The sequence below is a fragment of the Elaeis guineensis genome, chromosome 1 (assembly GCF_000442705.2).
Source record: "Elaeis guineensis isolate ETL-2024a chromosome 1, EG11, whole genome shotgun sequence".
In the NCBI taxonomy this organism is placed as follows: Eukaryota; Viridiplantae; Streptophyta; class Magnoliopsida; order Arecales; family Arecaceae; genus Elaeis; species Elaeis guineensis.
The window spans coordinates 171,085,378-171,157,466 of record NC_025993.2 but is presented as its reverse complement, the minus strand read 5'-3'; the positions used below and the strand labels follow the sequence as shown (position 1 = coordinate 171,157,466).

General features: G+C 38.4%; 2 protein-coding genes, 1 long non-coding RNA gene and 1 pseudogene across 9 annotated transcripts; 2 read left to right on the top strand and 2 right to left on the bottom strand.

The window, feature by feature from the left end:
• Positions 1-4,538: 4,538 nt before the first annotated feature.
• Positions 4,539-10,107, bottom strand: LOC105039552 (zinc finger CCCH domain-containing protein 18). Its single transcript, XM_010915741.2, has 4 exons — positions 9,852-10,107; positions 7,565-7,882; positions 6,067-6,127; positions 4,539-5,803 (listed from the first exon to the last, which is right to left on the bottom strand). The coding sequence occupies exons 1-4, from the start codon at positions 9,984-9,986 to the stop codon at positions 4,797-4,799; spliced, it is 1,521 nt and encodes a 506-aa protein (XP_010914043.1). The 5' UTR covers positions 9,987-10,107; the 3' UTR covers positions 4,539-4,796.
• Positions 10,108-16,184: 6,077 nt separating this feature from the next.
• On the top strand, positions 16,185-19,942 carry LOC105039551 (uncharacterized). 3 transcript variants are annotated; one of them, XR_002163657.3, is made up of 3 exons: positions 16,185-16,336; positions 18,154-18,506; positions 19,168-19,942. It is a non-coding gene; the product is annotated as an uncharacterized lncRNA (long non-coding RNA). The 3 variants fall into 3 exon arrangements; XR_012136677.1 differs by having other exon boundaries at positions 19,124-19,942; XR_012136676.1 differs by having other exon boundaries at positions 19,084-19,942.
• A 3,637-nt stretch (positions 19,943-23,579) lies between these two features.
• LOC105039550 (nudix hydrolase 3) lies at positions 23,580-59,181 on the top strand. Of its 5 annotated transcripts, none has more exons than XR_012136674.1 (22): positions 23,580-23,737; positions 23,848-24,027; positions 25,872-25,949; positions 28,343-28,439; positions 39,187-39,320; positions 43,997-44,078; positions 44,608-44,694; positions 45,113-45,219; positions 45,934-46,105; positions 46,308-46,558; positions 46,687-46,768; positions 49,475-49,540; positions 51,556-51,633; positions 51,703-51,798; positions 53,102-53,208; positions 53,366-53,534; positions 54,441-54,524; positions 55,229-55,323; positions 55,411-55,501; positions 55,903-56,049; positions 57,680-57,814; positions 58,952-59,181. XR_012136674.1 is itself a non-coding variant. In XM_073248326.1 (22 exons), the coding sequence occupies exons 1-21, from the start codon at positions 23,655-23,657 to the stop codon at positions 57,740-57,742; spliced, it is 2,349 nt and encodes a 782-aa protein (XP_073104427.1). In that variant the 5' UTR covers positions 23,580-23,654; the 3' UTR covers positions 57,743-57,781; positions 58,952-59,181. The 5 variants fall into 5 exon arrangements, 3 of the variants coding, with proteins under 3 accessions (XP_073104427.1, XP_073104430.1, XP_073104420.1); XR_012136675.1 differs by having other exon boundaries at positions 58,947-59,181; XM_073248326.1 differs by having other exon boundaries at positions 57,680-57,781.
• Positions 59,182-68,292: 9,111 nt separating this feature from the next.
• Positions 68,293-72,089, bottom strand: part of LOC105039549 (uncharacterized) — a 4,297-nt pseudogene continuing 500 nt past the window's right edge.

Below are 72,089 nucleotides of genomic sequence, written 5' to 3'. Positions count from 1 at the left end.
AGAGTTCATTACAAAAGGAAATTCGTTACAAAGATGAGGAAAGAAAAGTACAAAAAAAATAAAAAAGTATAAAACAAGCCTAAGAAGGCGGAGGACGATCTTCTTTGGCGTTTGCCTTTTCGTTGCTACCTGACTCTTCTCCCTCTGGGGGCTTGTCGGCTTGTATCCTACTCCGATCAAGCTTGGGCTGCAGTTGGCAGATGGCCTTGTTACAGTCCTCAAATTGAGTTGGTACGCATTCACGGAGGCTTCAGCAAGCTCCACCTCATACTCCCTTGGCTCGCAAAACTCAGCCAGAGCCCGAGAAGCTATCTTCTGGGCTCAAGTTTCTACCGTCGATAATTTCTCCTTCAGCTCCTTGGCAGTCTTCTCGGCTTCCTGCCCCTTGTCCCTTTCCTCGGTGAGGGCACTTTCTACGGACTTCATCTTCTTCTGGTAGTCGGCCCTCAACTTCCTGAACTCCTTCTTGTCTTTCTTCTGCTGGGTCTCTAAGGATGCCAACTCAGTCTCCAACAGGATGATCTTCTCCCGACTCTTCCCCTCTTCAGTAGCGCGGAGAAGCTCCTTGGCGACTTCGGCCCGAGCATGAGCAATCTGGGCCTTGTCTTCAAGCTGGGCTTGAGCCGTGCAAAGCCGATCAACCCCTCATACAAAATTATCACGTCATGTATTATCTGCAAAAGAAAAAAATTAGCTAAAGTCATTTATTTGACCAACAACTATTCAAAAAAAGTATCGAAGAAGAATGATCGAAGACTTACCAAAAATAACGATGTGTAGGAGCCCGACAAGATCTCTGCGGCTAGGTGGGCCTTCCTAACTTCTTAATCTACAGGCAGCATCACCATCTTCACCAATTTTTCGACGAGTCGACGATCCTGGAGTGCTTGCTTGGTGGCCTCAAAGTGTATCCCCGGAGCAATGGTGACCTCCCCGAAAGAGGTATCCGGACCATAGTCGACGGTGAAGGCAGGGGTCTTCCCCTTGTCAGCTTCCTTCCGACCAGATGCCCGACCTCCGTCAATTCTGATCTGGGCTTGCAAAGCTTGGATCGCAGTGGCTAGCCTAGTCGAGGGCTCGACGATGATGATGTCATCATCAGCAGGAGTGGCTGTGACTATGACTCTTGCGATGGTTTCGATAGGAGGTGCCGATGAGGGTAGTCTCGGTGATGATCGGGCCAACTACAGTGGCAATATGCTTCTCGGCACCCGAGGAGGAGAATCCTTCCCTCGGCTTCTTCAATGGTCGAGAAGGTCTACCAAGCCTAGATGCCGGCTTCTTCCTAACGGCCTATTGCAGGGTTTCCGTCGAGACCCTCATGCCTACGAAACAACAACAAAAATAAGTCAGTCCACCTGAAAAGAAAAAAAAACTACAAAGATCTACAGAAAAAAAAAGACTATCTAAGTGGCTAACTGGGCTTATCCAGGCATCATACAATGACTTCTCCTCTAGGAGCTCCCATTGCAAAGGGATCAGGATATCGAACAGCTTGTCATACTGCTCCTGATCTTTAGCCAGAACCACATCATTCCTATTCGGGGACAGACTGTGAGTGGTCCAATGCCAGTTGAAGACTCAGGGGTGGTTGACAGCTATATAAAAGAATTTATTCTTTCATCTGTGGATGGAAGAGGGAAGCTCAGTGATAAACTGATATTTAGGCTGAGGACTGAAGAACCATCATCTCCATTCTCGAGGATATTTCTTCAACATGAAAAGAGCTCGAAAGAGAGAGATTCGGGGCTCAAATCGAAGAAGATGATAAAGGATGACAAAATAAGATAAAATCCTAAAAGAATTGAGGGTGAGCTAAGCAGAAACAATATCAGGTCAAGAACATTGGCGAAGAAAGGATGAAGGAGAAAATGGAGTCCTGAACGAAGGAACTCCTCATAGACAGTGATGTAGCCGTCAGGAGGATGAACAACGTGACCTTCTTCATCAGACGCCATTAGTGATACTGACTAGAGATGTGATACTGACCCCTCAGCCAGCCAACTGCAACCTCGGACAACTCGGACCTCTCAGCAAGAGGCCCGAGAAGGTTCTTTGGAGCTGGCTGCTCATCTAACTCTTCAGGATCAGGATGATCCTATCGAGAAGAAGCGTCTTCGAAATCATCTTGAGGAATCTCCTCGATCTCCCTCCAAACAGTTGGAGTCCGAGAATTTTGGTCTTCCATCAGGTTCTTATCTCCGGACCCTCTATTAGAAGAAGCCATGAAAGAAAGAAAGTTCAAAGGTTGAAACTCAAAAGAAAAGGCAAGGAAGCGTAACCTCAAGAGGGGGGGAGACGACGACCGAAAGATCGACGAGGGAGGACCAACGGTGATGAAGTCCACCAACGAAGGAGATGGCCGACTACGATGAAGCCTAAATCTCAGAGATCCTAAGCTCTCTGCTGGGAGGCAAAGGATCTGAGACTAGGAGCAAAGGCACCAAAATCAAAAGTAAAACTGAGGTGGGGCCAACCCCTATTTATAAACTCTTTCGATAGTCAGGATCGACGTTGACAATCGCACCTTCTTTGGAGATCTTGATGCATGGCGGCGATCTCCACCGACTATTTTCTCGATTTTTTTATGCACCACTGTCGAGATTGCACCAAGTTAGCCAAATCCATGTGATCATGAGTCGGGCCAACCAACGATCGACACGTGGATGACTCAGGTACCTCAACCTATTATTGCTCTGCCATCTGATCTTCTGCTATCATTACAGAAGATCGCCTCGAGCATTGCGACATTCATTGTTGCATAACCTATGATATAATAGAGCCATCGCACGTTCTACGAAGCAACAAAGTGATGGTTCACTCCACAAAGCGATAAAATGATCGAGCGCAATCTTTGGAACCACATTAAATAAGAAATTATCGAAAAAAGTGACTCGGATCCACATAGCGACTAACTTCCTTCATCCGATTAAAACCACACAATCAAACTCGAGAGTTGGGAGGCAGGTGTTAGGGCAGATCCTCGGTCCTTACCTAACGAGCCTCCTTCCTTGTCTCCCGACCGACCAAGTGTCCTACACCGATCAAGTTGCTGTGGCTCAATCCAACTTGGATCAATCAATTTCACCCCAATCGGTGCTTAACTGACTACAGTCAATGGGCCTATTCAGGTCGGCATCTATTCATCCTGGTTCAATGGGCTACCCTCGACTGACTGACGATATTCGGCATTCGGCATATAGCCGATTACTTCTCGGTGTCCTACTGACTATCTGGTCAGGTGACACTACTTCATGGGCTCATTCATCCGACTTCTGGACCCCAGGGCACAGGCGTCAGTCGAGCAGCCGAATGCTAAATGTGGCCGCCATGCTATCTCATCGGATTGCATCAAGTCACATCACTCAGGAGCCATACCCTAGGCAGCTGGCTACGCACCATGATGGAAAGCCACAAAGTCATTAATTGCACCACACACGCGGTAGCATCTGCCACCACGACCACCTACACGCTGAGCAAAAGGCACATCAGCCGTTGTCAGAGTCATTTAAATATGCCCCATGGGCCTTCGTGCGATGGGACATGCTCGGAATGACCGTCCATCCTTCTGCAATTGACTTAATCCTTCTATAAATAGAGGTAAACGGGAATTCCTCCAGGGACGCATACGCGCATGCACATGCACAGCCACACACGCACGCACATATATGCAAGACTAACACAAACACCAAAATTTTGCTATTCTCTCTCTATTGAGCAACATCTCTAACTTGAGTATCGGAGGATCCTCGTCGGAGCAATCTCTGGTAGGACTTTCCTTACAGATCTTGCATCCCCAACACCGAGCGGAGACCAGCACCGTCACTTGCCGCCAATCTTCGCTCTTGACTTCTTCTACTATGCACCTTCTTCGATGATTAGGCATCTTCTTTCGATTTTCTACCGTCCATCGCTCAGATGCAGTGACTCAACCCCTGACCGACTATCCCACCGAAGACAGGCCGTAACAGAAAAATCATCCGTAATGTTCCCCATGGTTGTGGTGCTCCCAACGTGGAATGAAAATGGTGAGAGCCTTTGTTTCTATACAAAACCTTGAAACCCTGAGGAGAAGAAAGAGTCTCTGATTCCTCAAAAAGAGATGAACGGGTCGGTGCATTTATATTCGGAAAAATTATATTTATATTCCAAATTTTAAATTTTTTGACCGTTTGACGTTTTTTCACTACTGGTTGGCATAAACCTACCCATATAGATGGTTACAGATCAACGGTTTAATTTAGGGCAATCGTAAGTAAATATATATTCACAAGTATAATGTAGAGCATCAATTGATGTTTCTACGGCTCCTATGATCCTCTAACTTGGATGAAAGCATAGCGCCAGGTCTTGGTTCGGATAGTACTGCCTGTTGTTACCCAAAAAAAAAAAAAAAGAACAAATAAAAAAAGCACACCGGGTTATACAGGTAGAAACGTTATCTATCAGCGGACCTGATAGTCGTCTAGCTGAGCAAACGCATGCCTATGAGTTTTAAAGCATCAAAAAATGACAACGGAGAGAAGCACTATACAATCTGACATAAATAGACATCATCAATAAAATCAGGCCATAATTTTATAGCAGTTTCCACATACACCACTATGCAACAATGCCCAAAAATAGCTCCAGTGAGGCAGAGACTGCTTTGAGTCAACAACTATTCTCCAAGAGACCAAGAAAGCCTCCTTGATTAATCAACCCCCCAGGCTTGACAGGCATGCGCTTCACCAAAGGGCGAGGAGAGCCACACGACAAACACGCTTCATTGGAGAAGCTGGGTAGGTTGTGAAACATCAGAATTTAAGCCACCTTTTCTCCTTCTCCTTGTTGACAACTGCACTAGAGGCCGAAGCATGAGCAGACTCAGCATCTGCCAAAGCCTTGCGGGTTTCGCTCAACTTCCTCAAAGCTGCTTCATACACTATCTTATCCTTGCGATTGCGGTTCACCATCTCTTCCAGCTTCTCAACACGGTTCCTTAGCTCTTTTACTTCATCATCATATGCGATCAAGGATCGTCTGTCCTCTTTCTTGGTGATTATCTGAGCCTCAGCTGCCCCCTTTTTATGTCTGCTCCTGGAACCATTTGCAACATCTTGCCCAGCAAGCTGGGCATTAATAAAGCTGAACACATCTGATTCCTGCTCTTCTGCTTTAGCAGCCCGGACAGCTTCTGCATACTTCTTGTCACGCTTTCTTTTGCCACCTCTGCTGCGTTTCTTGGCTTGGCCTGCTCTATTCTCTTCAGTCTCATTAGAGGCAACTGCATGATCAAGAGATTGCTGAGGCGGGAGAACTTTTACTGTAATTGGATCGAGCATGCCTTGACCTGAGACACCTAATCCCATCCCTTCACGATAACCCATGCTGGCCATCATCTTGGAAGCGATGCCCCGTGTATGATGTTCCCACTTTGCAAACAATGCTGTATCTGTCTGAATACCCCTTGCTGTTGTTGTGGCATCCAAGAATCCTAGGCCTTGATGGCCTGTTTCGTTCTCTCCATCTTCCTCTTCTTCACTGTATTCAGATGTTCCTGAGCTCAAATCATCATCTTCATCATCACTCATTGCAGCATATTCTGATATAGAGAGCGCATCGGTCCCAAGTTTAGCCAAGCTCCCATCATCTTGGAAGACAACCTGAGCCAGTGCAAGCTCATCATCCCATGACTCAAGCTCTGCTTTCCTCCAGATGCCAGAATGACCTCCAGAAATTGCCCAGATGCTGGAACCTACCAAAGACTGCTGCCATATGGTGGGAACGTACTGCTTCAATGATGAAGTAGGAAGAACCATTCCTGCGAAAGTGATTTTGCATTAGAAGTGCATACTCAGTTTTGCTTTAAGACAGCAGGCTCGCTGCACACATTTCCACCCCAGCAAATAAGAGACATGAACTTAAGTCTACAAGTGGTCATCCATTTTTCGATGTTAGAGATTGGAAGCAAACTTGAGAGCTTCATATTCAACAAACATAACTAAAAATACAAAGGGTTTCAAAAGTGAAGGTCATGAACAGGCTGCAACTCAGGTAGATGAATCTAAAAACGCGATAACATACCATGTGATAAGCGGCAGTTACTACCAAATCGACATCTTTGCTGTAGAAAGAACTTGCACATCTGCACTTTGGTGGACTTGTATTAGTAAGTTAAGGAGTCTTCCAGGGTTCTAAGTGAGAAATGCACAGGAAACAAAAATTACAGTAGATGGATGCACAGAAACGAAAACCAGCAACACTTGAAACTGTCAGAATTCTGTTGCTTAAACATCACTACGGTAAGACTATCAGAACTCCGTTGCAGGATGCAGTGCACACAAGGGCACTAAAAGTGATGACAGCAGCAAGTTTCAGTTATGTACAGTACAAAACAATTGTTTAAACAGGCAAAAGAATAAGAAAAGCCATCTGTGATCCTTGATCCTTGTTCCACTGCAATCAAGGTGGTCCAGACTCCATAGAAGGGTACTTTAATGAGTCTTGGCAGGTCCTCCTTGTTTGGACATGTTCAGTTCGTAAGGTTATTATTTTTGAATGCAATTGCTAAAGTAAGTGTTTTAGAATGAAATTGTAAGCATTGTCCATAACAATCACTAGCCTGCTTCAAATGGGCAACATAAGCAAGGTTGAGGTCTATAAATTGTTTGCTCACATCAGAAAAACCCCATCAACAAGCAATAAGGGGTGATCGTTTAAAAAAGAGTGACGTTTTATTAGGGGTATGAGAATCATCCTTGGTGGTTAGCATTCTACATAGAAAACTACTTGGTAATTGTTTGCTAGGGGAATAACTATCCAACTCATGATAAAAGAATAAGGACAGCCTACCCTGGGCGAGGCAACTTGATTTCAGATGTGGTAAGCAGTATAACCGATGGCTTATCTTCAACCGAAAATGACACTAACTATTGGTGTAGAGCAAAATAAATGGTCAAGTGCTAGTTTACCTTATACCATACTCTATTTTACGTATGCTCTTTTATCTGAAATGAGATACCAGCGACCCCTGAAAATGTTATTCAATATAAACGAAGCTACTGAAGATGCTCTTTCTACTTGCAATGTTATTCTGAATAAATTTTGCTAGTACACCTTAAATACTAATGTCCTGTAGTGTTTTGTTAAAAAAAGGAATTGCACTTAATTTACTTTATCCTGTAATTCTTAAGGTATAGAGAATTTGCAAACTTGACCTGAAAAGGGTGTGCCAACAAACAAAAACTCCAACCACCCCCCTTCCAAAAAAGAAAAAGAAGTAAAGAAAATAAAAGAATATGACAAAGAAGAAGGAGGAGGAGGAGGAGAAGGAGAGAGGGAGGGGGAGGGGGAGAGGGAGAGAAGAGATTAAACTCAAGAAAGCATATTATAAGTTCAAGATGCTTCTCAATGATAACAGGGAGGAGAAACAAAATAATGTTTAAACAGTTTTACTGAACTGCCATGAGTAATAAAATGGCAGCGGTATGCTGGTCTTCTTCATGCACACAAGAACATTTTGACAAATAAAAGTTATGCATGTAATTTAACAGAGAGCAACGAGATCAGAAATTCTACGCACCAGCATGCTCTCAGATGTAGGGGTAAGGAATGAGATCCTTGCAGAATTAGCACCTTCAAATCCTACTATGTGACCATTATACCAGCGCCCATCTGTATGACGGAATCTACACTTTGTTCCAATGGAGTATTTTTCTGATTCTAATGGCTCTGGTTCAATCTGTCTCGGATCCAAAGGCTCCACTTTGACATCCTGAACAATCGACTCTGGTCCTTGGCTTGAAAAGATTGCATCAGCTTCCTTCAGTAACCGTGTACGTTTTAGGTGAAGAAGACCTTCCTCTGCATCCTTGATTGCCAGGAGAAGCTCTTCATGGACCTTCGAAGATACAAAAAGTTGGCCTCATAAACATGGAAGGAGTTAAAAGTAAGTAGATGGAAGAAATTCATTGATCCTTCAAGCAAATATGGAATGAATTTAGAAATGCCATGGCAGATAAACTTTGATTTAAAAAACAAAACCAAAATCAAAAGTAAGTTCCAAGCATGGACATCACATGCTGCAGATCCATGTTCATGTATTGATTAAGTTCATCCAAGATGAGTAACCAGCCCATTGTTATTTTTTGAGACAACTGATCCATTGCTGTTAGAAGCTAACCATTGCATGTTTCAGCAAATTACTATATAACTAAGAAAATGTTGAACAAAAATCACAAACGTGAAACAATCGTTGGAAGAATCTATGTGCATATAACTGAAACCCATGATGGTCATGCACCCTCCTCACCCCACCCAATCAACCAAACACGTGCATTAGACGCATATGATCAATTTAGGCTTTTTCTTCAGAGTTTTGGAGACCATTGTCACATAGATTTCCTTAGTTAGTTGCCTTGAACGTTGGTGCGTAAGTAATAAGCTCAGCTACTTCTTCGGAATAATCTAATGATTTTTGGTGACCATATGTCACATAAAAACATTATTTTTTTTGGGCATCACTCCTAATCTCCACCAAATATTCTATATTTTCTCTCTATATTTTCTCTCTATTGCTCCAAATTGAATAGAAATACAGCTGAACATCCTTGCCACGCTTATCTTATGCTCGCAAGCCCTATAATTCAACTATATGTAAGCTAATAAAATTTTCAATCCTGATGGCATTCAACAATCCCATGTGCCTCTTATTAAAAAAAATATACATTATATATTGTTGCGGCCAATCCCCTCGTCGCCTGATCGCCGGAAACGAGCGTCTGCAAAAAAAGAAGTCCACACTGACCGTCGGCGGCTCCGGCGCTGTTGGGGAATACCGACCGACCCACCGACCCACCGACCGACTGCCGGAGGGACCGTCCGACCGACCGACTGCCGGAGGATCCGACCGACCGACTGGTGGGGGGACCGTCCGACCGACCGACTGCCGGAGGGACCCACCGACCGATTGCCGGAGGGACCGTCCGACCGACCGACTGCCGGAGGGACCGACCGACCGACCGATCGATTAACGGCCCCTTTCCGTCCGTGGATATGTCGATCGGGTTTCCACTCTCCGGGCCGACCGAACCAGGGAGTCTGATGGCCGACTCTCGCAACATGACTCGCTGACTGTCAAAAGGGCCCGAATCTCCACCCGACGCCACACAGATGGCCACCGATCTAGGGTCGGTCGACTCCTCCGATCGTCGTACAGCTGCCAGAGCTTGTCAGTCCTGACAGCAACATGCGGCATTGCCACCTAAGGACATTATCCCGCCTAGGGCATTGTCAACCCTAATGATTTGACAGCCCCACGACGATATGACACTTTTACGGTGACTCTGACAGTCTACAGTGAGTTGACAATTCCTCAATTGTCCGCGTCATTCATGACGGCGCCATACCACGCTCCACTATATAAATCGGAGAAGGCAACAGTGCAGGGGACCTCCACTTCGACTTCGAAACCACAGGCTTGCTCCCCCTCTCTCTCTTCCTCTCTCGTTGAGCTCTCTGTCTTCATTTCACTATTGCACAGTCACCTCTCTGACTTGACCGTCGGAGGGTCCCCGCCGGAGCCATCTCCGGTCAATGTGGACTTCCCTGGCGCTCGTTTCCGGCGATCAGACGACGAGGGGCTTGACCGCAACATATATATAAACAATCATCACATTCTCCATCAATTTCAATATCTTCAAATCATCTAACTTTCGGTGCTATGTGCTGAGAAGCAAAAAAATCCATATACCGGTAGATTTGAATCTAAATTCCAATCAAGTGGTCCAATTTCTCTCTCTCGTGTAACGAAATCCGAGAAAGAAACCCTAGTTGGCGGAACCCTAGAATCGAATCGCGGGTGGGCGTACCGTGTGAAGCTCGGGATTGGAGGGGTCGGAGGCAAGGGCTTGCTTCACCGCATCCAGCGACTCTTTCTGCTCCTCCAGCTGCTGCTCCAGCTGTCGCTCTATCGCTGCCTCCTCGCTGCCATCTTCTCCCGCCATGGATGGATCCACAGAGAGCGGGACCTTGAGCTCTGGAACAAGGGCGGATCGGGTCGGTAGACGGACCGGAACAGGGTAGGCCAGATACCTGGATGGCGCCCCTCAGCTATTGGCCGGGCAGCGAGCATGCTGTGCCCCAATATGTACCGATCGGTCCGGCCTAGGGTCAGTCTCAAGTGTGGAGTCTGGGCCCTAGGCGTCACCGGTTTGTTGATAGTGGAGCTGTGTTGGACCGGATCATGTTCACGTGCCTGATCAAGTCCAATACAGCTACCACTTAGGGAAATTGGGCAACACTGATCCAACCCAACTTCTACATTCTTCAACCTTATCTCAACTTAACTGAATCCAAGGATGAGAGTTCTTTTGCCAAACCTAGCCCAACATGATCTTGATCTAAACTCATGTTTTAGGTCAGCCAAAACGGGTGGAAGTGGTCTGGTTGAATTGGGATATCCCATGTTAATTGAATTAAATCGGATGAATGAAAATTTCAAGATAAGAGAAAAGTTTAGGACATGTTTTTTGTTGGATATTGTTAATCGAGATCTGGTTCACTTTAAATTTCAATAGTATTCTTACACATAATTTGAGATAGTTAAAGATATAATTAAACAATCTATATGAAATATAAAATAAATTACTCACTCATATATCAAGTTGAGTTGAGCTAGTGGGTTTGGTCAAGTCAAGTTTAAGTTGGGTTGGAAGTCAATCCTATCCGAATTCATAAGATGTTGAACCTCACATGTCCAATTATAAAATCTCGACCAGATTCTATCCAATGAGTGCATTGAGCAAATAGGTTTACGTTGAATCATTCAATCCAAATTACAGTTTGTTGCTGTTGAACTTTGAGAACGGGCAAAGATTAGTAGAAACTAAAATGAATTGAGGTTGGTGTAATTGTTGATGCTCCTTTGTTGACTACTAGGCCTAAAAAAAAATTTACTTATCGGAGTTTTTTCCAATGAGATATTTTTTGAGTTAGACAAAATTTAAATAAAAATAGAAGAGATAATGAGAGCAGTGAGATGGCTCAAGAGGTTTACCTGACAGTCCTTTGCTCTCCTAGATTGGTAATAGTTTCCATGATGAGCAGTGCATGAAGTAACTATACAGCAATAGCTGGTTCACAATTTAAATGATTTGTAATGGCTAACCATGTGCTTTAGTTATTAGAAATAGTTTATAAAATATTCCTAATGTAGTCCAAAAAAAACTAACAAATTTTTTTTTTTATATAGAAAATTTAAAAAAATAACTTACAAAAAATAGCAAAACCAAAATCAAAAATCCGAAAGCACATGCAACACTGTCCTAAGGCATATTTCTGTTCCTCATATAGAAAAATCATAAAATACCATTTTAGGATGCGATGCAAATCCTCCGACTGCAAGTATGACCATGGAGGAGGTTGATAAAGATTATTTCAGCATCAAGAGAGATGAAAAAAAGAAGAAATATTATAATGAAAAAGATTAGAGAAGCTTAGAAGTCTCTGGATGGCTTGCTTGATTGCGTCCTAAGTCTATTCTAACAATTTGAGTTAGCCTATTAAGGACAAAAATAAAAACTCCCAATGTTCAAACAATTAAAGGCCCAACATCTAAAGTATTAAAAACCCTACATTCAAAAAATTAAAAGTCCAATGTTCAAAAAATTAAAACGATAATTAAAAATTAAAAGTAAAGTTTTCGGATTAGCACTCATACCCACACCCTACCTAATCCAGTCTTGTTCGTGCATATTAAAGATTTTTCTTCAAATCTCTCAAACACATCTAAAAACTTAGATAAACTCTTTTCTCATATAAAGAGTTCAAACAATCTTTTCACTTCCAATATGAAACTAAAAGATCTCAATTAAGCTGGTCAAAAGAAAAACATCTTTGAAGAGAAACTTATTTGAGAAATTATGAGTTTTTAAATTCAAATTTCCATCCAACATTAGCGTTTACGAACATCCTAATCATGTGATAATAGTTGTGAGCATAATCTTCACTGACATTCTCAAATTGATGTGATCGCATCTCTAGATCATCCATGTTCGAGGCGATGAGGTCATCCATGCTGAGTTAGTTCCATCTCGGGCCATATCACTCCACATCACAGCCAATACATGCTTAATGCATGCACCCGTTTCTTCTGCACAAACAATCTCATCATCAAGCATGATACAGTAGTGATCCATGCAGTCAACTCTACGAGCTCGAAGCCTCATAATTAGTATTGTTTTGTCTACAAAATATATAAATGTGTGGAGGAAATTTGCTGTACCACAACGACGCATGCTAATTTGTTTTGTAAATTCACCCCGGAGCATAAAATCTAATGTGATCTAGATCAAAAGCACATCAGTACACATCTATGCAAAATTACATGTAAATATAGAACCTAGGTTTCTTGCTCAACACGTACTTAACCCATGTGAAGACCCGAGCATTTGTGGTGTTGACGTAGGCTTAGGTCCCGTGTCAACATTATTTTACGAGGCCCCAGCCTGGCCTGATGTGGTTTGCTTTAAGCCTCAGCCCGATCCACATGGCCTAACCAAGTCAGATTGGGTAAATCTAAGCCCACTAGGCCCAACTTGATCTGATTGGTCGTGAGTGGAGAATGGGTGATTGTTCAGAGGGGTTGGAGGGGAAGAGAAATTCTTTGTACACAGATAGTGTAGAAAATCCGACGTGAAACACACCATCTTGTCTGATTGGTCTACATAGCCACTACTTCCCAACACACATTTAATGCTAGCAAATCAGTTTTTTTATTTAAAAATTTTATATGACGAAAATATCCTTTTTAAAAATTATGACATTTATAGAAAATATTAAACTGAAGCGAGGTGTCATAATTTTTGTGAACGGATGTCATAATTTTTAAGAAAAAGTATCATAATACTGTATGGAAGAAAAAAGATAATGAATATATGCAGAAACAGTATTGTGACACCCTCTCTTAAAAATTATGATATTCTTTCACAAAAATTATAATATCCTGCTTCCGTTTAGCATTTTCTACAGAGGATGTCATAATTTTTGTGAAGGAGTGCCATAATTTTTAAGGAGTGCCATAATTTTTTAGAAAAATATTTTCATCATACAAATTTTTTAAATAAAAAAATCGATCTACTGGTATTAAATATACGTTGGGAAGTGATGGCTACTTGGACCAATCGAACAAGACGGTGCGCTCTACGTCGGATTTTCTACATCACCTGCGGTGCACAAAGAATCTCTATGGAGGGAATCCTCAAGTGGACTATAGATAATGTGGATCTCCATATTATATGGAAGATCTCGGAGATTAAAGAAGTAATAAATTTGATTTAAATATATACATATATACATATATATATATATATATATATATATATATATATATATATATATATATAGAGAGAGAGAGAGAGAGAGAGAGAGAGAGAGAGAGAGAGAGAGAGAGAGACGTATTTACGTATGTAAACTAGCAAGGAGATATTTCACTTGGTTTCCGCCAAGAAGCTGATACAAATGAATAATGTCTTGCTCTAATCTAAAGACCTCTCACAATTCTTTTTATTCTCTCCAGCTTATTCTGGAGAGCTCGAGAATGTCAACTTTGAGGCAACCACTCTATCAAAGAGAGCTGCAGATTTGCAGATTGAGACTTGCATACTTTTAGTTGCTCTTGAGTTGCGTCCAAGACTAGATACTTCTTCTTCTTATTGTGCTCTGACTCCATCTACTTTTTTCTACAAGAGTTTGATCTCTTGATGGATGAATGGTGGTTAGTTGTGCCTTAAGGGACATGAATCGGTCCTTCTAGGCATGTAATTTATCTTGAGCCAACATGTAAGCATCCAAGACAAGCCTAATTTCCTTCCTAAGGAAGTGATCTTGACCTCAAGTTCATTGGTGTGGGTTGCCATCATGTCAGGTTGGCCAATGGACGGTGAGCGCCAGAAATGTTGGCCAGCTTGTATTGGAGATCAGTGGCCAAATTTGCCAAGAGGTAGACTGAGTATTGAAGGGATGAGATTGCATTTGAAAACTTATCCAAGCTCTCTATAGGGATTAGCTCATCAATCAGGATGGTGAGAATGCACTATAGCAACTTTTTTGCCATCCTTACTTCTATAGTAATATTAGATAATGAGTGGCCAATTTGAGCAAGGCATCAGACAATGGGACCAATAAATTGGCTCCAGCATTGGTAGAGACTAAAAGATGGAAAGACTACTTAGATCCTGTAAGTCAGGTCGGTCAATAGAAAAATATTGCTATGATAACAATCAAGCAGTACCTTATTGCTAGTGGTCCATGAACTAAAGGAGCTACTTACCTTGGTTTTGAAAAATAAGGGGATAGCTCGATGCTCATGTTTGCCTCCACATATAAGCTGGAGCTAGGATTTTGAAAATATCAAAAAAAAAAAAAAAAATCATGCCAAGATCAAAAGAGAAGCATCAAAGCATCGTGGCTGACCACTGAGAGGCCAATATTGATGGCCTATTATGAACACGCGGAGGCAATTGGCTTGATAAAATCTAAGGAGATTAAATATTTGCAATACTAGAATATGTCTGGCTAGCATTAACTTTAAAATTTACGGAAAATAGCATCTAAAGAATTTCTGGCATGAAACCACTTCCAACATAGCCAGAATAAGCAAAGTAAGCCTTCCGATGCAAGTTAAATAGCATCAATCATCCCATTGCTTTTCCAAGACATGGCTGTTAGAGTGACTTGTTATTTTGCAAATAATATTTTTGGGGTACTGCTCGGTTTGATCTGTGATGAGTGTTCCATGTTCAGCTTGGTTAAATTGTTCCTTACAGTCCAATATATGTTTCTTAGCAGCTTGGGCTCCTATGGTTGCTGGATTTTCTTGCTCTTGCTCTCCGCTTATCAAATTGCATTACATGGCTCTGCATGCGTGGCAGATTTGCATTTTCTTTTCATTACCAGTTGGATTTTTCATATTTCGCAGGACATCACTTTAACTCAGCCATTCTCTTTTTTCTTTATGAAGCTGATGCATGGGAAACAAATTGTTTATGGAAATGTTACTTCTCTAGAAGTGAAATTTATGTTGTTCAAAATGTTGTTGAGAAATCATTTATGCTTCTGATATTTATTGTTATTGCTGAAAACGAGGAAGCTTCTTCGAGTTTCAGGTGCCAGGCTAAACAAATGGCTTCAGATCGGAATGCTCTTTCATTCTTGTGTAGGTTGTTTTATACGCTTAAGGAGCAGCTTCAGGGTTATTCCACAATCTAGATTGCAACTCTTACACAAATTCTGCTCTATCTCATCGGTGGGATACTTCATCTCGTATTATTGCTTTCATGTGAGAGACCAGCTTCCATGTTGGATATGGTTTATATATCTCCAGGCTTCTTTCCTCTGTTCAAAATTTGGAAGGATGCAATGCAGTTAAGCAGTGCTTCAAATTTTCCTATATTTTGTATCAGTTTGGGTTACTGTGCTTCTACCATTTTCTTCATTGCTGCTTTCTACATGAATGTGTTCTCTATTTTGGGTTTAGTCTCCTGTTAGCTATTCAGTTTTTACTTTTCTTTGTTGTAATTGTAAATCAGCATTTTGGTTGAAGTAATACTGATTTGATCTTTTCAAAAAAATAGCATCAATCAAAAGTCGCATGACAGTATTATAGTCAAACAAACAAACCTATATCAATGCAGCTTGAAGGTACGAACTAATAGCTCAATCCTACCATCCTTAGGCTACTGACGGTGATAAACCCACCATGACTGTATTTTTAATGGTAAAATCCTATCATTAGTTGACTTTCAAGTTTGAGTTGGTCAACAATCTTTGTACAGCAATTAGTAAGTTGTCTATACCTAACTGATGGTAGTTAGGTCATCGTCAATTGATTTGTAGCATCAAAATCATCCTTAAGGTGGGTTTTTCCCCACCTTTCTTTGCATTTTAAAATTTAAAACAACAAATATATTAATATAATCTAACATAATTTCATATAATTTATGTACATAAAATATATATTATATATGTCGGGCCAACCTTGGTTAAAAATGTTATTCCGTGCCGGGCTTAAAACCAGCCCATGGCCGAAGTACCACTAATTCTGGACCTGGCACCGCCCAACCGCGTCCATTGATGGAAATTAGGTGAGGTCCACGCTGAGTCAGGACACCGGGACTTTGCTCGTGCTGGACAGCACATTCCTCGCTGTCCGGACTTGGATCCGGCTGGCACGCGAGGGACCACGATAAAACGCGTGATTTCTCTTCCATGAAGCAAGAGTCGATCCCTTCTCACCATTCGTTCCCTCCCTCTGCTTGAGATCCTCAAGGAGTTAAGGCCAAGGACGCTCGAGTAGGTACGTAGAGGTTCCCTCACTCTGATGCGAGTACTTGTATTCTCCTCTCTGTCGTCCTCTCGCTCTGGATCTCAGACCAGAGCCGAGAGTTTCTCCTGCTCTCAGGGCTGGTTCTTGTTTTGAAATAGATCATTTGGTTTGAATTCTTTAGATTTGTTCCCCATTCTCTATTGGATCTGTTGGTCTCGTTTAAGTTGATGACGTTTCAGAGATCTGATTTTTAAAAGGCATTGCATGGTTGTTCTGTGAGTCTGACTGCGTGCTTGCTTCATGGAAGAAATTTGACGAAATAAATTATCAAAATTGAAAAAAGGGCTGCTGCATACCTTTTATATATTTGTAATATTTTTTCAACTCCATCTTTTTATTCATCTTTGAGGTCAAGAGAAATGGTGCACTGTGATTTTGCTCTTTGAAAAATGAGAAGGCATGCACATGAAATAAATAATAGATTTATATGTTCCATAGTCTTCATTAATCATGGTCACCTATGTTGTTTTAGTATATATATATATACACTCAAGATTTTCTAAAATATGGAGTTCAAATTCTGAAATTTTTTGCCCATCACATAGGAACCTTTATCCTCGCTTAATTTAGCTCAATCATGCACTTCTAGTACTATTTGGATATAGTTGTGTTTCTTCCAGCATGTTATCTGCATCAATGTGTTGAATGGTTGGAACGTGTGGAAGATTTAAGAAACTTGGATGGAGGTAGTGCGTAATGATTGATGTTTCTCCATTGTAGTCCCATACACTTGACTTTGGCTAACACTGACCAAATATGCAACCTTAGAAGCCATTTAATCACGTTAATGTTCTACCCAAAAAAAAAATCACCTTAATCTGATTAGATGAAGCTTGTCAATTATATGATTTTAAGGCAGAAAGCATCATGAAATTCAGGTAATTCCTTATTCAATTACCTGAACTTGTCAACTTTCATGACGATCAGATTGCTGGACTAGTTATGTAAATAGAAATGACGTAATAAACTTGTTTTGTGTGGCCATTGTTACATATTTGAATGACGCTGTTATATGCTACTAGTCTGGCATCAGTGTGTTAAATGGTTGGAACATGGGGAAGATTTGAGAAACTTGGATGGATGTAGGGGATAATGATTGATGTTTCCCCATTGTAGTCCCGTACACTTGACTTTGGCTGACACTGACCAAAGATGCAGCCTTAGAAGCCATTTAATCGCCTTAATCGGAATGAGATGAAGCTTGTTGATTATATTATTTTAGGGCAGTTGCAGACAATTCTTTATTCAGTTACCTGAACTTGTCAACTTTCTTGAGAATCAGATTTCTCGACTAGTTGTGTAGATACAATAGATGTAATAAACTTGTTCTATGTGGCCATTGTCACATATTCGAATGTGCTATTATATGTTGTGATGACCATGCATGGTGGAAGACAGTTTAACAAATTTTTGGATAGAAATGCTGACATGAAATGTGATAGGGATTCCAGTAGATGAGTTGTTATCTCCAATGAGTTCAAAGACTGTTCCTCATCATGTTGTCTCAAAAGAAAAATCTCAGCTCATTGACTACTGCAGCTAAATTTTATTTTGTCCTATTAATTTTTCATTGTTATGAGCATTAGAATGTTGATCTCAGCATTCTTTCTCTTTTTTGTTATTGGCCGGATTGGGCTTCGCAAATAGTAAAACAAAAAAAAAATGTCTTTTATGTATATATCAATCCACAATTTTTTGTTCTTTTGCCAACAATTTATATTTCCATGACAAAATTCTCATCTGTTTCTGTTGCATCAATAAATGTAAACATCATTCTTTTTTGTCAGGCATTATGCAACTCTTTTAAGTTTGGCTCAATGTAGTACTTGGTGTCATGGCTGCTTAATACTGATGCAGGATTTTTTCCCCCCCCTGGTTAAAAGAGCAGACTAGGAACATAATGGTTCTTGATTCTTCGTTATCTCCACATAGGAGATCCCAAAATATATCATCTCCTTCATTCTCTGTCAAGAAACAGCTAAAGGGCCATGATGACTTGGCATGGTCTATTCTCCTCGAGCGCCACCGATTTCTCCTGACAATGCTGGTCCTGCTGGTTTTACTGTGTACGGTCTATCTCTACTTTGCTGTTACCTTGGGGGCTACAGGATCATGTTCTACATTGTCGGGAGCTGATAAGGTATTGTGTCAGGCAAAATCTTCTGCAATACACAATGGAAAATTAAAATTTTTCTAGCTTGTAGCTTTCTGCTATCCAAACATTATGTGTGCCTCGTTTTTGCCTGTTGAATGTAGATCTATGTGGAACTTTTCTGCAATTGTTGTGAAAAAAGTATAATTGAATGCCGGTCTTCTTAGCCATCATTTTGACTTCAAGTAGAAAGCATGAAAGTTCTTTTACTCTGGACTGGAAGTCCATTAAAGACGATCATGACCGTTTGGCATGTGGCAAGCATATTGCCACAAGAGGTGTTTGAAAGAAAACCTATATTTCAACCAAAGAATTGGTTAATGATGGCCTTAAACCATATGCTTCTTTCCAGAAAAGTCTGAAAACACAAGAACTATTGGATAGAAACTACCTTCCATTATAATAAATATTTTGGTAATGGTTGTTTGGCAAGGAATGCTATTTATACAAGAAATGTGATGTATAAAGATATATCCAGGTTTGATTCTCTGGATCTCGGTACTCAATTTCTTGAATAGAGATTTGCTGCTCCTGTAATTTATGTGGTTATTCACAACTCTTGTAGAGCTCAATTTTGAAATCAAGTTAAATTCTGTTTTCCCAAGTTGTCACGGGTACCATATGAAGTCGATGTAATTCTACGTGCCAGATTCCAGCATGAAACTTCAAAAGGCAATGCCAAGATAAGCCCCAACAGCAAGGAAAAACCATTATGCAATCATGAGACCCGAGTCAAAATTGGGGGACGAAATCATGTTGAGTCCTTTCACATGGTTTGTGTCCCCATTGTAGGGCAAGAACATAATGGTATTAGGTGTGTTATTTTCTGAGCAGTTTGGAAGATCGCAAAGCTGTCCAAAAGAAGATCACTGCCATTCTTTTTTGGTAAAGTAAACCGGGAATTCAGACGGAAGGTGATTCCTCATCACCCTCACCGGGATTTGAGAAGGCAGTGGTGGGGATGCTGCACCAGAATCCACTGAGACCAGGTGGGCTCGTCGGCGAGTGGTGTGTGACAATAGTTTGTATATTAAAAAGTATGGGCGTCCCCTGCTTTGGATGTGGCTGGCTTGGCTATGATGCAAAGGATTGCCCTTGTCTGGAGAGGCAGTCGGGGCATATGCTTGCTGGACGAGGATGCTGTCTAAATTTTGGCTTGACATGAGTTAATAGAAAATGCACGCCATATGAGCCTCATTCACACGAACCTACGAACTAAACTACTTCTGTGTTATGAAATTGAAAAGGAGAAAATGTTTTAATTCGGTCAAGCATGAACAAATCTTGAATCGGGCTTGACCAAATCAATGTCAAGACATACTCAATCAGACTTGATAAAAATTGTATCTTTTTAAATTCCTAACTACTTTAACTCGCTTAAAGTGGTTGTTGAATGGAGAATATGAGAGTAGGATGAGTTCAGATGTCTTGGTCTTCAAAGATTTTCAATCATACCCATATTTAATGAAGATGGATTTGGATGGAAATATGAGTGTAGCTTGGACTACTATGGTAGAAATCCAAGTTAATACTATTTCTAGTCATAGGGTAAATATATTACTGGTAGGGTAAGTTAAAATAAAATTCACTGATGAGTTTGATCTTGATTTATCTGCCTACTCATCATCATCATGATGGAATTCTATCTCTTCAACGTGTACTTCTATAATTAGGATTTGTCACACTTGAACCTTATCTAGCCCAGCAAAGGTCATTTGATCTCCATCTGTCTTTACCTCATATAACCTTGTCCATGCAGCGCTCACTCATAGCCCTCCAACTACGTTATTGAGATGAGGAATAAACATCCACTCAACCTAATGTTAATCCACAAATTTTCAAACAAGTGGGAGGTGTAATCAACACTGATATTTCACAATAATCACTATACAATTACCTTTGAGATCACTAGTCAACGTGTTAAGGTGGTTGATGAAATAGTGTCCTAACTGCCAAACCTCATCATGAAAGGTAACTTGAGAGGTAATTCGTAGTAGATGTACTCAATGGATGGGCTGAGCCAAGTTCGTGTTGGGCTTAACTTAAGGTATAACTAAAACAAGCTAGGCCTGGGTCTAGCTCAGTAAGGCCCTTGATCCTACTTCTCAAGCTCGAGCTTGGATCTTACTCTCGCTTCGGGCTTTAGGCCGGTTCTCTCGCTTCGGGCTTCTCGATTAACCTCCACCATCACCACTCTTTTGGGCTTCCTCTTTGGTTTCTTGTACATGTTCCAATGGCCAGAGACAATCAAGATCTCTTCCACCGCCTCTAATAGTTTCTCCACCACCGCCATTGCATTTGCCTCTGCTGCAGTTGCCACTACCATCCATGATGCCGATCTCCTCCTCTCCTCTTGCTGCCTCTCTTCGGACCCTTGGCCTTCCTTTATAACACTCTTAATTGTGTCCATGCTGCTCTTATCCGCCACCATCACTACACCGCTCTACCCTTCCACCACATGCTATCCTATGATTCCCGTTGATGGTCACATCTTCACATCCACCCTTTGCATTACTGCCAACTTTGGTTCCTTTTGCTTAGCAACCCCCCATGCTACTGCCCTCATCCTTAACCCAGTCGTTAGTGCAAATTCCCTCGTTGCTGTGCTTATGTAGCTACCTTTCTCTTCTCCTATCTCCAAATATTTGACTAGATGCCCTACCAAACCTTCCCCGTGACTCGACATTGTAATCACCTACGGTGCACATGGTCATGCCATCGAGGTAGTGACACTATTTGAGCAAATGTTGGAATCGTCACGAGATGCAGTGGCAACGGGCTCACACAAGATTGTCCCACACTTTCTTGGCACCGACGGTCTATGCCTCTTTTGGCACTGGCAGTTTACACCTTATGAGAGACCCCACCAAGTCATCGATCCTTCGCTATTGATCCAATTAGAAAATCAACGAAGCAGATCGATCCTAATATCCATAACTATTACGAACAGAAACTTTGACAAGATCAAGAGACTATTGGACGATGCTTGCTGACCAAATGAGGGACCATAGTGAGTAGATGCATTCAATCGGCGTCAAACATCTAAATCTATGCCTGATAGTGGGTAGAGTATCGGATAAAATTTTTATAGTTAGACCGATTATGGAAAAAATTATAATCGGACATATTTCAAAAACGTTCATCAAATGATGGATGGCTGTACGTGTGTTAAAATATTAAAAAAAAAATAAATAAGTTTTAAGAATATTAGAATAGTTTAGATAAACATCACATAATCATTCTTTTTTTTTATGGATATCTCAATATATGCATGTGGCAAACGATAACGCATCCGATTATAATTCTTTTCATGATCGATCCGGCTATAAAATTTTTTTCCAAAATATCTATATATGATGTATGGTATATTTACATTAGATCCGAGTCAGGTCAGGTTCGGCTTAGGCTAATTTAAACCCTAGTTTGGACTATTTAACGAATTGGCTCATTTTTCACACTCAACTTTATGGGCTTAAAATATAAATTAGATCCCCCAAAATGCTTCAAACTCGAGTATGCCTACCGGATCATCCCTTTTTGTACATAGTCTTAGATGTAGATGGATTTGGACCATTCTCATTACATCGACAACTATCAGATTCGACAAACCTAATAGCTACACACAAAGATTAACTTCTATGAGTCCATCCCCCCGTCACCAGGAGGCATTTGGGAGCACCAATGTCTGACTAGGACTTTATGTCTACCCACATCATACTCGCGGTCGGGTGGCATATATAGAAGCGGGGAGGACTATTTAACAAATGAGCTCAAATTTCACACATGGCCTGCCGGGCTTAAAACATAAACTAAAGCGAAATTCCTAAACTAAATATCTCAAAATACTTCCAACTTGGCTGTGCCGAACGGATCATACCTTTTGTAAACAGGTCTCAGATGTAAATAGATTTATATTCTTTGGATCATCGCCAGAATTTTCTCACTACATCGACAGACCACATTCAATGAACCTAATAGCTATATAGAAAGGTGAGAAAGTTTTTGTGCACATACGTTGCCCCATCTGATTGGCACACAGTCATCCTTTTTTTCAAAATATATTTAATATTTATAATTTTATTTTTTATTTAAAATTTTAAATAATAAAAATATTTTTTTAAAAAAATTTATAATATTCTATATTCATATTATTAGAGCCATCAAAACAAATCGATCTAGTTCATGCAGAACCGATCTTTCACGAATCAAATCCATTCGAACTAGACCAAAAAATTCTTTTTGATAAACGGACCATCAAATAGACAGTCTGGTCATGGCCCTTATAAGTAAAGGATCTAAACGGACTAATCTTTATTCATCAAAAAATTAAAATAATTAAAAATATAAAAATTAAAAAAATATAAAAAATTAAAAATTTTCAGATACTTCGGCAAATAAATAATAAAATCAATTTCTACATTAAATTTTAAAATATCAAAAATAAATATGAAATGACTCCAAAAAACTTGTAATAATATCATTATATCTATTTTTTACAAGCAAAAAAAATTATAAAATAATTAAACTTCATAAAATTAAAGAAACCAACAAATAACAAATATTGTTTAAGTAATATTGAATCCAATCATTGAAATTCAGTCTCTATTCTCAAAATTTTTATTATAAAATATTTACCATCAAAATTTTATTAATCAATAATTATCTTCATCTTCTTCAATTATAATATTAAAATATTGACAATCTAATTTTGATAAATTTTTATATTTGAACCATCATTTTTATATACAATCCAAAAACAATAAATAATAAAGATCAATAAATAGTTAGAAAAAAATTATTTTTGTATCCAATTAAATTAAAATTTTTATTTTAAATTATAAAAAAATATTATTATTATAATAAAAATTATATAATTAATTATAAATATATAAAAATTTGTATATCATCGCGAAAGAGAAAGTATCTATATTTATTTAAAATACGGACATCAATGTTAAAAGCTGATTCATTTATATGCGACCATTCGGTCACCGCCACATAGGAAGCACCAATGTCCCACTAAAATTCTCTGTCTTCCCATGTCATGCTCACGGCCGGGTGGCATATATAGAAGCGGAGAGGACTATTTAACCGGTGGGCTCATGTTTCACTCCCATCACGCCCTCCTCCTCGGCCATGGCGGAGATCAATCACCAAGACGAGGAGCTTCTCGACGTCCTCACAAGAACTGGAGAGAAGACCGGCATCTCCAAGCCCAGGTTCGCCCCGTTCCACATCGATCGATCGAAGAACCTCTTCTTTCCTTCTTTCTCGTTTTATTCCTGCCCTAAGAATCTCATGGGATGTCTTCTTCTTCTTCTTCATGTAGGGGGCTCGTCCACGGGGATGGGGACTACCACCGGGCGGTCCATGTCTGGATATACTCGGAGAGCACTCAGGAGCTCCTCCTGCAGCGCCGAGCCGACTGCAAGGATTCTTGGCCCGGTCTGTGGGATATCTCTAGCGCCGGCCACATCTCGGCCGGGGATTCCTCTCTCATCACTGCCAGGTAGTTGGGTTCACTCTGATCATAAGTTTATTCCCGTTTCGGAGTCTATGTTATGATTGTTTATTGAGAGATGAAATCTTGTTCTTTCTTGTGGCTCGTTTTTTCTATTCTCGTCGGATTTTTTCTTGCTTCTTTGCTATTCTTTGAATTATTGGTTTATTTGTTCTTTTTTGAGGATGTATTTCTTGTTACCTTGTTTTACGGTTATGATAGACCTATCAAAGGGTCTCTTGATTGCAAAGTAGTGGCACGAATGTTATTCTGTTCTAGGGTCGATGTTATGATTGGTACTGAAAGAAAGATGAATCTTGCTGTTTCTTGATCTTTGTTTTCTATTTCTGGTTTAAGAGTTTATCGTGCTTTTTTGCTATCCTTTGAATTCTTGGGTTCCTGGTTGGTATCTAAGTTGGTGTATCTCTTTTTACCTTCTTTGGTGGAGCAATTAAAAGGCATCCTGACTGGCAGGTATTTGTTAGCTATGAGTTTCATTCTGTTTTAGGATCAATGCTATGGTTGCTACCGGAAGAACGGTGAATCTTGCTATTTCTTGCACTTCGTTTTCTTTTTTTTTTTTCCAGTTAGAGTTCTTCGTGCTTCGTTGCTATGCTTTTAAATCTGAACTTCTTGCTTTGCATCTCAGTGCACCACTTTTTACCTATTTTTATGATCATGATGCTATGTCTGAAAGGTCTCCTGACTCTCAGAGAGTAGAATCCATTGCTCTGAGTTTAGTTCTCTTTTAGAGTCAATGTTGGGACTATTAATGGAAGAAAGATGAACTCGTGCTGCCTTTTGTGCCTGTTTTTTTGGTTACAATTTTTTCTGCTCCTTTGCTGTACTTTGAATTCTTAGGTTCGTGGTCTGCATCTTAGTTAGCAGGCATCTGAACCTTGTTTTCGGCTTATGATCCAGCTATTATAAGGCATTCTGACTGCCAGGTATTTAATTCATTACTCGTGAGTTTAATTCTGCTTTAGTGTCAATATTGTGACTGCTTTCAGGAGAAAGATGGAATTTTGCTTTTTTTTTTTCTTGGTTTTTTCTTTTTTTGTGGGTGGGGGGTATGGGGATTGTTAGAGTTTCTCATGCTTCTTTGCTTCTTGGTCTGCATCTTAGTTGGTCTGCCTCTTTTTACCTTCTCTTATGATTATATTGTGCCTTTATTAAAAGGTATCCTGACTGCCAGGTAATCAACTCCACTGTTTATGAGTTTAATTCTGTTTTACAGTCGTTTTGTGTCTATTTATCTGAAGAAAGACAAAATCTTGCTTTGAATTTCCTGTGCTTCTTTACTGTACTCTGATTTCTTAGGTTCTTTGTCAGTTGGACTTAATCTTGGTACACCTAATGCATGTCATAGTTAATTTTTTCTTTCTGCATGCTTCCTATAAAGATAAGTCATCTCCCAAAAGTCAACAATAAGATCATAAGAATATGATAAATGACTTATGAAGAGAAGTCAATTATGGTTTTTTGTTTTTCTGAATTTTGTCTATTGATATCTTCACGTGACATTGCTTGATGTTTGTAGACAACTTGTAGTGGCTCTGGCCATAGATATGTGTCATTAAGCTTTAATTCTAGTTACTAGAATTATTTATTCTCAATAGGGAGTATTATGAGAAACAAACATATACATTAAGATAGCTATGGCTATTTCCTTACAAATTTTCACTACTAAGATGTTTACTTGCTTCCCTAAATTTATGCTAATATTGTAACAGTATTACTTTTTTATGGTGGAGAATTCTTGGAAATCACAAATTTTTTATTTGATTCAATATTTCAGTTTTTTCCCCTTAATCTTTATATATTGCCTAATTATGTAGACTATATTTTTACAGGAGGGAGCTTAATGAAGAACTAGGCATAAGCCTCCCAGAAGATGCATTTGAGTTGATTTTTGTTTTTCTTCAAGAGTGGTTTGTATACTTCTGCTCATAGTGTTAACATCTTTATTTTATTCTTGTCTGAAATTTTAACCTAATGCATTTATTTTCCTACAAAAGAATTTGTTTTTAACACATTTTCTATTATGTAAATTAGATCTTTGGCCCTTGCATATATGCTTTCTGTTGTTTTCATATAATGCAGCAATATTGCATAACTTAGTACATGTACATTTAAGCTAACACCCTAAGCTAATCTCCTTTTCATGACATTAGAACAGGCTTTCTGTTGTTTTCATATAATGCAGCAATCTTGCATAACTTAGTACATGTACATTTAAGCTAACACCCTAAGCTAATCTCCTTTTCATGACATTAGAATAGGCTGCTACCCTATTATTTTTTTTGCATTTTTTAAATCAAACAAGTATTGCATAAGCTTGAGCTATATGTGACAGACATTTCTTAATTAGGCAATGAGGAAGAAATGACCTGATTTTGCTGATTGTTCAGTGAAGTCACCGAATAATAATATTTTGGGTGGAAGTTTTGTGGATCCTATGCATCTGACCTCCTCATTAAGACCAGTAGTTGTGGTCCAAGATTTGTGGGACTGAATCCAAAATGCAAATTGGGTGTCCTTAGAAGACCCAATATCTGGACCTAACTTGAACCAGTTTTTGTTTTTGTTTTTTTTTTTTTAAAATAAAATTTTTAAATTTATTTTTTAAAAAATTATATCCATCTAGTGCCTAAGGGAATTTGTCTCATTGGGTTCTTTCATTTGTTTGTGCCCTAGAGATCAATACAACTCCCTTGTCAGAAGGTATCGTCGTCTTTATTGTCTAGACTCTTTTCATGTCCAGGTGTTTGTTGGAGATTTGCTCCTTTGCCTTTTTTTTTTTTTGACCACAAAATTGGAACTAATTTTTACAGGATTGATGTTAGGTTGACTGTTGATCGTAAACTTGATCAATCCTTCTGCGGAGCTTCCTTGGCTTCGAGTTGTGCTCTACGACCCATATTTGATGAGGAAATGATTTGGATGCTGTTGCTTTTGCTGCTGATTCATCTAGTTCCTTCTATGAAATTATTTTGAATATTAAACTACTATCATACTAATCTGGTTGCCCAGCTTGTGGTGTGTCTGTGTCGTAACCTGTTATCTGAATGGTTCAGATCATTATTTATTTTTGGAGAAATACATACTACTGTCTCATATTTAACTTTACCTGTCCCTGTTTCAGTAGACCCGAACCTGATGCGTACCTGACCATTTTTCCTTTCAAAAGGTTAGGTCCTAGTCACGTTGCTATATGCAGTTAAGGGACACTGTGTTGCCTTGCTGTCTTGTTGGATGATCTGGTTTGACTTTAAGACCAAATATTGTGTCTTTATTGATTAGGGCTATTCAAGGACTTTCAATCAACTGAGGAATCTGATGGGGCGTAAAATTTTTCTTACTTTAAACTTTGAAGAATAATGAATGGTTACCATTTCCAAGGGGTCCTCTATTTTTTTAGGGGAATGTAACTTTGAATCGCTCCATGTTTCTGTATTATTTTCATTTCATTCTGGAATATAATGCATTTATAATGACTGCGAAAATGTACGGTACATTGAGAAGAGATTTGCAGATAATAAGATAATAAATATTAAGCAAGCCAGTTTTTCTCAAAGGATGCACATTTTTGAAGCCCCATGTTGCTTTTTTTTTTTTTTTTAGTTAATTAATTTTGGCTTCTACTTATGCATAAAAACTTGGTTTAGGCTCGATGACAAGTTATCCAGATTTGCATCAAGTCTTCCATGATCATGTTTGTCAGTAGTTAATTTCTCCAGTTGAAATTGTTAATAGAAACCTGGCTACTTTATGTATCAGCCAGAACTCATCAAGCTGCTGCCTTGGTGTGGATTGTCAGTTGCTGAAACATCAAGGAAAACTTTAGTTCTTTCCCTATTTTTGTAGTTCTTTTCTGTATTAGTATAAAATCAATACCTGAGGTCTTGAATTAGTGAATTTTTTTCTTGTTGAGTTGAGCTGTCACATTTTCATTCTTTGACATATCATTTGAGTTTATTAATGCTGGAGCAAAGGTTATTTGAAGCGCCTTTTGCTTTATGATTCCATAATTTCTTCTAATAGCATGGTTAGGCATGTCAATGGGTGAAACGGCAATCCTCAATTGCATTGTTTCTGCTCAGGTTATTGAGTAAGGTGTACTTATAATTTTGCTTGTGTTCTGCTCAGGCAAGTCCATTGACATCCCTAGATGTGGATTCCCGGTTAGGATTTTTTTTTTTTTTTTTGATGAATTGGTTAGGAAGTGTAGACAAGTTTAAAATATGCTATAGCTTATCAATTATTGATGAGAAATTTTTATGCTATATGTAAATTCAAGCATTTATATCATTTTTTGATGCAGTGTTATAAATAATGGGAAATATATCAACAATGAATATAATGATGTATATCTTGTAACAACTTTGGCCCCAATTCCATTGCAGGCCTTCACTCTTCAGGTAAAAATGATTAAATTTTTTATTGTAGTGTTATGTGCTATGTATGCTATAGTTGATAGATTGTTCTCGATGCTAATTTGTTCTCTCTCACTATGAACACTATTCCTATCTGCAAATTGCTGCAATTAATGATGTACCTAAATATGGCCAGAACACTTACCTTTTGGAGTCATATATTCAGATGCAAAACAATAATAAAACATTGCTTGGACCTTTGGGCCTATTTTTTTTTGGTCACTTCTTTCCCTGATATGGCTTAGGAAGATTTATAGACCTCAAATTTTTATCAGTCAGTCTTTATAGTTCATAAAGCAACTTTCTTCATACTATGGTGTTGTTGCTTATTTAGAATAGAAAACCCATGTCTTGCTTCAATCATGAATCTTTATTTTCGAATGAAAGACAATGCAAATGTAGTCAGCTTTTGAATCATTTTATTAACTGGAGATAATTTGTTTGGGTGAGTTTTGAATCTAGTTTTAGAAAAGCTTGTATATGCAAGTACAAGCTTTTCGTCTATGGGGCTTGAAGTCATGCTGGTGGTGCATGTATATATGCAATTTGCAGTTATATAATAGATTATGTATTTCTTCCGTCAGTTTGGTTTTATGCCACGAAGGTCAGTGATGGAAGCTATTTTTCTCCATTGAAGGTCAATGGAGAAGTATAGAGAAGAGATAGGATCTCCACAGAGCTTCTATTGATTTAGAGAAAAGTTATTGTTGGGTGGATGTCTGGCCAGGACACCACCTCCTAAGATCCTTTCAGTACCACGCGATGCAGCAGGAAGAAAGAAGAAACAAAACAAAAGGAAAAACAATCAAAATACGTAGATCAGCCACAAAAGGGCTCTCCTCCACGGGGCATGCAAACTTCACTATGAAAAGAAAATTTTACAAGAGGAGACCTCACCCTCAACCCTTGTACACCCAATTCTCTCTCATCTGAAGTTCCCCTCACAAAAGCTCTCTCTCTCTTGGAGACCCCCCTGAACCCCTGAAGAGCCTGGCGACCGCTGTCCAGGAGCCTCCTGCTCCTCTCTCACAGCGCTCTCGCCCCTCTCTCTCTCTTCTCGGTTCGTACGGCGGCGAGAAACCCGAACCCCCCTTCTCTGTTCGTCTCAGGCCTTTTTAAAGGCTTAAACAGAGCTTAAAACATGATTAGAGAGGGATTAGGAGTCCTAAACAAAGCCAAAAAACCCTCGGACCGTCGGATCAAGACCGGGAGCCCTCTGGGTCCTTAGATCGCGCTCCGGTCCACGGAATAGTTTTGTGGACCGCGAGAAACGCGTGGGAAACGCCCACGCGGTCCACAGGCCGCGCCGTGGACCACCCGGTCCACGGTGGACCGGGGCAAAGGGTCGCGGGCCTGGGTCGCGCGTCCCGCGCGGCCTGGGTCGCGCGTCCCGCGCGGGCCTGGGTCCAGCGTCCCGCGCGGGCCTGGGTCCAGCGTCCCACGCACCGCCGCCTGCGGCCGCGCCGCTGCCGCCCGCCGCCGGTCGCCGGCGGTCCTCCGCCACCTCGATTCTCGTGCCGACTTCAAAAGCTCGTATCTCCTCCATCCGAGCTCCGTTTCAGGTGATCTTGGTCTCGTTGGACTCCGTTTTTCGCCGCGAACCTCGCTGTGGGCTCAATGTGGGCTGAATCTCGAGACGTCAAATCCTAACAATCTCCATCTCGACTCGATATTCGGCCTCCTCCAAACTCCGAGAGCTTCTGGATCTCCGCGCCCCCATGCCCTGGGGCAATCGCCTGCTGATCATGGATGGGCAAACATGAGAGTCGAGTCAGACTGCTCGATCCCATCTCCGTCGTATGCTGTGCTCCTCCTGACTTGAGACCTGCTCGGGGCATCATCCTGCGGCAATAGGAATCTTACCTTGCGACGTCGTCTCTTGTCCTCCCGAGTCTCCTGTCTCGTGCCCGATCCGCCTCCTGGAGCTCCACCTCGCTCTGGGCTCCACCTGGCTCCCGATGCTCCACCTCGCACTGGGCTCCCTGCCAGGTAATAATGTCCTCTGCTCCCCTTCTTCCTCTCCAGCACAATCCTATCGCCGCGTAGCACCCTCAGGATTCCTCCACCAGCACCGTCCTGTAGCCTCTCGAATCCAGTATGCTAAGTGAGATAAGATTCCGCCTGAAATCGGGTATGTATCGGACCTCCCCCAATCTCCTCACTGCACCGTCATGTGTCCTCCAGCTGACCGTCCCAATGCCTCTGATCGCACAGCTCGATCCATCCGGCAGATATACAGTGCTCTCACTGTTCTCCAGGGAGTCAAACTGCTCCTCTCTGCAACACACATGATAGGGGCATGCAGAATCTAATATCCACTGCTGGGAAGAAGTAGATACTTCGTCAGATATCTCTAGGACATCTCCATCTGAATCGCTGCCGGCCGTCGCTACAGCAGCCACCGTCCGATTTTTCAGTTGAGGGCAATCTCTGGCTAGATGCCCCAACTCCTCACACCGGAAACATCTGGTTTTGCTCAAGTCCCTCCTGGACTTAGACCGCCCTCGATACGATCTCCTGTCGCTCCGTCTACTGCCTCCTGCTCCTCCAGAAGCCACCAAAGCTGAGCTACCGCCACCTGAGCTCGAAGCTGGGTTCTCCCTTCTGAGAACCTCATTCTGGAGTATCGCTGCGGTGACCTCGTCCATCTTGATAGTGCTCTTCCCCACTAGAAGAGCAGTCACCAAGGACTCGTACGAAGAGGGAAGCGACGCCAGCAAAACCAGCGCCCTGGTCTTCTCCTCAACGTTCTCGCCAACGCTGAGAAGGTCGGTGAGGATCTTCTGGAAGTGGCTCAAATGCTCCTGCACGCTCTGTCCCTCAGTCATCCGCAGTTGGTAAAACTGCCTCCAGAGGAAAAGAGTGTTGGTGAGAGACTTCGCCATGTACAACTCCTCGAGCTTCGACCACAGCATCGTCGGGGAAGTCTCGCTCAGCACATAGATCACCACCTCATCCGTCAGGTACATACGGATGGTACTCACCGCCTGCATCTGTAGCCGTTTCCAATCCCGCACCTCCATGGTGGTCGGCTTCTCATCGCACAAGAGAGCATCGATCAACCCCTGTTGGATGAGCACGTCTTTCATCCTTGCCTGCCACAAGGAGAAATTGCTCTTACCATCGAACTTGTTGATCTCCATCTTGATTGTTCCTGTTTTCTCCATCTTCAGTCTTGCTCACCACCACTGCAATCTGCGTCCTTGTACCACTTTGCTCTGATACCACTTGTTGGGTGGATGTCTGGCCAGGACACTACCTCCCAAGATCCTTTCAGTACCACGCGATGCAGCAGGAAGAAAGAAGAAACAAAACAAAAGGAAAAACAATCAAAATACGTGGATCAGCCACAAAAGGGCTCTCCTCCACGGGGCATGCAAACTTCACTATGAAAAGAAAATTTTACAAGAGGAGACCTCACCCTCAACCCTTGTACACCCAATTCTCTCTCATCTGAAGTTCCCCTCACAAAAGCTCTCTCTCTCTTGGAGACCCCCCTGAACCCCTGAAGAGCCTGGCGACCGCTGTCTAGGAGCCTCCTGCTCCTCTCTCACAGCGCTCTCGCCCCTCTCTCTCTCTTCTCGGTTCGTACGGCGGCGAGAAACCCGAACCCCCCTTCTCTGTTCGTCTCAGGCCTTTTTAAAGGCTTAAACAGAGCTTAAAACATGATTAGAGAGGGATTAGGAGTCCTAAACAAAGCCAAAAAACCCCCGGACCGTCGGATCAAGACCGGGAGCCCTCTGGGCCCTTAGATCGCGCTCCGGTCCACGGAATAGTTCTGTGGACCGCGAGAAACGCGTGGGAAACGCCCACGCGGTCCACAGGCCGCGCTGTGGACCATCCGGTCCACGGTGGGTCGCGCGTCCCGCGCGGGCCTGGGTCGCGCGTCCCGCGCCGGCCTGGGTCGCGCGTCCCGCGCAGGCCTGGGTCGCGCGTCCCGCGTGGGCCTGGGCCTGGGTCGCGCGTCCCGCACGGGCCTGGGTCGCGCGTCCCGCGCGGGCCTGGGTCCCGCGTCCCACTCGCCGCCGCCTGCGGCCGCGCCGCTGCCGCCCGCCGTCGGTCGCCGGCGGTCCTCCGCCACCGCGATTCTCGTGCCGACTTCAAAAGCTCGTATCTCCTCCATCCGAGCTCCGTTTCAGGTGATCTTGGTCTCGTTGGACTCTGTTTTTCGCCGCGAACCTCGCTGTGGGCTCAATGTGGGCTGAATCTCGAGGCGTCAAATCCTAACAGTTATGATAGAGTCCCTGGAGAAGTCTTAAGGTGTGTGTTAGAAAAGAAAGAAGTTTATGTTTAATATATTAATATGATTAAGGATATGTATAATGGAGTAGTTACTTTTGTGAGAACTACTAATGGCAATACTAGTGAGTTTCCAATCACAATAGGTTTTCACCCATGATCTGCTCTAGGTCCTTGTTTTTTTCGCTAGTTGTGGATGAGTTTACTATGCATATTCAAGATGATATTTTTTGATGCATGTTATTCATAGATGATATAGTGTTAATGGATGAAAGGTTGGGGTTCATCACAAGTTGGATTTATGGAGGAGTTCATTAGAATTGAAGGATTTTAGGTTAAGTAGAACAAAGATGGAGTACATGGAATGCAATTTTAGTAAAATTAAAAATAGATATGTAGTTGATGTGAAAATTGAGGTTCAAGAAATTCCTGAGAATGATTTTTTTTTTTTCAGTATGTCTAATAGATTATTCATAAGAAAGGGGAGATTGAAAAGGATGTTATCCAGGATTAAATCAAGATGGATAAATTGGAGAAGTGCAATTAACATATTATATGATGGTAGGATACCAATCAAGTTGAAGGGAAAATTTTATAAAACAGCCACACAATTGCAATTTATGGTAAGAATTTTGGGCACTTAGAAAATAACATGTGCAAAATATGAGTGTGGATGAAATGAGAATGTTGAGATGGATATGCGGTAATACAAGAAAAGGTAGAATTTAAAAAATAAAGTCATTCGTAAAAAGGTGAAAATAATATTGATTAAGGACAGATTGAAAGAATGATGAGTAGATGGTTTGGATATGTACAACGTAGGCAAAGGGGGTGGACCGGGATGAAGGATTGACTTGATACATGTAGAAGGAAAGAGGAGTAGAGGTAGAATGAAAATCACATAGGATGGAGTAAGGAAGGATTTGATATCTCAACATCTCTCAGAAAGTATGGTCCTAAGCTGAGCAGCATGGAGGAAAAGGATTCATGCATCCGACTCCAACTAGTTTGGGATTACGTCTTAGTTGAGTTGTAATTCTTCTATCAATTTTTGGTAGCTAAACAACAAATCCCATCTCTTTTGAATATCTATATAAATGGAAAGGAAAATTTAATGAATTTATCAAAGGAAAACATGCGAAAATGTATATGCCATGTGAAGACCTTCGGTTTCTTAGAAAGTTGAGGCATTTTGCCTACCTTGTCTCTTTCAAAAAATTCCTGTGACACGCACATGCAAGGGTGCGATTAGGTTGGGGGACCCTTAGGTGGGAATTTAGATAAGGGAAATATAGACCATTGTCCTTTTCCAATTTAAACTAGATTATAGGAATCAGCCATTATTTGGTTTTGCTGAACGATTCTTGAGTTTGTACTTGTTATTTACTCGTGGATATGCAAAAGGTGTTTTGCTGAAAGATTCTTCAGCTTCTGGTTGCTATCTACTCATGGATATGCAAAAGGTGTTTATATTTGAGAAAGGAAGAAGAATTAGTATTTTATATCTTTTATTGTTTGGTGGCAGCTTTGTATGGAATGAAATGTTATAGTACTGATTAAAAATGCATAGAGGGTTTTTGGGTTGCAAACCGTAAACTGAGCCTTCTAGGCTTATCTTAGCTTAAGATGCTGGAGATGTGAAATCTATAAAATCTTGATGCTTTGTGCTAATGATCTTAAATTACTTTGACTTTTATTGACATAAAGGATTTACAAATCTTGGCATCAATAATTTAGAGTAGGTTTTAAGGCTTGGTAGGATGGGGGGCATCCCAGTCGTCCCATCCTATTCGAATGAGAAAATGGGACTAGGATGGGTTGGGACTCTGAAACCCATCTAGGCGGGGAGAGAAGAGAGAGGAAAGAAAGAAAGGGAGGAAAGATGAAGAAAAAAAAAGTGAAAGGAAAAAAAAAGAAGAAAAAGAAAGCATAGGAAGAGGAAAAAGAAAGAAAGGAAGGAAAGAAGAGAGGAAAGAGAAAGAAAAAAGAAAAGAAAAAAAGAAATAAAGGAAGGGACACGAGAGAAAAAGGAAAGGAAAGAAAGGAAGATAGAAGAAAATGAAAGAAAAGAAGGAAAAAAAGAAGAAAAAAGAAAAATAGGAAAGAAGAAGGGGAGAGAGATAGAGGATATCTACAGTGATGCATAACCGAGACCCCCGCTGGGACAGGGTAGGATAATGGGGTGTCTCATTTCGTGGAAAAATCGGGCACCCCTATCCCATGGGATTTAAATCTTGAATGTAGATAACATAATGTTGGAGATTTTGTTGTTTTGTGGTCTTTCTTGAGGGTTAAATGTGCTAGTAACTGTAGTTGTTGCTGGAATTTTGGACCTTATACATGTTAATAGTCTAGCAGAAAGGACTTATTGCTTGCTTGGAAACAACCTAGGACATTCACCTTGCTTGTTCTGTTGCAGGCCATTAAGCAGCAAAGAATTGAGTTAGAACATAAGTAATTGCCTCAAGGTGCTGGGATATGTTACTTATTTTACTTCCAGGATGAGACCATATATAGATATGATTTCAAAGCTACTAAGCTTCTGGTGCAAGAATGTACAAGGCAGAGGAATCCTTTGTTTTAGATCCAGATGGGCTCCTTTCACCTTCTTTTAGGATGGAATCTATGTTACATGGACTTGGGTCGGGTGTCAAGCATTGGAACCTTGCAATATCTAAGAATTTCTTCTTCCAGATCTGTGTCCAAGTGTTGTACCAAGAACTTTAGGCTAAATGAAAGGGTCTGGGTAACATAAGATGGAATTGTGTCATAGCCAACTAAGGTGCCTCTACATAAATGTTTTTCTCAAGTCAGCAATAGCTTGGAGCTGGTTTGGCATATCTATCTTTAGTTGGGGATATGAGAAAATGAAGATGTACATCACATATCCCTCGAATTGACTTTGCTGATTTTGAGTTCTTGCAAGGATTAAAATATGGTGTATTATGTATGTGTTTTCTATAGGCTAGCATCATGTATATACTGTTGGATTTTCTATAAGTGCTAGTGCATGTGGATTTCAAAATTTTTCTAAATCCAAAATGCAGTGAAAAAATCAGATTAAAATACTTTTAATCTAAGCATGCATTCATCATATAAAAGCATCTATGGATCTAGTTCATATTGCTGAAATTAACATAAACTGATTTAGGAAGAACAAACGAAAGTCTGAAATCAATTCACATATCTGAATCGCTTTTTCTTTGCTTTAAACCTGTAACTGGGGTTGAATCCGATTCAATCCGGATCTGGACGGGTTCTGAATCAGCAGCACAAGCGTCCTGCTTCTATGGGTATCCACATGGCCGACCTCAATTATTTTCTCTTGGATCTTGCTTGCCTGAACCAAAGCCTAAATAGGCTTAAACCAAATCTGGATCGAAATAGAACCCTTTTGATGATCCTTTTAATCTTTTTTGATTCTTAAAGAAAACAAAAATCTTTCTTGATCCTTCAACTAATCAAGAAGAATAACAATCAAGAAGTGGTTGTAACTAACTCTCAATAAACTAGAGAGTAGAGGGAACAAGAACCAAACAAGTGGCGCCAACAATTGACCCACTTCCTTGATGTGCCGCCCACCCTCTTTTTGGCTCCAAGGGAGGACGGCTAAGAGAGAGAAGAGGTGTGGGCTAGAGAGAGAAAGAGAAGGGGAGGCGGGGGCCAGTGAAAGGTGGCGGCAAGGTGGGAGGAGGAGAGGTTCGTTCACAACTAAAGGGCAGCGTCCTTTGTATAGGCAACTTAAGGATGTCCTAATCAAATTAGAATTCTTCATTCTAATCATATTAGAATTCCTAGTCATAATATAGTTGGACCAAATAAATGGGACGCCACCCATTACACACCCAAAACCACACCTTACTCTAGGCATCCCATCATATGCGATCCAATTAGATGTAAAAATTAGCCCACATGGTTCCATATATTCTCTTCAAGGATTCTTAACCAAGAAACTCTTTCTTGATTTAATGCAAGTCATAAATTAATTATCTAACAATTGGATCTCATTGAATCAAATTCAATTAGGTTCAAATTAAATGTAGGAATTGGTAAAAACTCATCATATAAGTAAACCAATCACAAGAGAAGTTAGGTTCACGCAGATGCTAGCAAGGTTAACATGAACCCAATTGGATTTCTCTAAATCTATATAAATCAATTCAGGTCTTCTCCTTTTATGTGTGACCCCATAGGTTCAATTCTGTCTGGTAAATACTATGATCTCTATCATAGGTATCACTGAAACTTCTTTTAGTGGATCGAAACAGTTTCACTCTTACTCGATAAGGATCATTGATCCAAAATGATTTTCTTGAGCTCTCACAATCCACCAGTTACATCTAGCAATATGTAGTGGCAACCTAGTAGAACCGACATAGAACCTTCAGGTGTAGTTAATGTATGATACAGTCCCTCTATCGGAAGTTTCGATTAGATGACAGGTCATGGATAAATCGTTAAACCTCATCATCAGTCATATGATAAATCTGATCAGCTTAAGTTCAATAGTGATTCGAAATGAAAATTCTTTTCCATCAATCACACTGCTATGGCTGTAGATTTGTGGACTTAGCTTCTCAAATCTCATAGGACTACTCTCTATCAAGATCGATAGATCCCATCTAGATGCACATGTCGCTCGCACAGTTCAACCAACTGAAGCCAACATTCACTACAAAAAAACTCATAATCGAGTTAATGTTTATATGTAGTCAAACTACAGCAGCTTTACTGTAAGCAACTATGACACCGCAGGTCAAAGGATCGGTCACACAACTACAGTATCGAGATAATCACTGACGATCGAATAGAAATTCATGTGATTTCTCGTATGGTCACGTTCAGTACTAGTTGTTCTCTAACAACTACCTGCATTTTCTGCTTAGTGTCTCTTCACCATAGATTAGAGACTCATTTATCCCGAAGGAAGCGAACCGTGCGCCGGTCCATCTGGATAGATTACTGTTCCCATGACTATCTTATAATCGGGAGCAATTTAGGAATCGATCATACATGCCTCTAATTCTCAACATTTAAGAATATGTATCGTAACATCAATTTCAAAGATGATTCAAGGACACATAACATTTGAATGGAAAAAAAATTTATCTTTTATTGATTAAATTAATAGTTTAAGTACAAATTTGTGTCATCGAATAAAAATATGTCAGCCAATAATTGGCTTCTAGGACATACATCTCACACATACCTCATCATACTATGGCTCATCGATACAAAAGATATGTAGCTTTGTTTAGAGGTGCACAATTGGGAAAGTAGAATGTCACTTTTTTAATGGTACCTCTTTTGACTTGGGCCACTTTTAACTAAAGTACAAAATTCTCTGCATTATTGAAAAGTCTCAAATAACTCTCAGTTTGTCTCTAGATTAGTGATTCGTTGAATTATCCTGCAAAGCCAAATTGTTTGAGAATTACTCAATCATTCTTGAATTAGACATGAATTTTACAATTTATTAACGAGTTACTTGTAATTATGTTTTTTTTTTAAAAAATTATATGTTACAAATTAATGAGACTATATATATCCTTGCTAGTGGTGTTTTTTTTAGTATCATTTGTTATTATTCTCCCTCTTGTACTTATTTTTAAATAAACAATAATTATTTTAGAAAAACTATATTCTCTTGGTTTTCCTTTTTCTTAATTCTTTGGTATCTGAACTCTTTCCGAATTTTTGATGAATTTGCTGATTTTTTCCCCAAATTCAGAATCATATATCTAGCAAATTGTTTCTGAATGCTGAACTCATGACTATGCTTTTTAATTGCTTTATATTAGTGGGTCTAGACTTCTAGAAGAATCACAAACATAATTCTGTCTTAAGAAATTTAGCATTACAAGTCATGCTAAATTTGAGTTGATTGATGTTAACCATGTGCACCTCATTACTTCATTAAAAAAAAAAAGATGCTAAATGTGTGCACCACATTTTTTAGGTACAGTATTGGACATAGCTATCATCATGTAGGATCAAAGAAGAGACTGTCAAAATAAAATGATAGTAAATCTTATAATCATAAAATAAACTAATGTACAATGGATGCAACTAACTTATGTTGGCCAATGGTACCATACATGACAAAATAATACAACATGAGAAAAGAACAGGTGCAAGTGAACATACCACTTCTCCGCATATTGAAGGCCATGGAGGCTTGTAATGCCATCCTATACTAGTGTAATGTTGTATATACTTAAATCTACTGCTACTGTGGGTTTATATTGCTTATGTATGTGTGTGTTTGCTTACCTGTCTCAACTATGAATTGTTTGGTATATAATAACTATATATGATTATGTTGCGCTACTAACAAGAACTAGCTAGATCACTCTTTAGCTGAACACTTTTTTTCAGGATAGCTTGTAACTTTTTCTTCAAACTTATCATGGCTTGATATTTTTTATCTGCTTACCTAGCAGGAAATAGACTGCTTTGTATTATTTGATTGCACTTTATATTTATATTTTAGGAAACTGAAGTTTCTTCAGTGAAATATATCTTTTGGGGCGAGTATAAAAGTTTACTTGCAAATGAACATGAAGAATATGTCCCTTATGATGTAAGCGGGCAATATGGCCAACTATTTGACATTATTGAGCAAAGGTATGTTAATATAAACTCCTATAAGGTAAATGATATAATTATTGTTGTTTTTTTTGTGTTGAATGCAAATTTTATATTATACTGGTCTATTGCATAGGTGAAATTCACATTCTTCCTAGTATCAGCTTTGTCTAAAATTTAAGAAAATTCACATCATGTTTGCTTCTTTCGAAAGAAATAGAGGCTTCTTCTATATATCTGATTCCATCAATAAACTAACACTAAACAATGGAGTGACATCATTAGGTGGACAAATGTGCTACTTTTTTTCTCCTGTGCAAATTTGCGTGATTTTACAACTAATGAGGATAATGTAATGTCAGAATAATGAGTTATCTATTTCCTAGCTCTTATTTTATTTTTTCTAGGAACAATAGATTAAAGAATTTGTAAAGGAGAGATGGGACACGAGCTACCAGACAACCAACAACTTTTGCTATAATATTTTCCATATTTAGCTGCTTTTAGAATGGATACTTATAGGACCACTGGTGTAGTGGTGTTTGCACATGTAATGCATATGAAAAAGACAAGGGAAAATTACAGGGACACCCTCTCAACTTTGGGCCAATCCCAAAGACACCCTCTCGATTTTAAAAAGTTTCAAATGGGTCTTTCAAGTTTTCAAACTGTTTCAAGCTGGTCCTTTGATTCCCCGACTAGAGGACGGTGTTAGCCTGCTGTTTCTATTGACAAAAATGCCCTCTTCCTCTTTTTACCTATTCCAATGTCTATTTAAGATTTATGCAAGTGCATGAATAATTAAGGTCACCCACATAATTGCTTTGAGATCTTTGCAGATTGATGAATAATCCTAATCATCCATTGATCACTTTGAGATATGTGTAGATTGATGAATTTTTGGATCATCCATGCAGTTGCTTGAAGATCTATGCACGGATGAATATTTGGATTGCTTCAAGAGTTGTGCAGGTGGATGAATAATCCTGATCATTCATTGATACTTTGAGTCTATGCAGGATGATGAATATATGGATCATCTGTGGTTGCTTTGAGATCTATTGGGTGGATGGATGATCTTGGTCATGCATTGGTCACTTGGAGATATGTGTAGATGGATGGATAAAGAAGTTTAGAGCACTTTGAGATCTATGCTATGGATGATCCAACAGTGGATTTGGATGAAGGAAGGTGAGTCATGACACCATTATGTAATGGGTGATCCAACGGTGGATCCATTTTTGATACAAGGGGTAGTTTGGTCATAATCAAGGCTTAAAATCCTATGGGATGGAGGTGTTCTGATTTTTTTGTGGAACGGGACATCCCACTACCCCGTCCTGTATCGGCAATTGTTTCGTTTATGTATGTAGATATCCTCCATTTCTTTCCCTTTCTTTTATTCCTTTTTTTCTTTCTTTTCTTTCATTTTCTTCTTTCTTTTCTTTTCTTTTTTTGTCTTTTCTTATCCCTTCCTTTCTTTCTTTTTTCTCTTCTTTCTCTTTCCTTTTCTTCCTTCTTTCCTTCTTTTCTTTTTCTCCTCCCTTCCTTTCCTTCTTTTCTTTTTCTTCTTCTTTCTTTTTCTTCATCTCTCCTTCCTTTTTTTTCTTGTTTCTTTTTCTCTCCTTGGTGGATAAGTTTCAGAGTCCCAACCCATCTAGATCCCATTGTCTCAGAGGAAGAGATCGGGACGCTCCCCATCCCATCAAAACGTAAAACATTGGTCATGATACAATTTTATGTGACCATGTGATGGTCGTATGACGCCACTCTATTAACATAGATGAATGGCAGGACTATTTGGAACAATTTGCAAACTTGGGAGATCCGCTTGAAACTTTTTAAAGTCAAGGGGGTGCCTTTGAGATTGGTCCAAAGTTGAGAGGGTGTCCTTGTAATTTTTCCAAAAAATAATTGGTTAGTTGCTATTTATGATTCTGTCGACCAATGAATTCATGCAGACTTTGCTTAATTGGAATATTTCTCTGGATATTTGCCGTATGGACTTGCACAAAAATATAAAATCAAGAAAGGAATGCTGATCAGATCTGAGAAAGCACATTCAGCTTTTATTTTGAAAACTGGCACTTAATATACATCACCTTTTTTTTTTTTGGGGTCCACGGTTGAAGGCCGGTATTGAAAGTTTGTCATTTATGTTAACATATTTACTTTCCTCCAACAGCCAGTGAAAGAATAGAAAACTGAAGCAGGAAGAATCTTTATGGTTTGTAATATCACCACTAAAAGATAAGTTTCCTTATTCTAAACGCCATGATGTGAAAAAAGAGGTGGAAAGAGAAGGGAGCTCCTTTTCCAGGATTATAGAAAAAATGGGTGGATCGATGGTGTGGTAAGAGAACCAGAAGAATGCAGGGAATAGAGGGTTGGGTTGGGTTGTGGGGGTGAGGAGGAAGGGGTTGGAATTGGTTGTGGTGTGCTGTACAAACTATTACATTCCATGGCTATAAGTAATACTGTTTACCCCCCCTCTCTCTCTATATGTATGTATCTCCGAACTAACTTCTCACAGAGTATACCACAGTGAATAGACTTTCTATATTTAAAATTTCCAAATAGCATCTTTCTTATATAATGAGGTTTTGAGATTCCATTTGTCAACTTTTTTCGCTGCAAGATGCCATTATTTTCTTTTCTAAATAAGGAATGCATACTATAACTGAAACAGTGCATCGCTGTGGCATTTACATGTAATAAGATGAGATTCTAATCCTACATTTATAGAAGTGCCTTCTTTTATTTAGTATAGACGCCCCCATTCTCTTCGGCTTGGGTCTGTACTAACAAATTTAAGGATGCCTGACATCAAATCCTCATCTCTCTCCCCTTCACTCCAAATGCTTATATCTTCCTGTTCCTCTTCTATACTTAGTCACAACTAGTATTTCTTTTTCAGTTCCCCTTCCTATCCTTTCTCCCTGCTATCTCTACTACTTTCTAGCCCCTTGATTCCTATCCCTTTTATCTTAGCCCCTGAATCTCCTCCCTACACCACTCCCTCCCTTTATTTCTTTTGGCAAAATTATTTTAAATAGTTTTTTATATCTTCAATTTTGGATTTTTTTTAAAATTTATTCTATGTTACCTTCTAGTTGTGTTCTCTTTAATCTTCTTATTTATTCTTTTTACTTGAATTTTTATCATCCGCTTTTTGTTTTCAACTGTGTAAATTTGATTTGTAAATTGTATTTACACTATAGTTTACTTTGGTTTGTTTTCTTATTTCTTTTTTTAGTTAAACTTCATAGTGCATTATAGTTCTGCTGCATGGTTTGGTTTGGTTTTTCTAGTTTTTTTTCTTTTCTTTTTTACCTTTTATTTTTGTTCTTTTTTTTTTTTTTGTATTTTTTTGCACTTTCATTCTAATTTGCTTTTTTTTTGGTTTTCATATCATGATTTTTTTTTTTTTACATTTTTGCTTCATTTTTTTGGGCTGACACTACATTTTGTGTGTTCAGTGTGGCAAAATTATTTTCAAAGTTAGATTTTTAAATTTTAATCTACTTTTATTCATTCTACATTATCTTTTTATTATTTTTTCTGATTTTCTATGCTGTCCTTTTGTTTTCTTCTTGTTGTATTTAATCACTTGCCTTTTGTCTTCAACTGCATAAATTCTTTTTGTGTTTAATCTTTTATTTTTTTTCTTGTCTATATCTTTTTTTGAATTTGTTTGTGTTTTTCTTTTTGTTTAATATTTGATGTTTTGTGTTTTATTTATACTTTTAGTTTAATTTCCTTTGTGTATTCTTCACTTTTGATGGAGCGTATTCAGTCAATCATTACTGTAAAACCAATAACTTTGGGGCATCCTTATCTCTGCCTTCAGCATTTGTATTTCTGATGCATCAACTTATTATTATGGGGATTGATTTTAAGGACCATAAATGGTGGAGTCCAGGAGAATGAGACGCTTTAAGGATTATATCACATTTGATGCAATGAGCTTGGGCTTTGTGGATGTTTTTATGCTGGGGTATATCAAGCAACACAATTCAGTGGCATAGATATGGGGCAGCGTTCCAACATCCTTCAGTAGCCAAACTATTTTTGCAAGTTACTGAAACCTATTTAGGCAGAGTTCTGGGTAGATCATCAGTTTTGTCTATTTTGGCAAGTGATTTTTCTGTTGTCTCTTCTGCAGTTCCACTTGGTTCCTGGATCTGCAGAATTTTCTGGTATTGTGTTTAGATATTCTGATGATTCCTGCTCTTTTATTTCATCCATCGGTATGGATTTGTTGGGAGGGAACATATGTCTCTTCCTGTTTTTGTGCAGTAGCCTTTTTGTTTAATTAAAGCTATAGCAACATATTTCACCTTTTCAGTGAAGCAATTTTTTTTATTTCTAAACGTAGTTTAGATTGTCTGGGTTATAACATATTAAAATGACTATGGGAAGATGATGGGAAAGATTTACAAGGAAGAGTCCCTGAAGATTATTTAGGCTTGTCAGTATGCTTTATATTGGTAGATACTAGATAAGTTTGCAGTTTTCTGGTTATGTTGTTAAAGATGAGCTAGGTTGTCAAAATGCTTTCTTGTTGTTGATTATGTGTGTGGGGTTGGAGGTTTTGTGTTTTTCTTTACTCTAATTAATATAGCTATTACGGAATCATATATAAGATAGCTCTTGTGAACTTGCTGGTGCATATTTTCTTTTAAATTCCAGTGATTCTCTTGTAATTGCTGCAGGTATAAAGATAATACAGAGGCTCGTAGTTTAATCCTACAAAAACAGCTTAGTCGATATGCTCCTATCCATTTGGCTCCAGAGGTAATTAAGTAAATCACGCTTTGTATATGAAAATTTGGCATAAAAGCAAGTTCTTTTGATCATCAGGAATATTCTATACCTGAAAATTTGGTCTAAATCAAGTGGAAAATAGCCTTCTTGACATTAATATGCGCAGAAAAAGTGATGATACTTTATGAAAGATCTTTTGCATTCCAAGCATGAAAATAAAAAGGTGCAAGAAGAATCATTGGACATAATTCTTGAACGGTCAGAGTTGTTTTTAGGAAACGTTTATAGTTATCATAAATACAGTCTCTTGAAGATCTGAACCCTATATCATTCAGTTTTCAAGCATAAATGAGATACTCCTTTAGTTCTTTGTATCATCTTCCTTGAAGCTGATATCAATCAATAGAAATATGAATACTAGTATCGGATGCATTATTAAATATTTTGCACTGTCTTGGCAGTTTCAAAAATTGTGTTTATAAAATTTGATTTTTGGAACTTCAGGAGTATGAATGCATCCATTATGTGTAATTGTTTCTTTTCTTTTTCTTTGATGCAGTTGACTGGGCTTTCAGAAGCAGACAGGGAAGCCTTATCTTATGTGCTTAGAGCATCAATGGTCATGGATGAAATCTTTTATGCGCAGGTTGCTTACACTGAAATTTGTTTCTATGTCAATACTTTTGTTGAGCTTCTAATTTCTATCCACTCTTATTTTTAAAAAAATGATGGCCCAGTGCACAAGGCTCCTGCCATTGTGGGGTCTAGGGATGGCCAGATGTATGCAGCCTTACCCCTATGCGTGGAGAGGCTGTTCTTGTGTTTTGAACCCATGATCTCGAGGTCATAATACAGCAGCCTTATAGTCGTGCCAAGGCTTACCCTCTCAATCCACTCGTATATCCAACATAAAATGTTTATGTAGGATAATTTTCATCATAGCCATATTTATCCTTGATTTTTTTTTTCCCAATGTATGCTTGCGTGCAATATGACCCATACTGCATTTAAAAACTGTGCAGTGAAGTTATGGGATCGTGATTAGTCTTCTTTTGTCTTTTCAGGTTTGGTATAGCAATCCAATGCTAAGAGATTGGTTGAAAGAGCACTCTAATGCTTCTAAGTTAGATCAGTTAAAATGGATGTATTATTCCATCAATAAAAGTCCATGGTAATTTTTTCTGAATTGAACTGCTGCCTATTATATTTATTTATACAGACTCTATGATGCCTATTATAATTTTTTCTAAATTGAACTAGTGCGTATTATATATATTTATACAGACTCTATGGTGTGCAATCTCCATTGTGTAAGGCTGTTTGGATTTCTTTCTAGGTCACTATCTTTAACAACATTTGCATGGTCTTTGTTTATAAAAGTTGTTTAAATTCCATGTATATTGACATGACTAACATGCTTATTAGCATTTTGATCAATTTCTATCACATTGATATCACACTTTTTGACTCACAACCAAAGTTGCCGTTTATGCTACAGATCATTTTATAATTCTTCAAAGAAATAAGATTTTCTTGTTGCATCAGAACTGATGAGGGTATCCCTCTCTTCCATTATCTACCAAACAAGAGTAACTAAATTTATAATAACAATGGAGTATTTGAATGGACATTTAACATGCTTAACAGATTTAACAAATTCTGTAAGCTTAACATATCATGGCTATTTTCCAAATGATTTATTCTTAAAATACATAAAGACTACTACTGCACTATTGATATTTCATTTCCTCCAAATATACATAAGGATCAAGCAAATGTTAGTGTATATTATAATACGCACACGCACACATACATACATACATATATATAAACTTTATTTACTCCTGTTTTCTACATGGTGTTGAAGTTTTACTTGCAATAACAGGTCATGCCTGGATGAAAACAAGGCATTTTTAACAACAGCAGATTCTTCTTTGAAGTTACTCGTTGATGCTACCAAGCCTGTATCTGGTTGGAAGGGAATTGAATATAGGGTTGCTTTCCCTGTGGTGAAGCCCCCTGGTGCAAATTTCTACCCTCCTGATATGGACAAAATGGTATTTGACATGTGCAGTGCTGTATCACCTTTTGCTAGACAAGTACAATTATATCAGTTTCTGCTTTTATGTGCTTTGTAGTGTTGACTTATATGACATCTTATTCTTTATGCAGATACAACTAATCATTTCTCTTGACACCAACATCATCCATGATCTTTCTTTCTGTTACTACTGCTGATACTTTTATTCTGCTGTTTAGGAATTTGAACTATGGAAGCAGACTCTAAGTGACAGTGAACAAAAAGCTGCAACAGGATTTTTTACTGTAATCAGAAGGCACGATGATACTTCATTTTCTGCAGCATCTCGTTCTAAAGACCGTGTTGCATCTATGGAGCCCTTAAAATCAAATAATTTATTTATAGTTCCATTTTCCCAAGAGTATAGAACTTATCTTGTGAAAGCAGCTGAGTTGCTTCATTCAGCAGCAGAACTGTCTGACTCTTCTAGGTAAGCTGATGTTAGTGCCTATAAAGAAACTTGTTGGAGCTTCAGAACTTGCTTAGTATAAAATTTTGCACCTTTGGTTTTTGTTTCAAAATCTAATGGAATTTTTTTTTATTGGCTTCTTTCGTAAGCCTGAAGAAGTTGCTGAAAACTAAAGCAGATGCTTTTCTATCCAATGATTACTATGAATCTGACATAGCTTGGATGGAGTTGGTTAGTATGGTTCCTATTTTTATGCTATTTTTCACTGTTTATAGTATAAAACTGGTATAATCTTTTCAATCCTTCTTTCTCTTCTGTAATTATTTTATAGTTAATACTTAGGTTATAGTTTGTTTTTGCATCTTTAAATGAAATTAATTTCAATTTGTCATCTTTTTGCTTCTTATGATGTTCATAATTGTTACCCAAATGAAATTTCTTATTCAATGTAGAATTCACGGGTATGCCAAAATGTAGATGCTGACACAAAGTCTATAGTTTAAATGGCTTATCCTATTTATTCCTAGATTCACATTTAGGGATATAAAAAAATTGTTAAAGAATGGTCCATGACTGTGATATATGACTTGTACATTTAATTAAAAACATTTGTACTGTTTAGTTGCATTGGTATGCATACTAAAGTTGAGCACTTTATACTTTAATGATGGTTCACCGTATGTAACACCTTTCCATGAGTGACTAATACGCAGGTAGAAAGAGTGCATACATCTAGCATGCAAAACACATGTAGCTCCTGACTAGGCCATATGCCTTGTTACTAACATCAACTAGTCTAATGGCCAAATGCTGCAAACCTAGGTAATTATGTTGCCACGTGATGATAATTAGATTAATGCACATCTTGTTCATTAAAGATGAGAAAGGTAAACTTTAGACCTGCCTTGGAACAGCTTTTGTCCTTGCTGCTGTCTTCTTTCCCTTATACATGCTACTGTTACAAGATGAAGGCCTATAACATGAGGGTCATATAAAAGCTGTGATTTTGATGCTTGCCTGTTTATTTGATTATCTATCCTACCTTTCATTTTCGTATCTATTTGATATCTAGTAAATAAGAGTTCACTCCATGCTGTCTTTATGTGTCATGCATTAATTTCTTGCATAAAATATCCAATAGAGTAATTGTTAAAAACAGCTAATGTCATGGAGCCTATTGCTTACATTGTAATATCTATATTTAGAACAAAGCTATCTTCTGGCTGTGCATTGAGAAATTTCTTGCATTTTTTTCTTTTATGTTTTGGGAGTGGGGTGGGTATTTGCATCTTCTTCTTGGCTTGTCATCATGAAGCATCCTGTTCTCATATATGGTGCCTCAACCAAGGAAGCATATGCATGGGTATACATATAAGTGAAATGGATGTGATTAATGGCAATGCTGATGATGCCAATTGCAGATTCTAAGTCACCAAAAAACCCCAAAGGAAAAGAAAGTTCCATGCAAATGGTGGATAGCATTTCTATGGTCTATAAGTATGATGCCTATATTACATCGTTTTATCTTTTAGATATTCCCATATTATTATAACAATCTAATCTTTATATATGCATCGTGTGAGGAAAATTCTCAAAAAAAAAAAAGTTTTAATAAATATATAATTGGACACTTTATTGGGTTAAACCATGATTTTCATTTTTCTGGTTCAGCATAAATTTGAACGTTAGCAGGTAGTACAGGGAATTTTATTCTGGAACAAAGTTAAGTAGCTGTACTATCACAAATATCAACAAATTTATGAACTTAAGCAAATGGGTTTCCGTAAGTATTAGTTAATACAACCATTAGTAAACACGAAAGCTTCAATTTAATTAATTTCATCATTGTAACCCGTGGAAAGCATCACTGTTCCCTTCCATATAGGTTGTTGTGGCACAAATGTGTATCTTTTCCTATTACAACTGGCGTCTGACACCCTACTTTGGTGGGCTTTTCTTTTGGTGGTAGTTAACACTCTCCTCATTTTGCATACCTCTCACCTCCATGTGGATGATTGACTAAATTCATTGGAGCAACTTAGACAATGAACCATTTACCTAATCAGGTTGTCTCACTTTCCAAGCTTACAGATACTATTTTGGGATGGAACAACCTACTATTCCACTTCAAATGTGTGCTAAACCTGGGGATTTGAAGGTTCAAGGTTAAGTCTAGAAAGTGTTCCAAGCATATCTTCTATAGAGTATCTCTAGAAAGTGTTCTGAGCATATTCTATGCCAATATGTAGGTACCTTTGAATATTTTATGCATTTTGAATTGTTCATAAGGACCTTCAAGTGAGAATACAAGTTCCTGGTAATTTATGTATAAGGAAATTTCATTCTCGTTGCTCCAGTCACTAAACTATATCTTGGATGTATATTGTGTCTCTATTGTAGTCATGTTTGAATAGTTTGAAATGTTCATATGGTTAAATGATAGTGAGAAGTTCTTTGAATTGTTTCTCTCTATACAATACTTGTTTTCACTTTGTTAATTTCGTTTGTAAATTTCTAACAAACTTTTAACATAACCAAGCACATATATGCCTATTTCTCTCTACCCTGAACATTTTTTTTCCTTGTAAACCTATGAAGAACTTGATATTATTTGCTGTACATATATGTGAATGCCACATGCTTTCTGATAGCATTTGTATGTGTTACTGAGAATATTGATAACTAACTGGCCAATCAAGATATCTTTAAGTAATAAAAGTTGCAGATCCTTTTTTCTTTATAATAGCAATTTCATTATGTTTTCCTCTTGATGGTGCCCATAAATCATGCTTGTTGTTTAAGGAGCTAAACAAAATCAGTTCATCAATTTGCGGGAGATTATTATTATTATTTTTTTAGATTATTATTATTATCATTATTAGTCTCAATAGCACAAATTACTGCCTTGAAGTTCTCATTGTTTAGTTTGTTGTGTAGGACTCAAAATTGGATGTCACTATTGGTCCATATGAGACATATGAAGATGCACTTTTTGGATATAAGGTAATTCTTGTGTTATACAATATACACGCTTGGTCTCACCTTCTTACTATTTCTTTGTGTGTTGGTATAAACATTTGGTCTGTCCTTTTCCTAACAGCCATTTCTTTATGTGTCGAGTAATATGATTGTCAAGAGGCATTGTACTTGCAAGATTAAGATCATAATGCTTGTTTTTATGAAAGATTTTCTATTTCATCTTTCCTCATCCCATATAAATATGATTTGTTAAGGTTTTAAGAATTTCTCGAGATATTTGCATATTTTCAGGTTCGACTAATTACTTTTATCTTTCTTTTTCCCATTTTAGCTTTTCTTCTCAGTGTGTTTTTTATCTCCACCTTTATGTAAGCAATATAAATCTGCCTCTGCTTTAAAAAAGCATTGTTTTTCCTTTCATTATTATGATTTTTTACCCAACTGTTCTTTGGGTGCATGTTGCAAAGTATTTGTCATGGTCATTACAAAATGGTAGGGCATGAATATAATGCTCTAGATTCACTTGAAAACAGCTTTGAAAGTTGACTGCATGCCTTTTTCATTAAATTGAGAGAATATGGACCATAAGTGTGTGATGCAGGCTAGCTAGGCAAGCCTTCATGAGATCAAAGCAACAAGAAAACTTGAACTATAAGAAGAAAATAAATATAAAGGGACAACTGATGACCTCATGCCAACTCCTTGAGGGTCTTTGACCTCTCACGTCCACTTCTTCGGGGAATGCTCGAAGCCTCGTACCAGTCGCAGATCTCATGTGATTGTGTTCTAACACTACAGCTTGGTATGTGGTATAGTGCTGTAGAGGTAGAATGAGCAAGCAGTTGGACATCTAGCGTGCAGCATGATGGCCTTCTCTGATTGTAGAGCTTGATGGAAGGCCTCATCAAGTGTCTTTAGTCGGTGCAATGCCATTGTAGCTTTTATGTCAGTCCTTAGGCTATGTTGTATCTTGCGGTGTGGTGTTCATCATGGTCGGCAAACTCGAACCTTGCAGTTAATTCACTGAACTGAGTGTATTCAGCAACAGTCACAGCACCTTGCTGAAGTTGTAGAAGCTTTTCATAAATTTGATTGCCATAATCACTGGGCAGGTACTTCTTCAGCTTTTTGTGCATAGCATCCGAAGTGTTAATTGATAGGCATGGGTATAATCTTTGACTGCCTGCCACCAAATTTTGGCTTGGCCTTTGAGCATGTTTCTGACAAACTCAACACTTCTTTGCCCAATAAACTTGTACCAATTGAGATAATCTTCAATGATTGTAGGCCAATCAATAAAAGTGTTTGGATCCAGTCAGCCTTGAAAGTCAGCTACCTCAACTTGAACCATTGTGTAGATGTTTTCTTCGGGGTCATGAACTTATGCTTGGCAGTTAGAGGCTTGGGAACCTCTTCGAATTCATTGTGTTGTGGCTGGAGTTACATGCCTAAGGGTGTTTCTTGGGCATTTAGGTTGCACAGGATGCCCATCAAACATCAAATCAATGCTGTGGTTGAGCAACACCGTCATCAAGTACTGGTGGGGATTAGGATTGCCACTGCTAGTGTTCTGAGTTGACATGATCGGACCATTGTTCAGCTGCATATAAACTATTTTGATGTAGGGGTGTTGGCAGCTATGATTTGCCATCAAGCTGCACTAGAAGTTGGCTTTGGCTCAAAACCTAGGTCAAACCTACTTGGGAATCCAAACCTGACTTGGAGTCTATGGCCCTAAACTTCAAGTAGTACAAAATTAGGAACGAACAGTAATGGATAGCCTATCCGTCTATCCGATCCTCTTCCAAAACCAACTTGGATTAGGCTTGTTACAGGTTGCCTTCCAAAAGAGAGCTTGCTTTTGTGGGGATAGCAATAAAACAGATTTTTTTTTTTTCAAAAAATATTTTTTTTTGGGAAAAGATTTCTTTTTACTAAGAAGAGGGAAAATGCTGGATCAAGTTCTGTTCTTGAGAATAAAAGCGGTATAATTATTCAAATTTTGCTGGTTCTTATCAGTTTTATCATTTATTATTAAGGCAACATTTGAGGCATTTGTTGGAGTACGAGATGACATAGCAACTTCTCAAGTCAAACTTTTTGGGGACCATTTGCAGGTAAATCTAGTTATTTTCAGATCAACTGTGTAGTCCACTCTTGTTGTAACAGTGACAGTATTGTATTAGGATTTGCAACGGAATCTTCCTTTGGACAGTAAGTACAAATCACAAGATGTAGTTGCAGCTCCAATCCGTGTAATCCAGCTTCTTTATAATGCAGGGGTGAGTTTCCCGTTGCTCTTCACAATCTTCCTTATTTAGTAGCTTCATGTATGAGCCTGCAGGTACCAGTGTTATTAGTTTTACTTACGTTTGGTTAATTTATGGCTACAAATGGAAATATGTGTTATGTTTTACTCAGTTTTGACAGCATCTATGATTTGGAACTATGTGGTCTCTTTGTTGATTGCCAATTAATGGAAATTTCTAAGTTACAATATTATTTTGGAAGTGTGTTGAATTTTTCATCAAATGGGTGCATTTGGCTTTCTAAATTGGATTATTCAACCTTCTTTAATTTTATTCTTTATCTGATTTCTGTAGTTTGATCTCCTATAGTAATAACTTCTGAATTGTATTTTGGTAGAAATCCTCAGCATAAGAGAACTGAATGATCACTCTCATAGTTGAGTTGGATGAGTGTTGAGTTGTTATGGCAATATGAATTTTGTTGACAATACATGAAATAAGTGTTGAAATGGAGATCACAAACAGCAATTGAACAAGAACTGCTCGAGGAGTTAATATGACACACCTTTGTTCTCTGCATACACTGCCAAATGGATGTTGATTTTGCTTGAGGTTTTCTTACTATGAGCCTGTACATTGATTGGGCATCATATTGTATAAACAAGAGTATGCATGTGCCTGTCACTGGAATGTTCTATTAATGTCTTTTGATGTATAAACTAGTCAGCTTAGTGCCCTGCGTAGGTTGTATCTATCTGACTCTTACCTCTTTGAATTTAATGTTATTTGAGCCCAGGATCACTGTATTAGGGCCACAATTAAAAGCTTTGAGAAAATGTTATGAAAGGTTGGCTGAATTTTTGACAATTCCACCAAAGTATCATGATAGATGCCTTTTTTCTTTTGTATCATATGTAACAAGATTATAATCAAAATCCGCAGTTGATCTTTCCCCAAACAATTTAGTTATAGGGACTCACAGCCATTTATATACTCCTTTCTTTGAATCACATGCATCGAGCACGGTCACGTGATGAAACTTTTCTGGTTTTGATGGAGCCTGTTTTGGCTGGCCTTAAGTACGTAGGAACAGAAAGTTTAATCAGGCTGACAGCTTTGGCATTGATTATAAATGTGCTTTCTTTTTACTATATTGTTTTGAATCTGAAAAGAAAAAATTTATATAGCTTTAACAGCCTACATGTTTTATACTATTTTGTTTGTCTATATTTACAAGGAGGTTCTCAGTATCTGCCAGCAGTCACAAAGTACATATAGTTTGTAGGCTCGGTCATCTTAGCAGACATTAAATCAAAAACGATGTGTGACATGTCAGGATGTGAAAGGCCCCCAAACAGTTGCTTTTAATTTACCAAATGATGAGTGCATAGTAAATGAGCGTGGAACATCAATGGTGTTGCTCAAGAATGTCTCGGAGGCCAAGTATGTATCAGCTTTGTTTCGAATGTTCATTTATTTGAAATGAATTTTAAATTGTCAGCTTCTCATATTTTGCTGGTTGTTGTTGATCAATTGACATACTTTTTCAATACTGAAATTTGTTAAGAACATTGCAAATTCTGATCTGTATACTTGTCAGGTTTAAGCATATTCTCCAGCCTATATCTGATGTATGCATTAAGGAGGAACAAAAGAAATACGTTGATTTTGAGTCTTTCTATACTCACACAATTTGCCATGAGTGCTGTCATGGAATTGGACCTCATACCATAGTCCTTCCAAGTGGTCAACAGTCAACCGTTAGATTGGTTCGTTTCTTCATCTCTTTTTTTTTTTTGTGTTGGATTCTATTAATTAGTTAATAGCCAAACTTGTCACACGAACATAAACGTTGATATGCGTAGCTTATTTTTTAACATTTTCTGATTAACATCTTGAGGCATTTAACAATGCTTAGATGCCTTCATGACTTACATGTTGTAAAGAAAAAAAATTAAAAATGCCAAGAAGCTATAGTTTGTTAAATGGAGATATATTTTTTTGTTTGGGAATTTTCCTTGGTTCTTTTTTTTTTTTGTGTATGAGTCAAGTATGACATATTTCCATTGCTTATGCATGTGAAATGCATGTGTTTGTGCATGTCCTTTGTGTTGGTGGTGGTAACTTAAAAAGTTGAAGCTTAACTGATAATTGAGCTGCTTTCCCATTGCGATGCTGTAATATCAAGGATGGATCATGGAGATACCACAAGAAGACATTTTTGGCTTAAGACTAGTATGCAAGAATCATCCAGTGTCCATCATTGCACTCTAAAGCTCTTTTCTCCTTTTCATTCTACCTTTTTTTTGAGGAAAAAAAATCAATTTTTGAAGGGAAAGTTTTGCATTGTAATGCCACATGCTTCGTTCAAAAGAAAAAATGCACTTAGTGAGAAGCTGCTTGAAGCATAGAATACATCAAATGTAGAAAATTACCACTATTTACATGGAAACATGTAGTACATGTTTTGTGAGTGATCATTATGGTGGGGTTTGTTTGTGTCACATTGGTTCTTCATCATCATCATCATCATCATCATCATCATCATCATCATCATCATCATCATCATCATCATCATCATTTTTTTTTTTTTTTTTTTTTTTTTTTTTTTTTTTTTGGGTAAAAGTTGCATTAGTTAGTCTTATCTGACATATTTTCTTATTAATGATGTTAAGGAACTTCAAGAATTCCACTCGGCCTTGGAAGAAGCAAAAGCAGATATTGTTGGCCTCTGGGCACTAAAATTCCTCATCAAGCAGGTCAGTGACCTACTAACTTCCATCCAATTATCTTGCACTGGGATAGAGTAATTTTAATTGTTTTATGGTAGGTCATTTTGAAACAAACAAATATTTTCTATGAGTAGTGGCTAGCATCAAATGTCATCGTTGATATATGTAGAACTGTACATTGCTATTAGAATGTTGTGCATTACATGGTAATAAATATGTTGTTGTAGAAACTAGCATTGCATAAATTCTTTTCCACATTTGACTCTCATTTTCATACATGGGTTATTTTTATATCCGATGTTTGGTCCACTGCAAAATGATGATTGTTGTTATCTTGTCTAATCTATACATGAGGCCGTCAAATACCTGGCAAGAAGAAAAAGACAAAACCATATGACTTGGGAAGAGTTCCAAACCACCTGGCGTACGAAGAGAGCTATTGAGTGGTTGAGTGAATTTTTAAACAAAAAAGCAAGATAAAAATCCACAATGTTGTTGGTTTGCAGTGATGCATTGATATGCATGTGTGTATGCCAATGTAGAATGATTTAGGCTGGCATGAATGGTACAACCCATTATGGCGCCAATAACCTACTCTACTGCCACCATCAATTTATAGCTACGGTGAACTATGGTCGGGCAGTTTTTATCATTAAGAAGAATACTCCTTTTTTATTTATTTTATTGTAAATTTTATTGTAATGGACTATCTGTTTGTTCTATTTTTTCAGGAACTGCTTTCGAAGAGCTTAGAAAAATCTATGTATGTATCTTTCTTAGCAGGATGCTTTCGCTCAATACGTTTTGGACTAGAAGAAGCACATGGGTATGGATGTATTATATATAGTCACAAATACCTCTAGTAATCAGAGTTAACATGAATGGAAATTTGGCTTTGGGTATTTGAGAGCAGGAAAGGGCAGGCATTGCAATTTAATTGGTTGTACGAGAATGGAGCCTTTATTTTGCACTCGGACGGAACATTTTCTGTTGATTTTACAAAGGTACACACACACACACACATATATATATATAGACACACACACACATACATACATACATACATACATACATACATACATAGATACATATATACATATATACATACATAGATACATAGATACATATATACATATAGATATATACATACATATATACATATATATATATAGATACATAGATACATATATATATATATATACATATGTATACATACATATGTATACATACATATGTATACATACATATGTATACATACATATGTATACATACATATGTATACATATGTATGTATACATACATATGTATACATATGTATGTATACATACATATGTATACATACATATACATAAAATATTCATAAAATGAAACTTGCCAAGGCTTGTAATTGTTTTTTCTTTTGAAGATTGAAGGAGTTGTTGAAAGCCTCAGCAGGGAGATTTTGACAATCCAGGCAAGAGGCGATAAAAATGCTGCAATGTCACTTCTTCAGAGCTATGCAAAAATGACACAGCCATTGAGCATTGCTCTGGAAAAACTTGAAAGAATTCAGGCATGGATTTCTCTCACTATTTAGCAGTAGATGTGTATTTTACAGAGTTTGACTTATTTATTCTTGTAGAGTTATACCTGCAAAAGTAAGTCTTTGTTGGGAGCCTTTGTTCTTCAGCTTGCACTTTAGAAACCTGCTGGCATCTTAGAACTGGGATGACTTTGGTCAGCTGCTAGCTGGTCATACATTAGTTTTCATGGATGGATTGTCATCAAGGATTTAGGTCTTAGTGGGACGTTCCACGGACGCTAGGACCGGATACCATCCCATGTGTTAGGACAAAGGCCATCTCGCTAGTGGACATCCCATCTCAAGTGTTGGGATGGGATGACACAGCGGTGCGTCCCATTGCATGGAAAACTGGAACAGACCTGTCCGATGGGATTTAAAAGCTTAATTGTCATATTGTATGCTGGTGATCTGAATTTTGGCAATTGAAAATTAGCTCAATATACACAGCTTGGTCTGGTTAATGTATTGCGAGATGAACCCTATTTACTTGACACAACTATAGGGATTCAATCACTCCCTTGGGTTAAATATAATATATTGAAATGGCTTGACGTTGTCCCTAATAACAAAGAATTGGATGGTCTCCAGCAAATCCGTATATAACAGTTTGATTAGGTTTATCTCCTATGAAGTTTACAGCTTGTATGCATATATGGATGTCCTCCAAGATCAAGCTCTCACTTAGAATTTTGGTTTTGTAAAGAAGGGTTTTACCTCCTATGGTAAAAGGCTCTTGTAAAAATAAGAAATTTTTTTAAATACTTTAATGTAGAACTACTTACAAGAAGCTAATCCTATTACCATTGGGCAATTCCATTGAAATTGTGGGATCCTTGAGGTATCTTTTGCTGTTTATGAGTACATCTTGTTAAAACATCTTTTATAACATTTTGCTGTCATAAGATCAAGTTTTTATTTATTTAATAGCATTGTTAAAAAATTCCGTTTCAAAATGAAGAAAGACTATTTTTGCAGTTTTTTTCAGTTTCAAGATAAGATAAGATCTGTTTTCAAATTTTTGGTGCTGATTTTCTTAGTCTGAAGCAATAATTATTTCAGAATGCCAACGCAAGCTTTGTTGCATTTAAGTTCTAAAGAAATTCAAGACTCATCACATTGTCAATTGTTTTATAACTCTTAAAATCTTTGTATTTTGATGGTTATCTATCAAAAATTTAGTAAATCTTCAAGGACGATCCTACTTTTCTGATGCAAAACCTATCAGTCTTAAGTAATACATGATATTATCACATGAAGTGCATGCTGTAGATATTAAAGAGCTGGTAATCATTGGGTCATCAGGACCCATCACATAATTGAACTGCAATCTTTTCTTGCCTTGGATAAAGATAGGAGGAGAAAGTGTTTTGTATTTCTTTAAGTATATCATGCATCATGAGAATGATAACCTGTATTAAGTTATAAAGCTTAACTTGGTACGAATAATGAAAGTGTTAAATTTGTGAGTTTACTAGTTCATTGGATCATCTGATCATTCATGTACCGCAATGAGCTACTGTTGCTGGAGGAAAAAAGTCAAACCAGTTTTTTGAATTGTTTGTTTATTTGTTATAAGAAGCAGTTCCCTTGGGCTTATCCAATTTTCTTTTGTTTCCAGGTGCCTGTAGATATTACTCCTATCTTCGATTCTGCTGATCGAATATTAGGCCAGCTGCATTGAGTTGTTGAGAAGTTTGGGGGTACAGAGCATTTATTGAATGTATGGGGGTAACGGTCGCTGATTTGAATAATAGTTAAGTTTTTCCATCTGAGTAGGATAACTTTAGTTTTTAGTAAGGAGTACAGTGTATTGTTTGCCTTAATTGTTTATCTCACGACATCAAATATTTTGATTTAGATTATCAGTCCTTGCATATATTTCAGAATTATACTCTAGGAGAACATATGCCCATGTCATGTGTCCAACTCACATGTGGGGTTTGGGACATGACATTCCTCATAGCCTGAATATATGTATATATATATAAATATAAAACCTATCTTCTCAATATTCTTAACAATATTTTTATGTCAACAGAAAAGCTTATAGGTGTCCCTTACCTGTCCTCTCTCACCTGAGCTGTCCACTCATCAACCACCTGTGAAAATGAACGTATTAGTTGAGATTTTTGCTGATTGACTGGAGGTGCATGAACCTTTGAAATTATAGTCGTATAGTTTTTGTTTTATGATCACTAGTAAAATATCGCAACCATAACCTTTGATCTGGTCACCCATAACTAATAACACATCAATCTTAAAAAAAAAAAAACTGTAATTTTTGGACAAAAAAAATGATATATGAACTGTTATTGTGAAAACTTTTATTGGTGAAATGACGACCACAAAACCTTAGCAGCATAGAAGCATAAACTATACCTTAAACTATATCATGAAACACAGCAAATGATTGACTTTAGTGATTAGTAATATGAATTTCCAGATGTGTCTATTTGCAATTTAGAATGCTTAAAAGTAATTATAGAGCAATAGGTGGTTTATGGAAGGATGAGCATCTAAATAATACATAGTTTATTGGTCATGGGTTTCACCAATAAAGGCCACCAATATGTGCAAGTTCTGCAGTTTTTATTCCAATGAGTTCAATTCTTATGTTGCAGCTAACTCCATTTTCATGAGGTTACCTGATAAACTTAATAGCAAAGCATAGTGCATCGAAGCATTCTTACAACCTACAAAAGTCAGTAGAGAATTTGAATTAACATAACGATAAATTCTAGCTAGTTAATTTGCATAAAGATGCTATAGCAACTGCTCATTTTACATTCATCAATGCAAAGCTAACACTTTATCATAAACCAACAAAGTTCCTTGCCACGACTGCTTTTCAAGCAAGTTCTAAATAAAAGCATGCAATTCTGTAGCACAGACTGGAAATGCGATGAGAAGAATGGCAAGAAAAGCTACCAAAGGTCTTGTGAACCATGGACTGGACCTTGGCATGTAACCAGAAAGGTGCAGGGTGCATCACAATATATATCGTACTATGCTAATTTGTGTCAGACGTGGAAAACTGTGCTTTAATACTTGTACGAAAGTTGTATGAATCGTTGAAAGTTTTTCATATAACAACAGTGAAGGACCAGGCATGTTTCTCCATCAGTCATTGCCACAGAAAGTGTTGGTGCATTAAGCTTATGCAAGAAATTATCTTGGTAATTATCCCTTAATTCTTTCTTAGCCTCGTCAAGTTTAAGATTGTTTCTCTTTTGATAATTTCTACTGATCATTACATAAATAAAGGATCATTAATCAAATAGCCTAGGCCCAAGGAAACGTAAAAGCCTTGTCAGAAAGAAAATGTAGGCAGATCTAGAAGTTACAAGCATCCAGGTTGTTCCAAGTAGAGTCACTTTCGAAAATTCAAAAGACACGGTTAAGAAACTAGCTTGCCAATTTGGTAAAGCCTCTTGTGTCGATACAAGACAACTGGGCTCAATCCATCCCTTTGTCAAGTATAGGGAATTTTGTGCATCCGGGGTGGCATAGAAAATCTAATATGGAGTGCACCGTCTCTCTGATTAATTTATGTAGTCATCATTTTTCAATGTATATTTAATTTTTATAAATTATTTTTTTCTTTAAAAATTTCGTATGATAAAATTATTTATTTTTTTTTAAAAAATATAATATAGTTCAGAATATTATAATATGGTCTAAGATATCGTAATATAAGTTTGTCCAATCACTTTCTAATGTGCATTTAATGTCTGTATGTTGACTTTTTCGTTTGAAAATTTTGAATGATAAAAATATTTTTATTTTTTTAAAAAAATTATGATATCTTGTGCATATTATGGATGCAAAATGTCGTAATATGAAAATAAAATATCATAATTTTTTTAAAAGATAGAAGTATTTTCATAATACAAAATTTTCAAATGAAAAAATCGATCTGCAGTATTAAATACGTGTTGGAAAATGATGACTACATGGATCAATTGGATGAGGTGGTGTATTTCATATCAGATTTTTTATATTATTCGTGGTGTACAAAAAATTTTGCTCCCAGCATATGATCAGGTTTCACCATCCTAGCTCTCAAAAGAAAAAAAAAAAAGAAATAACAAGAGTACACTGTCCAGAAAAGAATGCAGAAGCTAATAACTGCCCTTGTTAATATATTCATCCGACATTCCTCATGCTATTAGAAAAATAAAATACTCTTGGTTCAGGTCTTGCTTTGTAGTTTCTAGAAAGCAACAAGAAAAGTAAACGAAAAAGATCAGAAAGGTCAAGGTTCAAAAATGCTCTCTCCCTTGATATATGGGACGATGGTAGAAATAGCAAAAAGATTCAAGGCAGATAAAATCTGAGTTGAGGAAACATCTAAACTGCAGGATTAAGTTGACCGTTTGGGATAGATGAACCTGGCAAAAAGCAGAGAAAATTTGCACTTTTCCAGATGTTTGTTTCCTCAACTATATATATATATATATATATGGTAAAATCCTAAACTATATATTGGAAAGTTATGTTTCACATTTATTCATCATCGTTAAAGTTCGATATAGTTCAAAGTACAAGTGTTCTTTACCTAGTATAACAAATTACGTGTGCTTCCTGCTTTTTGAAAGTTAAGCAACACACAGATTAACCAAAGCTGCAACAGGATAGATACACATACAATCAGAGAAGGAAAAAAAGAACACCAGAAATTGGTGAACCTGAGGCCTTGGCTGAACTTCTCCAACCAAGGGAGGAAAAGGTGAACTCCATAACTCGATAGAGCAGATAAATCTGCACTTTACCAGATTCATAAGCAAGAAAAAGAAGCCAGTTGCCTTTGCCAAAACACAGTAACACACACACACACATACATATATATATATATATATATATATATATATATATATATATATACACACACACACACACACATACATACATATACATGTATATATATATACACACACATATATATAGGACCAGACTAGAATCAGGTTGATCAGATTTGGACTCAGATCCGGTTAGGATTGGAAGTAGGCTCGGGCCAGCCTGAAGTCTATCAGGTCGGGCTTTAGGCTCGGTCCGAAACCATTCAGATCGAGCTCGGACCAAAACATAGAGCCCGTTTTGCTTTCGAGCTGGACTCGGGCTGACCTTTGGCCCGACCCAGGCCTGAGCCTGCAACTTAGCCCAAAGTTCGGCCCAGACTGGAGGAGAAGTGGGAAGGGGGAGGACTGAACTCTCCTTTTTGTGTTTTTTTCTTTTGGCTTCTTCGATGCTCTCTCGAGCCCTCTGGAACCTTCCGCTCTCTTCATCGGAGCTCTTGTGGACGCCCACTTCTCTTCGCTCTCCTCATCACACCAGCATCGGCCTTTTTTGTTGGCCTCCTCTCTGCTTTGTTTGCCGCCGCCTCCCATTGGTCTCCGCCATCGCCTTTCTCCCTATTATCGCTGTCGCCTTTTTCGGAGTGGGTTGAGGGTTGGGTGATTTCAGAATTGGGTTGTTATATGTGACTGGGTTTGTTGTGAGGAGAAATTTTTTGTGCACTACGGATGGTGTAGAAAATTAGACGTGGAGTGCACCACCTCATCCGATTGATTCACGTAGTCACTACTTTCCAATGCATATTTAATGTCTGTAGATCGATTTTTTCGTTTAAAAATTTTATATGACAAAAATACTCCTGTTTTTTGAAAAAAATTATGACATTGTGGCGTAATATAGCCCAAGATGTCATAATATGGCCTAATATATTATAATATGAGAGGTGTATTTTTGTTCAACTATTTTTCAACGTGCATGTAATGTCTGTAGATCAGTTTTTTCATTTGAAAATTTTAAATGACGAAAATGCTCATGTTCTTTAGAAAAAAATTATAATATCTCATGCATTTTATGAATGAAGGATGTCATAATATGAACATAAAATGTCATAATTTTTTTAAAAAGATATGAGCATTTTCGTCTACAAAATTTTTAAACGAAAAAATCGATCTGCAGACATTAAATATGCATTGGAAATGATGACTACGTGGACCAATTGGACGAGACGGTGCACTCCACGTCGGATTTTCTACACCATCCATGGTGTATAAAGAATTTCGCTTGCTGGGAGATATATAAGATTGCACGTCCCTGTTATATGTGACATACACATGGATCACAATGCAAACTTGAGCATATACAGCCCTTGAACCATGATCCCGTTGTTGTTGGCTTCATGAAACAATATTGCCATTCATGGAGATACCTATAATATTGCTGTATTTTTTCGCTTTCACAACAATTTTCATGCATGCTATGTTTGGCATGCTCTATTCAAATTTCTCTTCATTGAGCTTCCTCTAGGTTTTCATGTGCATGCTAAAACCATTTTGATACACTATTTATAATGCATGTGTGAAGAATCTGGCAAGCAAAGATTTTAGATGAAAGAAGAGTTTTTTTTTTTTTTTTTAAATTAATTTTATAAGCATGAATTGTACACTAATTTGCTTTTCATGAAACTTTTCCAACACTCATTAGCTTGACATTTTTTTTAAAAAAAATTGCCATCATTTTTTTTCCAATTACACCAATATGGATTCTCATAAAATTATTCAAGATTTCTATACTATATTATATTTTTATCTAAATAATAGTTTATTTGGATGATTGAACCCAAAATTTTATTGGATTCATAGCCTCACCATCGTAAATATTAGATGATAGCTTAGGCTAGGCTTGTGTTTGTAACTATCCTGAACTATATTTTGAGTGGATTGGCCCGAATCTTATAAGGAGACAAAAATAATCTCAGCAAATTATTTTTTGAGTAATTCTTTGTGTATCACGTATGGTGCAATAGTGGCGCACCATCCAATAATATTGGAGGATGTAGTACATTTAGATGGGACGGACATTAAATGCCGCTCAGCTTTTTACTTTTCCTAATTTTCAACGACGAAAATATCCTTTCCTCTATACAACAAAGAAGGAATAGTATTATTACTTCCTAATGCATTGTATGACTTTCCGTGACTATATATGACGTCCTGAGTCTTATATATGACTTTTTGTATATTTATAACATCTTGAATAATATATATATATATATATCTTTTTGATGTCTTGTATGACTTCGTATGAATATATATGATATCCTGAACAATATATATGATATCTTAAATAACATATACGGCTTCCTAATGTATTATATGGCTTCCTATGAGTATATATGATATCCCGAACAATATGTATGACATCCTGTGAATGTATATAACATCCTGAACAACATATATGGCTTCCCAATGCCTTATATGACTTCTTGTGAGTATATATGATATCCCGAACAATATATATGACTTCTTGTGAATATATATGATGTCTTGAATAACATATATGGCTTTCTAACACATTATATGACTTCGTGTGAGTAGATATGACATCTTGAACAATATATATGACTTTCTATGAATATATATATGACGTCCTGAACAATATATATGACTTCGTAACACCTTATATGACATCAAAAAGTTATATATGTTGTTCAGGACGTCATATATATTCACAAGAAGTCATATATATTATTTGGGATGTCATATATATTTACAGAAAATCATATAAGGCATTACGAAGCCATATATATTGTTCAGGATGTTATATATATTCACAGGAAGTTATATATATTGTTTGGGATGTCATATATACCCATAGAAAATCATATATATTCACAGGATGTTATATATATTATTTAGAATATTATATATATTTATAGAAAATCATACAAGACATCAGAAAGTCATATATATTATTTAGGATGTCATAAATATACAAGAAGTTATATATATAGTTCAGGACGTCATATATATTTACGGAAAGTCATACAAGGTATTAGAAAGTAATAATATTATTCCTTCTTTATTGTATAGAGGAAATGATATTTTCATCACCAAAAATTAAAGGAAGAAAAAGCTAGATGGCGTTAAATGTATGTCCCATCGTAAAGTACACTACGTATTTTAAGATAATTGGGTGGTGTGCTCCACGTCGAATTTATTATACCGCATGCAGTGCACAAAGATTTTTTTTTTCCTTATGGGATTCGGGACAACCACTCAAAATATAGTCTAGGAGTAGGATAGCCGTACAGGCCTAGCCCAACCTATAATTTCATGTTTTTGATGATTGTACTAGCGTAACCCACAAATCCTATGAGATTCTGAACTCCATCATCCAAACATGGCCTAAATGTTTAAGTTTTGTGATAAGCAACAAACTATTATGATTTTGAATCCTCGAAATATCTATGACTTAGTTATTAAGATAGCATGGGTTACACACCAATATATCTTTTTATGAAAGTCTTCCAAGATTTATTTGCTACAATATGTTTTTTATTTTGCTCTTCTACATTTTCAATGTAAACAAAGTTTTAAATTTTCACAAATATAAATTCTTTTAATGAGTTATTTAAGATTTATGCCTTATATCATACTTTTATCTAAATACTCTTTACACATCCACTATAACAAACAAACTATTATGAATTTGGACCTTTGAATGATGTGAGACTCGTATGATGATGCAATCAGAGAAATATCGGCACCTTCCATCCCAAAGTCGAGCATTATTAGAATTTTTTTTGTGTCACTTTTTATTTTAATATTGAATGAAGTAATATGATTAGGATAGTCTTTGCGATTTAAGAATTAAAAAACTAAGCTACTCTTATACAGTACGTTGAAGGATTTAAATAGTTTAATGTTTTAAGGATGTGTAATTATATAAATCAATTGTATGCGGTTGGCAGATCAACTTGTGGTGGCAGTCGGTTCCTATCTGCCCAAGCCAACTCAAATAATAGGTTGTGAGTCGTATATTGGTTAACCAACCCCAGCAAGTGGTAAGCTTTATTAGTTCATAATTAAAATAGATTTTTTCTTCATATCGGTTAACCAACCTCAGACAAGTTTTCGCGTTGATTAGTTTGTCATTAACATAGATTTTTCCTTTTCTATTTCTCTATTTTTTTCATCATGCCTTGGGGAGTTCATGTATGCAAATTGTAGCCAGGTAAGAAAAACTAATTCAACGACTGTCAAGCTGCAGTTGAAACGTTCGTAGGTCAATCGTAACAATACTTGTTATCATTTTCGTACCTCAGGGAAGGGGGACAGAGATCGTGGATTTCCTAATAAATTCCTAAGCAGTTTTTGTTTTGTCTTGTCTTTTTTGGATAACCAAGTGATACAGGTGCCATTGATCTATGGCTCATCTTTCCTAGCTTTATAGCTGATATGTTCACGATACAAAATGTGGTTTCCAAACAATAAACAGCACACATTGTAATCTCTTTTCTCTAGTTGTTTTGAACCAATTCAAGCCAGACCTGAGAGAAAATGGCAGCCTGCTAATTTGTGAGTTCAGGCATAAATACCTGCCAAACAGCATTGAGGAAGGAGGCATGACTAAAGAATATTTATGCTGATCAAACTTGCTGATAACATGCATAACTATTCCCAAATAAAGTTGCATGAAGGCATCTTTTATGACCTTTTTTTTTTTTTTTATTGTTTTTACGACGTAAAAGTTATCATTCAAATGTTATTCCAAGAAGGTACTTTTTGCTATTAAAAAATGAAGCAAAATAAAAATTGATATACATAACGACTTTCATACATATAACTCTTATTATTTCTGCTTTTCTTATCATAAATGAAACGCAGCCTTATAGTTCAAAAGAGTCATAAATATTTCTCACTATTTATCCAGAATCCTCATAAATATTTCTCACTATTTTTCCAGAATAAAACTAGCACTTTCCTTAAATCACCAGATTGGTACTTTTCTTCAACACAATAAATTGCTTGTAGGCCCTTCGCAAATTTCAAACATGTTCCAACTTCTCAACGAAGAAACTATTGCTTGGTGTTTAACAAGGTATAATCAACGATTAACCATCATTTCTCCTACCGTCACAGGCTTTGAGTTCATGAGGTGAGCAGAATACCCATCATTATCAATAATAAACAAAAGACAATTCCCTTGGACATTCTTGCTGATTAACAGCTCCCTCAAAAGCTTTTGCATCAGTCAACTCCATCAATAATTCTTCTCGCACAATGCTGCATGAAGGGCTTCCAGCTAATTGTGCCCATTTTTGATGTAGAGTGGGGAAGTACTAGCAATTTTTACTATTGAAAGGTTTAGATTTGCTTGCAAAAAAGGGGCTTAAATTTGAAGGCCTTGATAATTTGGCAACTCAATCAATTATCCTCTAAATGCTTTTAATGATCAACTCAAACTTTTGTTGCCAAATCTCAGAAAGCAGTACAAAATGTAAATAGTGGAACAGGAGAGTCCAATTACTTTTCCTTCAAAAATACGGGTGCTAAGCATATCTATTGCCCAGTCTACTGATGAAGTCCTAACATGACAGTAAGATCCATTTAAGATCATGGATAAATTACGAAAATGCATCAACAAACCCAGACATTAGATTTTTTAAGTAACTTGGAAAGAATATAATTGTGGAGAATTATATATGCTAACTGACCGGTAATTCTTTGAGTCAGTGGCACTGTCGTTTGCATCTCTTGGCATTTCTAATCATATATCACTTTGCCACAGAGCCCAGAAAGTATATATCAAGACTTTACCTTCGGTACTGAGTCCTTAATTGCTTGATTCCGTTCATAAAGCACAAGAACAATCAAAATCAATTTACTGCCTGTTACACTGCGATGTAAGCATACTCATTTTATTCAGAAAATACCAGCTTTTTAATGCATTGTGTCCAAGTATCTGAGAGGAGGTTGGGGAAAAAGGACTAACAACCTAAGAAATTAAGTAAATGTAATATGTGATGAAGGTTTTCAATAAGTATGGGTCGACCATGGTTGTAGCTCATCCATGACAAATCACTACAGATTTCACAAAGCTGAACACAACTGGATGAGGCTTGTTGGATTATTAAACAATATCCACATTTTTGTTCAACACATGGTTTGCACAGGCGGCAGGCATGCAGTTTAATACATGTTTGACTCAAACATCTCAATGCTCTTCCATGATTTCCCTCTATACATTTGACTATAGCTCTACTGCTTTTCGTCTTAAGAACATCTATGATCTACTATACAATTTTCTAGGAGTTAACGAGTCTCAGACCATTCAACTACCAACATTCTAGGCCATAAATTATTATTATTGGCATCCCATACACTGTTTTCTCAACTCACACCAATTGGCTGTGGTCACACAACATGCTAAACGCATATCTTCATTCATTAATCATTCAGCTTGACGTAGGTGGAAAGTTAGGCTTGAAAAAAGCGTATTGCAATGAGAAGAAAAAAACAATCAACAGAAATGACTAAGGAATGTACCCAAGAGTATCATCAGAAGAATTAAGTGTATAGAAAACTTCTGATAATGAACAATTGCAAGCACAGTTGCCCAACCCAAAGAAACCTGAAACCAACTTCGTTCTTTTCTGAGTCATTTGACCTTAACAGCAAGAAAAAGAAGGGTATGAATCCAAATCTCAACTACAACCACCAAAAGAGCAGCAGTATAGCTGGCAACTTCCACATAAATTACGCTAGGAGGCAAAAGATGACAGCTACAGGCAGAACTGAGACGGCTTACAAATAACCATTTTCTGATCATGTGTGAGATCTAATGAAGTTATGCCTCTAGAAAGAATCATGACACAAGTTCGTTCAAAAGAGACGGTGCCTGAGAAAATAGGTGAGGAGGTAGAACAATATTACATGAATATGTGGTAAAACAATGACAGGTTTAGAAATGATTCCACTAATGGAAGCAAAAGGGTGGAATCAAGGACAACAGGATGGACAATCAAATGATGTGCCCTGAACCTGTGCAATGTAAATCAGGGTCTACCAACAGAAATGTATTTCAAATACCAATACTTCTCTGGATCAAGGTGGATTGCACATTAACATTTGCTATTTACAAACAAAATCATTTCATAGTTCTAATGAAAGAAATCCTTACCGTGCAATGTAACCTGCCACAGTCTAGCCTCCACACAAATCCTTCATAAAAGTATGTTCTCCGGCAGTTCCCTGCTTTATTTCAGTCAAAACTAAATAATTCATATAAAAATGCAGCTTAAAGATAATGTAGCTATTAAGCAGCTTAAAGATAATTCATTAGTTTTAAAAATAAGAATAACAAAAGGTGACCTCCTTTTTTTCAATGGAACCACTTCCATAATTTTTAAAAAAAAAAAAAAAATCCTTTTGATCCCTACTCCTCCGTTCTGGTTTTCCTCTTCTTCCTTTTTCTTATGCCGCTCGCTCTGATCATCCAGCCCTTCCCCTTCGTCTTCTTCATCATCATCTGAATTCCTCCTCTCCTTTCTACCACCATCCCTTCTCTCCTCACCCATCTCCCTTCTCCTCTTTCCTCCTCTCTCCTTCAACCTATTAGGATTTGACGTCTTGAGATATGGTCCACATTGAGCTCACAGTGAGGTCCGTGATGATGAACAGAGTCCAACGAGTCCAGATCACCTCAAACGAAATCCGGATGATCGAGATACGCTCGATTGAAGTTGGCACAAAATCCAGAGTGGCGGAGGCCGGCGGTGCTGGCGACGAGCCGATGATGGGCCGGTGGAGGCATGGTGGCACAGTTGCGAGAGCGCGGCCTAGGCTTGGGCGCACACACGCAGGCACGGCCTAGGCCTAGGAGCACGTGCGGACATAGCCTAGGCCCACACGCGCGTGTGTGGGAGCAGGCTGTGGGTATCCCAATCTATGGTGGACCGGGCGGTGCATGGACGGGCACGTGGATCAGGCGCCCGTTTTCCATCGGGTTCTCACGGTCCACCGTGGATCGGGCGACGTTTCTCCTCCATTTTCCACAGTCTAGGGTTATTCCATGGACCGATGCGCGATCGGGTAGCTTAGGGAGTTTGCGGTCGCGATCGGACGGCTGTGAGCCATCCATGGGAGAATAGACGACGTGATTTGGTGCGATCGGATGCAATCCAATGGCCATTTTCGATCTGAGGCACAATTGGATGGTCGAGAATCTTCACAGGTCCCATCAGGAGTGTGTTTCTGATATGGCCTAGGTTTTAAGCCTTTATAAGGCCCTGTTCATGGAACAGAAAGTTGAGTGCACGGTTTTCCTCGACAGAGAATCCAGAGAGAGCAGAGGCGAGGCACCGACAGGAGCAGGAGCAGGGGGCTTTAGCAAACTATTGGATAGTGGACAACGGTTGCTTCAGGGGTTCAGGGGGATCTTCCTAAAGAGAGAACTTTTGTGAGGGAGAGATTGGGTGTACAAGGGTTGAGGGTGTGATCTCCTTTTATAATTTTTTCTCTTTTTCATAGTAAAACTTGCATGCCCCGTGAAAGCGAGCCCTTTTTTGGCTGATCCACGTATTTGATTGTTTCTGTTTTATTTTTTTCTTTTTTCTGCTCTGATGCGCGATATCGAAAAGGTCCTGCGAGGTGGTGTCCTGACCAGATATTCACCAACAAGTGATATCAGAGCGAGACGGTATCAGAATGCAGATTGCAGTGGTGGTGAGTAAGATTGAAGATAGAGAAGACATGATTAATCAAGATAGAGATCAACAAATTTGATGGAAAGAGCAATTTCTTTTTGTGATAGGCAAGGGTGAAGGACGTGCTCATCCACCAAGGATTGATCAATGCTCTCTTACGCGAGGAGAAATTGACCACCATGGAGGTGCAGGATTGGAGGCAGTTTCAGATGCAGGCAGTGAGTACCATCCGTATGTACCTTATAGATGAGGTGGTGATCCATGTACTTGGCGAGACTTTTTCAACGGTACTGTGGTCAAAGCTCGAAGAGTTGTATATGGCAAGTCTCTCACCAACATCCTTTTCCTCTAGATGCAGTTTTATCAACTGCGGATGACTGAGGGATAGAGCGTGCAAGAGTATCTCAGCCACTTCCAAAAGATCCTCACCAACCTCCTCAGTGTTGGTGAGAAAATTGAGGAGAAGATTAGGGTGCTGGTCTTGCTAACATTGCTTCCCTCTTCGTACGAGTCCTTGATGACTGTTCTTCTAGTAGGAAGAGCACCATCAAGATGGACGAGATCACTGCGGTGATTCTCCAGAATAAGATTCTTAGGAGGGAGAACCCAGCTTCGAGCTCAGGTGGCGATAGCTCAACTTTGGTGGTTTTTGGAGGAGCAGGAGGCAGTAGACGGAGCGACAGAAGATCGCGACGAGGATGGTCCAAGTCCAGGACGAGGCACTTGAGCAAGATCAGATGTTACCGGTGTGATAAGCTAGGACATCTAGCCAGAGATTGCTCTCAACTCAGGGATCGGACGAGGGATACTGCGACGATGGCCAGTAACGATTTAGAGGATGATATCCTGGAGATATTCGATAAGGTATCTACTTCTTTCCAGCAATGGATTTTAGATTCTACATGTACCTATCATGTATGTTGCAAAGAGGAGCAGTTTGACTTCTTGGAGAGCAGTGAGGATACTGTTTTATCTGCCGGATGGATCGAGCTGTGCGATCAGAGGTATTGGGACGGTCAGCTGGAGGACACAAGATGGTGTAGTAAAGAGATTGGGGGAGGTTCGATACATACTCGATTTCAGACAGAATCTTATCTCACTGAGTAGACTGGATTCGAGAGCCTACAGGACAGTAGCTGATGGAGGAATCCTGAAGGTGCTATGCGGTGATAGGATTGTTCTGGAGAGGAAGAAGAAGATGAGAGGATATTACTACCTAGCGGAGAGCCCAGTGCGAGGTGGAGCTTTAGGAGCCAGGAGGAGCCCAGAGCGAGGTGGAGCTCCAGGAGGAGCCCAGAGCGAGGTGGAGCTCCAGGTGGAGGTGGATCGGGCACGAGATGCGAGACTCGGGAGGATGAGAGGCGATATCGCAAGGTGAAATTTCTATTGCCACAGGATGATACCCCGAGCAGATCTCAGGTCAGAAGGAGCATAGTATACGATGGAGATGGGATCGAGCGGTCTGGCTCGACTCCCATGTTTGCCCATCCATGATCAGCAGGCGATTGCCCCAGGACATGGGGACGAGGAGATCCAGAATCTCTCAGAATTAGGATGAGACTGAATATCGAGTCGAGATGGAGATTGTTAGGATTTGATACCTTAAGATTCGATCCACATTGAGCCCATAGTGAGGTCCGTGACGACGAATGGAGTCCAACGAGTTCAAGATCACCTCAAATGAAATCCGGATGATCGAGATATGCTCGATTGAAGTTGGCACAAAATTCAGAGCGACGGAGGCCGACGGCGGGTTGGCGACAGGCTGGCGGAGGCACGGCCTCGTGTGGCAGTGTTTGCGGTCCACGCACACGCGTGGGGGAGCAGGCTGCGGGTATCCCGATCCACGGTGGATCGAGCGGTGCATGGACAGGAGTGTGGACCGAGCACCCATTTCCCATCGGGTTCTCGCAGTCCATCGTGGATCGGGCGATATTTCTCCTCCATTTCTCGTGGTCTATGGGTTATTTCATAGACCGGTGTGCGATCAGATGCAATCCAATGGCCATTTTTGATTTGAGGTGTTATCGGATGGCCGAGAATCTTCACAGGTCCCATCAGGAGTGTGTTTCCGATATGACCTGGGTTTTAAGCCTTTATAAGGCCCTATTCACGAAACAGAAGGTTGAGCATGCGGTTTTCCTCGACAGAGAATCCAGAGAGAGCAGAGGTGAGGCACTGACAGGAGCAGGAGTAGGAGGCTTCAGTAGACTGTTGGACAGTAGACAGTGGTCGCTTCAGGGGTTCAGAGGGGTCTTCCTAAAGAGAGAGCTTTTGTGAGGGAGAGCTTCTTGTGAGGGGGAGATTGGGTGTACAAGGGTTGAGGGTGTAATCTTCTCTTATAATTTTTTCTCTTTTTCATGGTGAAGCTTGCATGCCCTGTGGAGGTGAACTCTTTTTTGGCTGATCCATGTATTTGATTGTTTCTGTTTTATTTTCTTCATTTTTTTTGCTGCGACGCGTGGTATCGAAAAGATCCTGAAAAATGATGTCCTGGCCAGACATCCACCAACACTACCTCCATTAT

Coding starts and splice junctions, on each gene's coding strand:
- LOC105039552 (XM_010915741.2), bottom strand. CDS start 9,986: ATGGCGGGAGAAGATGGCAGCGAGGAGGCAGCGATAGAGCGACAGCTG. Junction 7,883..9,851: donor CCAATCCCGAGCTTCACACG/GTACGCCCACCC, acceptor GTATCTTCGAAG/GTCCATGAAGAGCTTCTCCT. Junction 6,128..7,564: donor CTACATCTGAGAGCATGCTG/GTGCGTAGAATT, acceptor ACCAAAGTGCAG/ATGTGCAAGTTCTTTCTACA.
- LOC105039550 (XM_073248326.1), top strand. CDS start 23,655: ATGGCGGAGATCAATCACCAAGACGAGGAGCTTCTCGACGTCCTCACA. Junction 39,321..43,996: donor TTTGACATTATTGAGCAAAG/GTATGTTAATAT, acceptor TAATTGCTGCAG/GTATAAAGATAATACAGAGG. Junction 55,324..55,410: donor GGACTAGAAGAAGCACATGG/GTATGGATGTAT, acceptor ATTTGAGAGCAG/GAAAGGGCAGGCATTGCAAT.